This window comes from Strix uralensis, chromosome 3 (genome assembly GCF_047716275.1).
Source record: "Strix uralensis isolate ZFMK-TIS-50842 chromosome 3, bStrUra1, whole genome shotgun sequence".
Taxonomy (NCBI): Eukaryota; Metazoa; Chordata; class Aves; order Strigiformes; family Strigidae; genus Strix; species Strix uralensis.
The window spans coordinates 19,971,395-20,043,483 of record NC_133974.1 but is presented as its reverse complement, the minus strand read 5'-3'; the positions used below and the strand labels follow the sequence as shown (position 1 = coordinate 20,043,483).

The following is a 72,089-nucleotide window of genomic DNA, read 5'->3' as shown; positions in this document are numbered from 1 at the left end:
AGAAGTAGCTGTGCATTTTACTGGATGTTGTACAACAGCTAGAGAGGGATGAAACCTGCATAAGGAACTGCCATGATATGAAGGCCTCAGTAATCCAGCATGTTCTGTGCGTTCAGGGCCTCTCTTTTCAAGTCAGGCAGCCACTGGGAGGGAAAGTATGGGGAATAATTTGAGCAAAGCAACTGCTGCTTCATTAGCTCTCATATTACTAGTGCTGTATAACAGTATGCATGATTATGAATGCAAACCAACCAAACCCGTTGCCAACTGAATTGGAGGCTAGTCAGCATTGTGTAACTTGCCAGTGTGTAATCTGCCTGGGGTTAGGGGCATTGGCCTGACGGCTGCTGAAGGAAGAAAGAAGCTTGTGATGCCTTTCAAATTCTTGCTTAGCTTGCCAGATTCAAGGGACTGCTTACTGCTCACTGCATTTTGCCCAGTTGTGTGTAACAGTTGTGTGTCTGCTACCTCTTGCGTGCAGTACTGCTACTTGAGGCAGTATTGATTTTATGGTCTCTCTCTCATATCATCAAATAACTTAGTGGAAGTAAAAAAGGAAAATGTGCACTTTGAGATAAAGCTTAATAATTTCTTAGTCTGTTTTTAATAGGCCAAATCCTGGGAAATCAGTGGACTGTATTGTGAAAGGGCATTGGCATTTGGGGGTCCCAATGAGAATTGATATTTCATATTAACTGTGATCCTGAAAGGAGCTCACACCATAAATTTTCACTGACATTAATACAAATGTCAATGTGAGTTATGGGGCTCTCTGCAAAACTCAGCCTTTCTCTGCATCAGTCCCAGGAACAGTTTTTCCCAATCAAGTCATGAGCAAAAGCTGAATTACAAAGTCTGAATCAAAAGCTCATGACTATATCTGCTTCCCTTTACTATTGTGATTCAAGCTTAAAGAGTACTCAGTGCTTTCAGGATAGGTCTTACAATGACTAACTCAAGGCAGTCAGTAGTTTCCAGCACAAGTCCCTTTGTGTGCTTTTTTTTTTTTTAATAAAAAAAGTGCAAATGAATACAAAGTACTTAATTTGGTATGATCACCATAATAGTTTGGAATTTTTCTGTAAAACATATCCTTAAGTACTGGAATATCACTTACAGGATCTTGGTATTTCTTAAAAGAGCAAAGTAATAGAAGAGTTAGATTTTATCAAATTATGTGATAGTAATGAGTCCATTTTCTGTTCCTGTCTGCAATGATTTTGGATTTCAGTGCTGTAACACAAGTCTGAGCTAGTATTAAAAGCAAGCTTTAAGCATCAATACTTGTCCATTATTTCAAGTCTGATTGTCAGCATACATTGTTTTCTATTATTCAGTCTGCCAAAACTATTCTTGTCGGAAGATCATTGAAAGAAGACCAGGAAATGTAAATCTGAAAGACTGCCAAGAAAAACAAAACTATCTAGGATAAACTGATTTTTGGCTTTTTTTTTTTTTTTTTTTTTTTTATTACTGATTGATGTGGTATAAGCGCAAGGTGTTGAAGAAATTAATTTCTCAACAGTGTGTGACACTCCTATTTGTTCCTCAGGAAAAAAGAAGCTTCTCTCTTAGAACCAACATGATGTTCCGGATCTGTCTGACCCTTGTTTACTCCAGCACTACTAAATCATTATGTATTAATCAAAAGTGACAAAGGCAGGCCTCAACTTTAAACTCAATAAAATGTGTTTCTATAGAGGAGTCCAAACTCTTGTATCCCAAGTTTTCCTCTTTTAATATATTTTTAGTTTCTGTTTCAGTTGTGTCTTTTTTGTTGAAGCATTGGAGCTGATGCTCTTAGGAATAATGGTGTTCCTCCTTCATGCATCATGATTGTTGATTGGATCAATACGATGAACATCTGAAGCTATAAATATGAGAAACCTAGTGTTTTCATAGCAGATACATAGAGGGCAAGGAGCTAAGGCCAGTTTTGGGCATAAAGCTTAAACCCCACTGCAGTAATATGATGTACTGTCATGGCAGGGTAGAGTATTCTTAAGCGTAGGCAGTTGAATCCAGGACCCGTTCTTCATTACTTTGCCGTTTTGAAGTACAGTCTAAAGAAGTTCTTTATTGAAATGGCTCTACACTATTGGTGAAGGCTGCACACAGAGAAAAGAAAGTTAACAGATAAAACAACTGTCAAAACAGTTCCTTCTCAGGTAGCGTAACAGGCTAGCTGAAGTAACAGCTGAAAAAAGCAGCTCAAAGTCCACCCTGGGCTGCAGCTGTTTATACCAGCTGAGGAGTGGCCTAGCAATGCGGATAGAGGAGTGGGTTAAAGAGAGATTTTCTGTCATAAATGTAGAGAAAGTAAGCTATATCAACATTGTATAGCTTTACTGAAGCTGAATTACTGATGTTTTCTCCTGGAGAAGAAAAGAATAACCTGGACACAGATAAGACCTTTGACTGCAATCACAGTAAGTACTTGTGGTTTCTGCCCCTGGGGCTATAACCAGCTGCATCTGCCATTTGAGGATGACACTGCAAGAGCACTTAGGCAGTTGCCCTCCATGTAATGCTCAATCTTATGACCACTCACATAGGGGAACACTACAAGCTCCCCTATGCCTCTGCATTTAAAAAATGGGCAGGAAACATTAATTTTATGTTTGCTGTTATGTTTAATGATTTGTGAAATCAACAGCCACAAAAATCACCCCCTTTTGCCAGGTATCAAGTTGAGATTATTTCTTTTTATATCCATTGCTTGCCCTTTTATCTGCTCCATTTGAGACTTTTCAGAAATGCACTTGGGTCTAATACCCTAAAACTCTTAAAGAAAATTGCTTTATCCAGTGCTTAAGGCGGAGCTGGAGAGCTGTTTTTGATCTCTACAAATACTATAAAGTGGCTAAATGAAGACTTAGCAGGGCATGGGAGGAAGCTTTACAGAGCTCATGTTGACAGCCATTTAGCTTTAGGTTAATACATATTAAAGGAGGAGCTGTAATCTTATGTTATTGGTCAGCTGAGTCCTGTTTTTAATGTAAATAGGGACCAGCAAAGCTCAGATCTGGTCAAACTGGTCCAAACTCTTTCTCCAGATTTTGGACTATTGAGAGCTGTGGTGTTGATTTATTCTAAAGTAAGCATAATCTTTAGTCACAGAAGCTCATTGCATGAATTTAGATAACAATATCCTGACCTAGACTAAAGTTAACATGTAAAAGGGGTTTTTGTGTTTTGTTTCAGTAATATTTAGGTATTACATATGTTTTTATGCAGTAAGAACTGATATCCCATTTGAACAATGGATCAATGCAGGAAGATTAAATGTTTTGTCCAGGGTTAAACAGTCAGTCAGTGGCAGAACTGAAATAATGTTTAGGTCTCATGATATAGAGCCCTATTCACTCCATAGGAAACTGCCATTCCTACTCTTTATTGGGATATTCAGATTGTCCTGTGGGACACTTTGTGAGCTGTGTTAAGCTATTACTGGCTCAAAGGTGCTATTGTGTCAGTGGAGTTGCTCAGGGAATTTTGTGTGTAAATCTGGAGTCCATTTTGTGTCTGACTAGTCTGGAAAGGCCTAATTAGAATCTGTTTTTACAGTCCCGATGAACCAACACCTCTCCATTGCCTGTATCTCTCCTGAAGCTCCTGGAGAGATATCTTAACACTGCTTTCTATACAAAGTTAACTGAATATAACTGTTAAAATCCCCTTCTTCCTCTAACTTAACTTCCCCACTAAATCACAAGCTAAATAAAATTCTGCCTTCTCAGAAAGCATTACACAGAATTAAAAAACAGCATAAGTGAATGAAGACTCAGCTGATTCCTGAGAGATTCTTAGGAGATTCTTAGTACACATTCTTAGTAAATTTCTTAGTACCAGTTAGTAAAGTTTAAGCTTTCTAGTAAACACCCCCCTCCCCCCATTCTCTCTTTTTCTTTGCTTTTGAGTATTTTTTCATGTCATTACTCTTCAGGATGCTTTGTCCTCATGTCTCTCTAACAAATCAGAAAAGTCTCATGGATTTCAAACCCGATTTGCAATGGATTTCTACAGAAGGGCACTGATTTACTTCTGTTGTCTTATTGCTCTGAAAATAACTCTATGGATAGAGTTAATAAAATGGACCAGGAACAACATTTTGGCCCTGAGGGTAGCTAAGCGGCACAGCTTGTATCCTTAAACTTTCTTCCCACCCAAAGCAGGATGCCCACTGAACCTGTGCCAAAGCCTGTGCCTAGACACTGTCTGAGAGCATGATTGCTGGTATGTGCGTCCTGTAAGTGGGAAGAGCTGCAGTTGAGGCTGTGCTCTGGTCCTATATAGTGAACTGTTAGAGCTATAGCATATGTGGACTTAAACACAATGAATGTTCAGTTCACACTTTTTCAGCCTATCAGAAGATTTGTTGAACTATGTTCAACTGGAAGAGTTTTGAATACCATACTGGTCTTCCTGTTGAAGAGAATTATTATCGCTATAGTAAAGACTTTTTGGAACATCTTGATCTTTCTCTTGTTAATTCAGGGTTGGTTTACAAAATGATGTATTCCATGTTTTGGTCAGTCCGGTTTCAGATGACTCTTGGGACAGAATTTTGCCAATTCCTTCTGTCATCTGGTCAGACTTGATATTTTATATTTAATTTGATTCCTGATACTTTTTTAAAATTTATATAAATTTTATTTTCTCTAACTGTATTCCTTTAGTCCTCATCATATTTCCTTTGTTCTACTGTGGTGGATTGACTGTGGATGGATGCCAGGTGCCCACCAAGGCTGCTCTATCACTCCCTCTCCTCAACTGGACAAGGGAGAGAAAATATAACGAAAGACTCATGGGTCAAGATAAGAACAGGGAGAGATCAATCACCAATTACCATCACGGACAAAACAGACTTGACTCGGGAAAATTAACTTAATTTATTACCCTTCAAATCATAGTAGGGTAATGAGAAATAAAAACTAAATCTTAAAACACCTTCTCCCCATCCCTCCTTTCTTCCTGGGCTTAACTTTACTCCCAGTTTCTCTACTTCCTCCTCCCTCAGCGGTACAGTGGGACAGGGAATGGGGGTTGCAGTCAGTTCATCACCTGTTGTTTCTGCTGCTCCTTCCTCCTCAGGGGGAGGACTCCTTACACTCTTCCCCTGCTCCAGCGTGGAGTCCCTCTCATGGGAGAGAGTCCTCCACAAACTTTCTCCAACACGAGTCCTTCCCAAGGGCTTCATTTCTTCATGAATTGCTCCAGTATGGGTCCCTTCCATGGGGTGCAGTCCTTCAGGAACAGACTGCTCCAGTGTGGGTCCCCCATGGGGTCACAAGTCCTACCAGCAAACCTGCTGCTGTGTGGGCTCCTCTCTCCACAGGGCCACAGGTCCTGCCAGGAGCCTGCTCCAGCTTCCTACAGGGTCACAGCCTCCTTTGGGCATCCACCTGCTCCAGTGTGGGAGTAGGCTGCAGGTGGAGATCTGCTCCACTGTGAACCTCCATGGGTGCAGGGCACAGCTGCCTCACCATGGGCTGCACCACGAGCTGCAGGGGAATCTCTGCTTCAGTGCCTGGAGCACCTCCTTCTGCTCCTTCTTCACCACCTTGGTGTCTACAGAGTTGTTTCTCTCACATATTATCACTCCTCCCTTTGGCTTCAGTTGTGCAGGTCTTTTTCTTCTTCTTAAATATGTTATCCCAGAGATGCTACCACCATTGCTGATGGGCTCAGCCTTGACCAGCAGTGGGTCTGAGCTGGGTGGCGTTGGGTCTATCGGACACGGGGGAAGTTTCTGGCAGCTTCTCACAGAACCCACCCCTGTAGCCCCCCTGCTACCAAAACCTTGCCACACAAACCCAATAAACCTATCTTCGCAAATTTGACTGATTTCTACTGTTTGTCCTTCAAATGCTTGGACACAATTAAATTTAATGTAGAAATTAATCTATTATTTCACTCTGCTATTAACTGGTAAAATAAAAGCTTCATTAAAAATAACTGTCAAAGATTTTGTTTTCTGAAAACATAGTCTAAGATACAGTAGCTACTTTTCTTTATTATTTTGCCTGACCATATGCTTTCCAGTCATTAGTATTACAAATGTAATGTTAGCTATTAACACTACTAAGATCATGTTCGTGCTTTCTACAAAGTTCTTTGCTCATTTGAACACATATATTATTAGTAAGTGACTCTTAAAAGTAGCTCTTAGGTGCAGAACACAGTTCAGGGATATTTATTTCAGAAGGAATACTACAGTCTCTCCTCACAGTATGTAATTTGACCTTGTTCAAACTCATTTGTGAAAGATTTAAAGTAAACAGAGATCTCTTTCAATTTTTTTCCATATTTTTGTGCAAGTCATCTAATTAGTCCATAGAAATGAAAAATGTCTTTCAGATGGCAACAAACTCTTTTTCTGCAGTGATGAATAAGACAAACTCTTTTTTCCACTTTGAAAAAGGAATCTTTCATTTTACAGAAGGGTTACAATCCAGGATTAAAGAAAAATATTAATTGTGTCCAAACTCCTAGCCATTAGCTATAATAGATTTAGGCTGTAATTGGGACAGCTGATGCTTGAGATCTGTCTTTTCAGAAGTTCATAGTCTTTCCTACCATAACTGCAGTAACACGGTGATGGAGATGGTCACTGGTCCTGGAGTGCCAGCTTCAAAAATTCCCCAAAGACAGGCATTTTCTATATTTGGTCTTAATATCCAAAGCTCTAATGTGGTTTCAGCAGAGATTTTACTAGGATGGGCTGTCTAGTTGTCACTTCAATTACATATCTTTTTGATATAATAAATGTTTTTGTATGAAATGCATAAATTCAGGGTAGACTAAGGTAGTGAATTGTTTGGTTAACAAATGTAAAATTCCTGAAAAAAATTTACTGCTTCTTTTTCCAAATAGTGGAAATGGGTAAAATAGTGTTTGGAAATATGGAGCAGAGCACTTCAGCCTGTTAATAGTCCTGTTGACTTCAGTGGGACTGTTGAATGCTACTGAACATTCTTGGAATGGGAAACGTTTAGAAAATATAACAAGCGTTACCGGTAATGAGGCTATTTAGCCATGTAACATTGTTTGCTGGTCACCAGTAGCAGGGTTTGGTAGCTGGGTGCTCTGTATGCGAGGAGGCTATGAACTGCCCTGTGCTGGCCACAGCTGGTTCCAGATGGGTCTGAACCGCCCACCTGAGCCTCAGCCCATCAGAGTAGCACAAGGGCCTCAGCTCAGTGCCCCCAAGGGCCCCGATGCCACTGGGTGAGGGAGAGGCAGCCTGGGGGTCTGGGGGGATGTGTGCGTAAATGGGGACGAGTGAGGGGACCTGTGAGGGGACCCACAGAAGGACACAGAAAAGGGGACACATGAAGAAAAACATAAGTAGACCTACTTGGAGAAAAGGGAGGAGAAGTGTGGGAGCTGTGTGGAAGGGGACATTGCTGGGATCACAGCTGGAGATACACACCCCTGCACTGGGGCAGGGACACCCCTGAAGGGATGGAGGCCCATGGAGGTTCCCACACCAGGGCAGAGGAGTAGTAAGAAGCAAGAGGCAGTAGAAGTAAACCTCTATGCACTGACCCTGACGTCCTGCGCTGCCCAACACCACACTGAAGGGTTTGGCAAAGCAAAGGAAGGTGAGACTAGGAAGGTGGGAAGAGAGATGTTGGACAGAAGTTGAAACTGAAGAAAGGGAGAGGCAAGATGTTTCCCTAAGTGTTTACTGAATTGTTTTGTTTTTCTCAATACCTGAATCAGTAATTAAAACTTTGTTAAAAATTGTCAGTAAATTAAGTGAAATTCCCTGAGGCGAGGCTCTTCTGCCTTCAACACAGTTACATGTGCTATATTAGACTATGTAGTAATTGATTATGCTCTATAATAGGATATATTATATTGAGGAAGCAGAGAGAAATGGGGCAGTTTTATTGTTTGAGAGATAGTGCCATGATATGAATGAGTGCACATTGCCACAACAGATGGAAAAAAATGGGTGGAAGTGGTGGTTCCAAGAGCTGATGGCAATTCTTTAAGCCCAGAGGGCTGGCAGCAGTTGCTGATTGTGTTTCTGTTTGTATTATGTTCAACTTCTAGCCAATATCAGCACTTCTTATTTTATGTCACCTGCTGTTGTATTTTATTCTAGAGCTGTCTCTTGAACATTAGACCACTTGCGTGTGGATGGACCATATTTTTGGGCTGCACCATGGACTACAGTTTCATATGGGAATATCAGCTGCATGTACTGCAGAGGCTGTCAGAAGAGGTTTGTATCTCAGAGGTGATGGCACTCCTGGGCATTACATTGTTCAGCTGAGCTCCTTGTGTTTGGTATCTTGCTTGACGAAATGTTCTTGGCTGCAGAGCAGTGCCACAGTCCTGTTCTTATTGTGCAACCTCCCCCCACCCTGGATATATCTCGTCGTGAGTCACATTGCCCTGCTAAACCCACTGGCCAGGAGGGATGGCTGTGGAGCAGAAAGGAGATTGTTTTCACATTCATATGGGAGACACTGGTGTCACGTGCATATGGAAGGCATCTCCAGCTAAGCTGGATCATAGGAGGGAATGGTTTTTATTACCATGTTCACTGCATGAGACTTGGCAGTATGAATGTCTGACAGACAAATGAGAGAATAAAGTATGTGAGAACTGTGAGTTTACAGGACTGTGACCACACAGGTCTGTCATTTTGGAAGACAGCATTTTTAATGATGAATGTGATAGTACTTGAAAAAAAAAAATCCAGGAAATTGTCAGTAATTTTTCTGTAATTTATTTATTCTCTCTATCCTCTTCTTCCTTTTCCCAATCTTAAGTAAAAGGGAAATGATATGGAAAAGAGAGCAAACTTATTTCATTATATTGTTATATAAGATGGTCTTCATCAAACTCTTTTTGATAGAAATGTTTTTTCTCAGACTTATTATATGTTCACTTACCACAGATGGAATGGTTGGGACTTTATTTATTTGTGTACAGTTACCAAGGTTTCAGAAAATAAGGGAAAATCCCCAAGAAGACTCTAGCTTATCCTGACTTGAGTATTTTTAATTGACTGTGGGGGCAGTTTTGCATGAATGCTGCATCTGTACCATACTCTCAGGATAGGGTTTCCTCAATGAAGGAGGGAGGGGAGCTCTGTATACTGGCAGTTTTCCTGGTTTATTTGCAGAGGTAGTCTGTGAGGGAGAATGGCAATCTGCTCAGCAGGGATGTAGGAGGTGTTTATAATCAAAAGCAATGCTTTCAGATTCTAGTGGCAGGGGAACATATTTAAGGAAGAGAAATTCAGAAGGTAGTGGTTCCAGAGATTGCGAATGCTTCAGTATTGTCACTGTGAAGTGCATGACCAAACGTGTTACTGCCTAGAGAGAATGGGGAAAGAAAGGCCTGTGCAGATAGGTTTGAGTATTAAAACTCTGCAAAGTAGATCCCCTTGTTTGGGTGTCCTACAGATTTAAGATGGGGATGATTCACTGACGACTTTGTTTGCCTAGGTCTTGGAAGACAGGCTTTGAAATCTGCCTGCTACTACTCATCCAGTGACTTCACAAGTCATTTATGCTCAGCCTTCAAAGGAGATAGATGACTACCTAATTCCCCTTTAAATCAGTGGGAAATAGGCACCATTGCCTTTGAGAATCTGTCCATTAACCTCTGGGGACAGACACACTGTCTGTGGGAGCTAAAATCGGACTCCTTTATTTTGCTCAGAGTCTAAGCAGCTGCAGAATGCTTGTGGCTTAATCTGATTATTTGGGAGAGCAACCACAAATCAACTTTTCTATAAGCACTCATGCCCTTTAGACAGGTGGCACCAAGTCCCTTCTAAAACTTATCTGAGGATGACACAGTATTGCTGCTAAGGCAGGTGGAATGCATGACAGTGGCAAGGCCTGGCAGACTGTTTTCAACTGGACCACATTAGAGTGAGACTAGAGACTAGAAAAAAAGGCTTGAGACCTCTACTCAGTGTACACTATAGATGTATTTGGTTTCCCATCTGTACAATGGAGATGGTTGTCCTTCCCTAGGGCAGAGGGAGATGAGGAGAAATGTATTAAATTCAGAGCTGCTCAGATAGAACAGTGTTAGAGCTATAAAAGAAGGAGAAATGGCATTCTGGTACTACACAGTTATTATTGTATTACACTGTTCAGGGCAAGGGTTGTCTCCAAAAAATACCTAGCATATTTTGAGCAGCATAAATAGTAAATAATAAAAATAATTAAAGCTGAATGATATATAAGATGGGGGTGGGGCAGAACAAAGAGGTGGTGGAGAATGAAAGGAGCATGCTTACTGTCAGCTTTGATTTACTGTATTTGAAGTATGGAATATTTCCCTGGGCTTTACTTTAAAATACAGGTTTCTCTCCAACTGCTTTATGCAGAACTGAAATCCACTCAGCAAATGAATACCTCCCCCTACTCTCCCAAGCCAAGAAGAAAAGCTTCTAACATCTGTATGGGTACAAAGAAAAAAGAAATGCTGGTGTTGAACTCACAAGGGTATTATGAAGATAAATTCATTAATTTATTTGAGTGAGAAAGTATCACAGAAAAACATAAGTGCAGCAAGGCTGAGGTTTTCTGTTTGTTACCATTTCTTATACAGTTTGTAAAAAGTAGCATCTCAAACCTTTAAGGACTGTGAACATAAAAATTGAACATCTCTGTGAAAAATTTTCCTAAAGAACATGGGCATACTATATCTGAAGAACAAATTGACATTTACTGTCTTAATCGGGTTAGCACACAAGTGGTAAAGCAAACAGCAGTATAAAATTGTAATACTGATTGTTCAGGTCTCCAGCCTTCTATAAAAGTACAGGAAATAGGCTGCTGTGTTAATGGTTTTGGAGTGCCAGCAGACATCCACAGGGAGACAGAAAGGGAAAACTCTACTGTCAGTTTTATTGCAGGGGAGAAACAATAACTCTATGCAATAAAAAATCAGAATTCAAATCTGTAATTAATGTGTTACAGATACACCAAAAAATTACCTGATTTTAGTAGCCTCAGCAGGATTTGCTTTTTAGTACCCATATTAAATTAAATCCAGCTTGAAAGAAAAATAAAGTGCTCACACAGAAACACTTTTTTTCTATTGTTTTGGCTAGTTATAACTTACGTGTATAATACCTGTGCAACATATACAGAAAGCATATATTTCAGTTTATATACACGTAAATAAAAGTTTTAGCTGTTGTGGCTCAGGGCCAGACAGTGTGGGTTTTAGTGTGCACCTAAAGACTAAGTGCACATGTTGTTAGGTATTCCTGAGACATGCTGAATTGTATCCTCTCCTGTTACAAAGAGCGTAGATCAGGGAGTGCAGTGAAGTACTGAGTTTAAGGCTGTATAGGGAACACTTTGGGCAATAAATAAAAGTACCATCCATTTAATGTGGTAGGCATGTAACTTACAGTGTGTGCTCAGGGTACCTATTTGTTATGACACTGCCTATGAAAAAATTCCTGTTTAATGCAACTGGAAAAATGCTTAGGTCCCAACTGACAAAATGCTGAGTTATATAAACTTATCTTTGATCTAAATGACTAATTTGATTTTTGTCTTTACTGTTTTTATAAAGCAGATGTTTTGAGATGGAAATATCTTGTTATGACACAGATTGAAGTGTGCTCTGAACAGAACATAATTCCAAAACAAATACTCTTCCCTGGGGCTACTTCCTGATCCAATAGCTAAAAAAAGACTTAATAATTTTTATGTTGAACACTTACTTATTGGTAAGATTGGAAGAAAAACATCAGATCATGGAAATGGCAGTATTTTAATGAAAGTTTTTATTCTGAAAGCAGAAGAGTTTGTCATCATTACCATCAATGAAGCAGAAATATTAATGTGCTTTCTTTTGGAAATGAATTTCACATACAGCATTACCATTTAGAATACACACCTTTAGAAAGCACATACTTATCAATTTCTCCAGAAATTTTGCAGCTTTCCAAGAACCATTCTGGGCATTTCAAAGTTCTCTACTGATGCCACGTTATCTTCCATCTGGCTGCTGCGTCTTGTTGCAAAAGCCTTCCTGGTTTTACGTCATTACTTCCTTCTGATGATGGTAGCTTAAGAAATAAGTTGTTATCCAAAGCTGTCATCCTGCTCTGTAACATGCGGGTCTCACTGGTTACTGCTTAAGTGCTAGTCTGATGAGTGCTAATAGACACATTTAGTTGTTTCAGTTGTGAATGCCAGCAAAGGGAGCAGTTGACTGGATCAGACTGGCAGTGGTATGTAGCTATACATCACAGATCTGCCACACCAGTGCCTACAAAGTGTTGTCATTGCCCTTTCATATATTTTAAGAGGTGACCAAGGGGTTAGAACAATAAACTCTTACCACCAGAGACAAGATGAAGTAGTTACTCAAATCACAGGCACAGTCTCTCTCTCCCCCTCCCTCCCATCTCTTCATTCCCTGTGGCCACATCATATTACATACCAGCATAGCAATTAGCAAGATATCTTCAGAGTGAGAAGAAATAACAGAAGTTAGAGGGGAATGGACAGGTGGTGTGTGAAAGCATGTGTGCTCAAGCCATTCATTTTCTTGAATGCAATATTAATTTGTAAATGTTAAATAAAAGTCCAATCCTGCGGTATTTTTACAGACTGCTGGTACTGTCAAATGCTGATCAGCATTTAAAAGAATTCCCTGCCATCAGAGGCTCCAAATGTTGCACATCTTTCTTTAGCCCTTACAGTCTCTTTACCTTACCCTGCTGTCTCACAAACAGCTTAAGATAAAAGCGTTCATCTTGTATTCCCAGCCTCCCTGTGTTGGCTCTACATTCATCTAGCTGAAGGGGATGGAAAGAACTTTCTTTTATTGGGTTACATTTTGACTGGATCAGCTCCTCCAAACAGCTGACTTCTTGATTAACTTTGATGAGATGGAGCATTTCGTAAGGTGCGCCTGCGATCAGTGAGGAAAGCAGTGCTGCAGCATTCTTGATTTAACGTGGTTTAAGCTGGACCGCATCTGTGAATGTACAATCCCAGAGCTGATAGAAGGCACGCTGTTGTGGTTCAACCCCCGATGGCAACTAAACCCCACACAGCTGCTCACTCATGCCCCCCAGGTGGAATGGGGGAAAGAATCAGAAGGGCAAAAGTGAAAAAGCTTGTGGGTCGAGATAAAGACAGTTTAATAGGTAAAGCAAAAGCTGCACACACAAGCAAAGCTAAACAAGCAATTCACCACTTCCAATGTGCAGGCAGGTGTTCAGCCATCTCCAGGAAAGCAGGGCTCCATCACATGTAACGGTGACTTGGGAAGACAAATGCTGTAACTCCAAATGTCCCCCCCTTCCTTCTTCTTCCCCCAGCTTTATATGCAGAGCGTGATGTCATATGGTCTGGGACATCCTTTTGGTCAGTTGGGGTCAGCTGTCCTGGCTGTGTCCCCTCCCAACTCCTTGTGCACCCCCAGCCCACTCGCTGGTGGGGTGGTGTGAGAAGCAGAAGAGACCTCGGTGCTGTGTAAGCACTGCTCAGCAATCATGAAATCATCTCTGTATATGATCAACACTGTTTTCATCATGAATCCAAAACACAGCCCCATACTAGCTACTATGAAGAAAATTAACTCTATCTGAGCCAAAACCAGCACATGTGCAGTCATGGTTCCCTTTATGGCTGTAGCCAGCAGTGGGATCATCTTGTAATGTTAGAGATATACACAGTTTAGAATGTAAAAAAGCAATGTAAAAACTCCACACGAAACAATACTGATATTCAAGAGGCAAATTTTGTTTGTATTTTGTTATAACTCTTTAAAAACAAGCAAGAAAATACATTTTTATCTTTCACCTCGTTTCCTGAACAGTGAGTTCACCTGATGAGCGTTGCAGGTCTTGTTTAAAATCTCAGGTGGGATACTTATGTAGTAACCCCACCTCACCAAGGCAACTCGAAGAACAGATCTTCATCTCTGTTTTCAGATTTGCCTTCAAAGGTGCTCAACAGGAAAGCATGTAGAACAGAATGACCTGCTAGCTTTTGACAGCTGGTTCAGCTCAGGGGTGAAAACCAGGACAGAGCAGCCCCAAGAACTCAGGTTATATGAAGTCCCAGTATAAACATGAGACCAGCTAAACCCTCCAGCATTATCTTATCTTCCTGAGAGCAGTGTGATTGCTTTCCAGGGCACAGTCCATGTGGTCCCAAGCATCTGTGTAATAGCTAATTGGATGAAAGATGTATGTATTCTTTTCCACCACAATATTCAGAGCATGATTGGCTTTGTTGTAAACCAACTACAGGGTAAAATACACAGTGCAGTTAACTCTTACATACCCTGCCACCTTTCATTAACAGTGTTTTACTACTGATATATTTTTAAAAATTCCACAAACCTCATATCAGGTGAAACACTACAAAAGAAAGGTTGTAATGAAGATCTGTGATAGATTTTAGAGGGTTACAGTGCAGGATTTATGAGCAGGTGATTTATATGACTTTATCATATTTGAGGTAGTAATTATGTTTGCCAATAAATTTCTCAGCCAAGAACCATTTTTCACTTTAATTTTCATTTTATAGCAAGTGTTATCATAAATGGCAAAAAAATAAAAAGAGAGAGACTTATCAGGATAATTTAATCTAACATAAAATGCAAACCTCCCCCATGAGAAAATTTCTGATCAGATGACACACAAAGTCACTTTATCATTTGACAAGGTTGACACATATAAAAAGTTAGTCTTTCTTTAATGTCAAGAGCCAAAATGTCTTTGTCATTGCTAGTGTTTCTAGGATTTGCAAGGAAATTATTACCACAAGATAAATATTTCTTCCTTATGCCCTTCTTTTATAAAGATTTGTCTGTCAGGAAATGGAAAAAAATTAAGACAAAATTTGGCAGCCCTACATTTCTTGTCAGGATCCCATTTATATAACTATTCTGCCAGCATAATCTCAATCATGAAAACTGTTTAGATCTACGTTTAAGGAGTTGGGCGTGGATTACATTTATTTGTGTCTGATACTGAGATGTGCAGCCGTACACAAAATGGAGAAACAGCATCAGACAAGTCACACTTGAACTAGTAGCACAAGACAGAGTATCTTTTAAACCTGAGGTACACACTTATAGAACTATCTTTGGATTTCAGACAGGCCTTCAGGTGTGACATTGGAGAGTTGTTGGAGCTGAATTATTCAGAAAGAAAGAAGAACATTTCGGGGAGCCTAAGTATAGTGTGCTATTATCTGAGAACTCTATAATAAGGGAAAATGATGTTACTTTATAACTTGCTTTGAAATAGAATTACCTTTTTAAAGAAAGGCACATTGTGGAAGATTTATAAAAGCTGTATCTGAAGTTGTTTCCCTCAGAATAAAATTTCAAAGCCTACAAATCTTAAGCTTCAAGGCATATGGTCAGATGGGAATTCACTTCCATGTAGGTGCTGCATATATTGGTATGTCACAGGAATCTTTGTTGCCTCAGGAACACCCACAACTGACAGATGATCTGAGGTCCAAATTACCAACCTAATTACCTGTGCACCGTCTCCTCCACAGGGATCACCCAGCCGGGAGGGACTGAAATGCACGTCTGTACTCTGGCAGCTCTGCTCCCAGTTTGGTACAAATTCCCCATGTCTTGGGGCTGGAGGTCTAGAGCTTAAGACTGCAAGCATCCCCCAGCCATCTACTTGCATTGATCCTTTTATGCCTTCCTGCATACCCACTTAAAGCTGCTTGGGATTCTTTGTATTCCTTATAGAGAAATAATTTTTAACTTTCTATCACTTCACATCCTCTTCAGATACTATACTTCAGATATTGATGGTAGAAAATGACATACAGCTTTTAGATGGTTTTAACATCAGTATTGGCCATGAAAACTTTACCAAACTTTTATTTATGCTGTTCTTCCTTCTTCTAGTGAAATTAATGAGTAATGGGAAGATACTTGAAAATAAAACTTCCCAGAATAGAAAAGTAAAATATTTCAGTACAATGAAATATTACAATGAAAAACTTTTTAAATAAACATGAAGTATCATATTGAACCAGCAGGTGAAAATAATTTTTCGTTTTTGAATTTTCAGAGTGGAAACATTGCTAAAATAAGTGTTCGGGAAATTCAAATTTAGCTAGTCAAAATCTTCTGTCAACATCTTTTTTTCTGAAGAAAATAAAAATTATAATCACTATTGCTAATTTTACTTGTAAATTTATTGCTGTTCTACTTGCCAGCTATGTAAGGAGCGCAAAGTCAGCCCGTATGCTTGTGTGCTACCAACAGCAATGAAGTTGCCACAACTACAATGGAATCCATCTCACCCTTCTGTATCTCTGTGGCTTTTAAATGTATACAGGAATTAAATCTAATTTTAATTAGTAAACAGCCTTTAAGTGAGACAGGCCTGTCTGCGATATGCCATTGCGAATGCAGTGGAATGTCTTCCTGGGGATCTGTGGGAGCTCTTGGGGAGGGGGGGCAGTGGGGAGCTCCCAAACCTTGGGCAGATCAAACAGATATTTTAGGAAGTTCCTGATGGCATGATACTTTTCTGTTTATGTATTTTTGAAAGGGGTTGATACCAGGTTTCAGAACAAAGCTGGAATTAGCTATTTCATTTATTAATTTAGTAGTTCCTTGGCTCCATGTTGTACAATCATACTAAACCCTAAAGTTGTGTTATTTGATATATGGTCTTAAATATGTTTGTATGCATCAGTTAAAGTTGCAGTTTTGCTCCAGATTACAAAGAAGACACATGGAAGTTGGAGCCTCATGTTCTAAAATAGCAGAATAAAAATAACCTCGGTTATCTCAGTATATATATTTTTTCCTACAGTTTTCTACCCTTTTTGATTGTATTAAACCAATTTTCCCTGCTATAAATGGGCAGTGCTTCACTATGAGGAGTTAACAATGAGAAGAAAATTCCTCAGCTTTGAGGAATGATTTCATAATTTGGTGTCCTTTTTTAAAACTGAAACAGAACCTAAAAAAAATCTCCTATTTCAACAGTATATTTTTTCCCATAACATTTTAGGATATTTACACTTAATGTCATTACACATTGTAATTATGTAATTGCATATCTTAATTACACATTCTCATTATTTCATCATGCATGCTACAACAATTAAGTAATTAGATCTAATTCTATAAATTAGATCTAATTGTATAAATACATGACAATGGCATAAAAATGGCCTGAAAGAATGGGGAAGACTTTAATTAAAATGCAAGGAATGCTTTATACCACAAACCTGTGCAATCAGAGGAACATGCAGCACTGGGATGATCCTGTGCAGTGATTATTAGGACTGTTTGAGGACTCCTACGTTTCTTAAACTGAGAGTGCTGAGTGCTCACAGATTTCTTGGTAATCATCTTCAGACATCGGATTGTGAGTTTGTTTGCAACATTGGGTCCGATATTGAAATTCCACAGTGATTAAATTTTGGTGCACTGGCACATTTGTATTAAGTATGTATGTCATTGTTTACTGTCTTGGTCTTCTACATTATGTAGTCCTAGAAGATATAGGCGTTTATTTAATCTGTGTCTCACTTCCCTCAGACTTCAGTTTCCTGTTGGTGACAGGAATTATAGGCTATAGCTACCTCAGCAGTACATGGTCTTGAGCCCTGTTGTGACTGTTCAGAGTGCAGAACTAGTAGCTAGCCTGCTCCCTGGCAGAGTTTTGACTTGTACTAAATACCATATTCCCAGGTAATGTTTGGGTACACATCAGAGGACAGTGCAGGTCAGGGGCTAGTTCGAAAGACAGTATGAATGAAGCTACCCTGTTCTGAGTGCATGAACAGAAGATTTTGTCATATGAACACAAACTGTTCAGTCCCACTCACCAGAGATAACCAGGAATGGATCCAACTTGCCCTGCTTAGTTTTTTAGTATAGCTATAGCCACAGCGTTCATCTCATGAGCTAGTCCCAGTCTTCTAGCTAAGAACATGCTTTAAGATCCAGTACTTTTGAGTTGGGTCCCATTTTGTGATGGAGACTGTTCATGGCCATCACATTATACTTCCACAAATGCAGCTTGTTAGTGAGGCCTCAATACTCTGGCCAGACTGTTGTTTTTTTGCCACACAGAGCCTGGTAAATGGGAATATAATCTGAAATTTACAACCTGTTGGACGTTTTCTTTGTTTTATTGATCATTCTTGACAAAGAGTAAAGGCTTCTCTGCTACAACTACATGTCTGAGCTCTTGACAGAGAATGTCCTGCCTCACAGAAGTCTCTGGTTGTCCTATGTAGCAGTGGCTGTACCCTGGCTGTGGGCTTGGTCAAGAGAGGGAGGTGCATATGAGCAAGCAACAGATGTGCAAGCCACAAGATGACAGTAAGACTGAGCCATTTCAATTTTTTGGCCAATCTCCTCTTGTTTTCAGAAGACTCCTTCACTGAGTGAAACTGATTTTTCTCACAAAATAGGAAGCAATTTTTGCACAAAAAATTATCTGGTTGAAAACCTCACACAGTTTGTCCAGAAAATATTTGTCCTGCTCTAATTAAATAACTTTATTTCCTAAAGTTAAATGATTTTTTTAAAATACTAATTGATGTATTATGACCGTACCGAGAATTCCCTTGTAAAGGCTTCTCAACCTTCAAGGATTTCTTTCAGAAGCCAGCCAACTAAAGGAGATGTAGCAATGGCTTTAGAAAAAAAAACCCCAAAATGTTACCTAATTTTAATTGCATTTTTCATTGGAGAGTCACCAAAACAATCTGTTTAACGTCTCAAAGGAATATATACCTGCCCTTTGTAGCACAATGGAGAACATATCCTATCTGATAGAGTTTAAATTTATTTTGCTTCCTGTGTTTGCTACAGAATTTTTGAACTGTCTAAGAAATTAAGCGATCAGTTTTTTTCCCCATACTAAATGCTTTCATTTTTCCTTATAGGTGTTCTCTAGGAAATCTGCAAATAAACTAGTCTTTCACTTTTTTACCTAACCATGTATCTCATATTGTTTAAAAAAACAAACGGAGATAAAATGCATTTATTTTTACTCTGTTGTAATCATACCTATTATAACATTTGCTACCAATTTTCCTTTTGTGCACTTGAAAGAAAATGATCAGTTCTTATTTTGCTCCCTACTCTTCTGTCTGGAATGAAAACTATGCCAAATATATCTCTGCTGTAAGTCCATCAGAGATAATGGAGTTGCAAAGGTTTTGAATGTTTCTCATTGTATGTAACCTGTAACCTCATTTTCAGCAGGATAGGAGTAGAGGTTCTCTGTGCCTTTATTTAGAGCTGCAGCTTTCATTAAATTTAATTACTTCTCCCTGTGGCTGTAAATAGAAGGTGTCTCTTATTAAATTTAATTCCTTTTTCTGGCAGCTTGCGTGATAAAGGTGTGGCTACTAAATGAGGGTGTCTTCTAATGGAAGGAGATTGAATCAAGGATATATAGGAGACTTCAATTTTATGCTGAAACAGATAAACCTTATTGAAATTAAAATTGCAGCTGTTATAAAATACACTAAAATTCCTTGATTAAAAGGAAGTTATATTCTAGATCTAAGGTGCAAAAGCAGGAAAGCCAAGTATAGGAAAATAAATTAGAAGTGCACCATGAGTGAAGTTGATTATTGTGATTAAGAATGTTAAATTAGGCCTGGTTTGGATGTCTGGTTTTCTGATAGGTACAAAGGTAAGGAAAAGATTAAAAAAAGGGTACATTTTTTCTCCTATAAACTTTCTTGATTAAATAACTTGAGGATAAATCTGTAAGTGCCTGTGGGCTTGTTCTCTTGAGCTGTTGCCATTGCATCATGCGTTACAAAGAATGGAGTGAGTTTTCTATATTGACAGTGACCTTTTTTGTTTTTTGTTATCCTTCTTTTTGTCTTTCTTCTGCTATTGTCATCTGTCCTGTGTTTGAAATTGGCCCCTTCCCTAGCTGACGTAACTCTTACTTAAGATGGTATGAAGGTTTCAGTAAAGTTTTCATTAGTCTCTTGGGGGGAAAAAAAAAAGTAATACCCTTAGAGCTGTGCTGTACTCACCTTTGTCACTCATAATCCTGTTCATCCACTGCACACTTTTATAATTTTATTTTCTGCACGGCTACAAAAATACATATTTATGAAGTGCTCATCACCATGGTATCCAAGTGCACTTCAGTTTATTAAAAGGATTATATGACGTGAATGCTTGTAATAGCAGGGGATTGGACATGATGACGCAGGTTCCTTCTAGTCTCCTGTTTCTATAAATTAAACTAATACCATAAAACATTTCCCTAAAAATAGTACCATTTGGAAGGTTACTATATAACATTTAAAACAGCACTAGTTCTGTTGCAGAGTACATCGTGGCATGTTCAAGGACTCTGCCTTCCAGCTTCCAGGTGGGCTCTCCTTAACTGCAGTCAGGAGAGCTCAATCTAAAGCAGCAAAGCAAATGAAAGAAAGGCTGACCTTTATCCTCTGCAGACCCGCTTGACACTCGGAATCCCAGCTATCTTGTCCTGGCTCAGGTAGCTCCAGAGTGGGGGAAAATGAAGTCCTAAAGTATTTTTTCTGGACTATTTTGCCCATCATGGTGGGAGTCTAAAGCCTAGGCCTCTCCAAGGAGCCCCTGTGGGCAGTCCTTGTGCCTGGAAGCATGCATGCAGAGGCAGAGTCTTGTAAAAGAAGGGTGATGACTAGTGAAATTCATTTTAGGGATGAGTTTTTATTCAAAATAACTTGGACTACTTCTAAAGGGCACTGACAGAAAGAAGGGAGAGGACAATCAGGAGCTATGGGAAAGAGCCAGTGGGCATGGTTATCTGGGCAGGAGAGTTGAATTTCATGGTCTGAGCTGGTCAGGAGGGGTCTGTCCCAGTTCCTGTTGGTTATTAGTCACATTAATGCAGCCTTATATCAGGGCTTTCTGGGTCCTGCTGGGACATTTATTAGCTGTGTGCCATGCTAATGTGGTTTGTATGGACACATCTGCCCAGCTCAGTGCACTGGCAGAAGAGTCTGTGTGTGAACCTGTCCCTGTAGGCAGGCTCCTGCAGAGGACAGGGTTGGTGTTGGTAGCCAAGAATAGATGTCCCAAATGAAGACAGTAGAAATTAGTATAACATTCCATTTTAACATATACAAATACAAGCAACTAATCAGTTGCTTTTCTCGGAGTGGAACACTGTATGTTTATATGCTAAAATAAAAAATGACTATGACTAGCTTTGTGTGTGGTATGCACTGTTCCACACGTGGCTTTGTTGAATGCCTCTGAAATGACTCTCACAAGGAAGGTTGATAGGCTATAGATATCTACAAATTAATCTTTCTGATTTTTTTTGCATTTTCCAGTGTTTGAGATGAAAAATGTTCATGTGTTTTCAAAGGTCAAAGGTTATGTTGTTAGCAAGTCATTCTGGATTAGTATTGTAAAATTAACTTTTCTGTTTTCCAGTGCGTTCATTCATATTCATGGGGCAGGCACATAAGAGGTTTTAATTTGTAAGGGGTTTTGTTTACCAAGTAGCCAGTGACAGCAGAATTGTAGTTCTGTTGATCCAAATGGACTGTTATTACATCAAACTTAAGATAGTAAATGTTTATAACCATTCTAAGATGAAGACTCTCTGTGTGTTGGATACAAGGCTTATGCTATTATATTCTTCACACGCTTTTAAAAAACACTGATAAATGGAGAGTCAAACAAAAATATATCAAGTAATGTAATTTTAATAATTATTGTTTTCACGGTTAGTGAAAAGTTGCTGCCTCATTTCCAGCCTTGTGAAATTTAGGTTCATAACATGAAGCAGTAGGAACAGATTCTTGTTGTGACATTTTCGCCAAACAGCTCTACACGTGTCACTTGTATCTCCTTGTATGGTACATCAGTGCAGGGAGTGTGCTGCATAGAGTATAGCAAATGCAAACACCTCTTTTTCTGAGACTTCAGCTTTGTTCATTTTCAAACAAAGCTCTGGTGGAACCAGCAGGAGATGCTAAAACCAAAGAAAATGTAAGTAGACCCAGTCTCTGGCCGTATTTCTTTAATGGTGTAAAAATTTTTAAAACAACGTAAAAAATAAAGCCTTGAAGGGCTTGTGTATATTAGGAACATGATTTCAGCTTAGCTACTATGCCCAAGTTAGCGTTAGATATAGCTGGCTTAGATATGGCATGTAATGAAGCTGCCTTGGCATGTGTTTGCTAAGCACACAATCTTCAATCTGCTGAAATTGATAGTGCAGCTATTTCATTCGTGATCCAACCAGTTAGTCAAGAACACCATTTCTAGCCAAGTATGCTTTTATGGAAGACTGTTACCTCCACAGGCTCATGCATTGACTTTTAAATACTGCGATCAGGATTCAGACCAAGATTCTCCTACCAAGGCAAAAGAATTGGCTTGCTGTATTCCCACTAGAACCTGTGAGGAGAGGAGTTTTGTCTATCAGAACATTTTTCAGTTATGTATTTGTTGTGGTTTAACCCCAGCTGGCAACTAAGCCTCACCCAGCTGCTTGCTTACTTCCCCCGGAAGTTTAATAGGTAAAGCAAAAGCCACACACACAAGCAAAGCAAAACAAGGAATTCATTCACTGCTTTCCATAGTAAGACAGGTGTTCGGCCATCTCCAGGAAAGCAGGGCTCCATCACGTGTAACGGTGACTTGGGAAGACAAACATCATCACTCTGAATGTCCCCCCCTTCCTCCTTCTTCCCCCAGCTTTATATGCAGAGCATGATGTCATATGGTCTGGGACATCCTTTTGGTCAGTTGGGGTCAGCTGTCCTGGCTGTGTCCCCTCCCAACTCCTTGTGCACCCCCAGCCCACTCGCTGGTGGGGTGGTGAGAAGCAGAAAAGGCCTCAGTGCTGTGTAAGCACTGATCAGCAGTCGTGAAAACATCTCTGTATGTTATCAACACTGTTTCCAGCACAAATCTAAAACATAGCCCCATAACATGGAAAAAATTAACTCTATCCCAGCCAAAACCAGCACAGTATTTCTGTAAGACATTGGAAGTTTAAAGACATTTTTAAATGGGCAAAGTTACATGTAACCATTAATCACTTAAAGTGGTCTTGCTGTAAACAAAAACACAGCCCTAAATATTTATTGAGCCGTTGGTGTGGGCAGTAATTTTTTTGCCTGTTAGTTTGTTAGACCATTGTGGATATGGTATGATCACTAGTTTACTAACAGATGGACATCCTTTTAAAGCCAAGCTGTTACATATTTTTACCATTTTAGTTTGGATGGAAACCAGCTTTTTTACCTTATGTTGTGCTTTTTATTTCTTATGTCAGAGAACGAAATCATTTCCAAAATGTGCCTCTAAAAATAAAGAACTTTTCTGTAATCCATGTGCACTTCTTCACCAGAACAATACTTGCCCTGGATATTCCCCTGCTAGAAGAGTATCTGTGTCTGACCTCAGGGCCTCACTTCTTGCCCCATCTCTACCTAAATCAGTGGAATGCTGTTCAGTTGATGGAAATCCAGGTACAACAGACTTAGGAGATGTCATGGCAGATGCCAGGCCTAGGGATATTTTGTCAATCTATTGTCTTTGTTCAAGTATTCCCCCATTTGTTGGGGGGAATTTGTTTTGCCATCTGTCACGCTTTGCCTGGTAACTCCCTTTGTTCTTGTTGACTATGTGGTGGGCCCTGCTGCTTATATTTGAATCATAGCTCCTGGACCAAAATCTGAGCTGTCCTGGTTTTGGCCAGGATAGAGTTAACTTTCCTTGGGCTGAGAGGGAGCACAGCGAGAGAGCCGCTGGGCCAGATGAGCCACTGGAGTATTCCATATCACATGACGTCATGCTCAGTATATAAAGGAGCCCGTGTTTCTCTGTGTTGCCCAAATATATACTGAGCATGACATCACGTGATATGGAATACTCCAGTGACCAATCCGGCCTGGCCCTTTAGCTGTCCTCCCTCTCAGCCCAAGGAAAGTTACTCTATCCTGGCCAAAACCAGGACATGAGCCAACATCCAACACCACTGTTATTCACTCCTGTAAATGTAAATTTAAAATTTCTGTAACATAGCATGTACTCTAGACATAGATGACAGTACATATATTGATGGATGTTTTCACTAGTTTCTTAGTCAAAGAACTGCACCTCTAAGTATGATAGAATACACTACCGAGCATATTTTAAAATGAAGAACATTGTGGATTTATATGCAACTTCTTTATTGATTCAAAGGGCTGATGCCAAAGACCCCTTATTGCATAACCTTTCTCTGAAAATTTTGAACAGAAGAATATCAGCAGAGGCATAGGTAACTGATAAAGAATGGATTTAGACCTTCTTTTCATTTTGTTAGTCCAAAAAGCAAAATCTACAGTTTTTACTCAAAAGGAAGATTGGAAAGGAAAGTAGTGTGGTTAAAGAAACTTAAAATAATTTTAATTTTGTGATCCTTATGAAGGGGAAAAAACCCATGAAAACAAAAACCAGTATGATATAATTAAATTGAGAGAATTAGGTGAGATCTTGGAGGCAAACCTTATATAAAAATGTCAGAAAAAGCTTTTAACTTCTCAGAAGTATGGTACTAGTTGCAGAAGAGGAAGTAAGAAGAGTGGAAAGAGACTGACTTGGCAAAATCATGAACTTGTTACTGACATCAGAAGATAAAAGTATGTGAAAAGTATAAACTAAATCAAATTATTAAGGATGTGTATAAGGAAATTATAAAAGAATATAAAAAAATGTATGGGAGAACTAGCAGGAGACATCAAGAGTAAAGGAAATAGTTATGTAACTATATTATCAGCAAAATGAATTTTGAGGAAAATCTGTTCCTTTTCACTGCTGATCGATGGTGTTGAGAAATAGCAGTGTTTAATGGTTGCTTTTTTAATCGGTGCTCACAAAAAGAAATGAAAAGATTGGTTATGAGAAGCTGCTTAGTACAATTATAACCACGAAGAGTTGAAAGAACTCAGCCAAGAACACAGTACAGGGTGGATAGATGAAGTAGATATTTTCTTGTCAACTCCTTGACAAGCTTTGTCATAAGTTAGTTACAAAAAGAATAATGGTTCTTACTGGTTATTTGGTGAAGTATACCTGCCAGAAAACTGAAGAGTTCCACCATGTTATCTTTTGAAAAGGAGAGTCAAGGAACCATAGATCAGCCAACAAAACTTCAGTTTCTAGAAAAAAACTTTGGAACAAATAACCAAGCAAGCTTTTGTAAGCACTAGGGAGAAATGAAAATGAATAACAATCTACCCTTTGAATTGAACCAACCTAGTTTAGTTTCCTTTTGTAGCAGAATAACAGACCTTGTGGACTGTTACTCCTAAAATTGTCACCTGGCATTGAATAGGGATTTTGTGCAACAAGACAAGTTGAAAAGTTAAGCTAATAACACTAGTCATGACTGTAAACCTGCCCCCATTCCCAACCGTTGAAAATGTCTGTCTTCATTACAGCGTCACTTTTCATGGTGTCTCATTGGTGTGAGTTCTCTTCCAAGGTTACAGAAAATGGAGTTTTAAAACCAAATTTGTGTTTTAGTAGACATTCTAGCCAACCACCAGGTGAGGGCTGTAAATTAAAGAACTTTTCAAAAACATTTAACAAAAATTGCAAGAGAATATAAAATAATTTTAAATCCTTTCCTCCTGCAAAGCACAATGCAGACATTCTGAGAGATCTTTAAAATTCTTGCTTGAAACTTAAATGTGGAATAATGTAAACAAAGAGACTTAAATTATTTATGTTTTCTCCACTTGAGCAGTTTAATTGAGTAACTGAATGGGAGCAGCAAAGAACAGCTGCCCCCAAGGAATGGGGCGCAGGAACCGATTACGGGGATAACTCAGCCAACCAGGACCCAGACCCACGCAAGCAAGGCCAGCAGAGCAGACCCAGCGACCATGGCCACATTCGACCAAGAGCCCAGATCAGCAGACAGGTTCATAGTGATGAGGCAGGTCAAATTGGGGGATCAGACTACAGGCCTGGATCAGGCCTGGTGAGGATTACTAGGGTCAGATGCCGCCCCCTGATCACTAAGGCCATTAAGGATTATTAGTGCCCTCAGGGCACTTCAGCCAAACCTTCCTGTTCCTGGATCATGCGCGGGCTTTAGGTAAGGAAAGGTGTGCAAATGCCACTGACAGAAATGTCTTTTGTCTATGTGTACTTATATATAAAACTTCAAGCCATTTTCTAACCAGGTTTAAGATTTCTTTTTCTTTCTCACCTTATCTGTCATGCTATTATAATTTTTTTCTGCTGTGATTAGATTTATAGACAACAGTGACTGGTGAAACTGAAAATACTCAAGAATTCAGACTTAATTTTCATAATTTTCCAAGGCTCAGCAGTTTGTCTGAAGCTGTTATGGATGGTTTACTACTACTTTCCATCTACCGTAGTTGGCTCATCTGTATTTGGTATCCTTTAAATTGACTTTGCACTGGCATAAGCCAGAAGTGTTTACAGCTTCAGTGCTGATGGAGCAGGAAGGATTAAGCTCCTCTACTAAATATATGACTACTGTAACCATGCAACTGACATTTGGGATAACAGAAAGCAATATCTTTTGAGCCTGCAAATCTTATCAAACAGCTGGGACACCTGCTCCCAGGCACAAAGATTCTCTTTATTTAGCACTTCCAGTTTTCCTCTGCACAAAAATTCTCTCAAAAGGTATGTACACAGAGTGTCAAAACAATACAAACCATAGCAAGGTCTTACTGGATTAAAAGTGAAAAATCCAGGCCAAAGTTTCTGATCTAATTTTTCAAATGGAGAGTAATACATATTGGCAAATGAGAAAGTTCAATTCACGTTAGAACATGTGAGTTGTTTTTGTAAATGAATTCATCCTTCCTTAGGGCTACTAAAGGGGGCAAAGAACTTTAAAATGGAGGGAATAAACTAATTACTTAAAGAAGTCTTTCTTATACTAAGCTGTATATGTTTTGTCATTTGAAACAGGTGCTTCCATTTCTGTGGGAATCTCCACTGCTGGATGATGTTAGGAAAGTACCCTCAAGGCATCTTGCTGGTCAGCAAAACTAATGGTGAGTTTTGCCTATACATCCTGAAAACTTTTCCCTCATTGCCAACTAATTGTTCTTCCACACAGAAGTCCTTTCATAACCTCTACATAGAATTTAGCCCTTGGAAGTCCTGTTGCAGGCAAATAGAGTTAAACAGATCAGTTTGCAAGTCACTAATTTTCTAGGCTAATGGTTGCAGTCTCCCAGGGAAAAAACATACGATTTAGAAACATTTTGAGAAACTGTTCCTTTTTTTTCCTTTTCAATCAGAAAAAATGTGCCACAAGTCAGCCTTACAAGCATCTGTGTTTCACACTTTTAATACCAGTTCTGTCTTACATCAGTATTTAGTGGCTAAACTAATAGATTTATCAAGTTTCACGGCTAAAAAGACTTAAAAGCCTTCACTGACCATCACAGGCAGTGTAGCCTCTTAAGCAGATTGAGTTCTACTCAGTATCGCAGTATCCTGGAAAATGCATTATTTATAATTATTGCTTTGAGTTCTAGTTTACTACAGTATTCTGCATACACTTGTTTGGTTTCTGACTCCTTAAAAGTACAAAAATATATTTTATGGGAGATATATATATACAATAAATAGTCTGCAGGACTTTACACATGCATACTGACGAATTTGTTAGAAACTTTTCAATGAAACATTTTTTCAGCAATTTGCAGTCTAAAATTGATATTCAGAATTACCTTGACTTAGATGAACTATATGTATTTGAGGAAAAATGCTGCTTAATCAGAACAAGTGCCAAGTACTATTTATAGGAAAGGTTTATCAGATGGACAAATACAGGCTAGGAAAAGTGGTAAGGATTCTAGAGAAGGTTAGGGATTCACAAGATTGAACTCAAGTCAATTGCTGTTGCAAACAGCCCCCCGCCCCATACTACTAGGTATAAAGAGAAGCATAGTTGAACACCCCTTCCAAGTGAAATTCAATGTGCTTGTAATGTTGTCCTTAGTGTCTGACCTTACAATTGAGAAGATACCTTAAGCACCTTTTTTTCACAGTCTCTAGAGGTATTTGAATCTCTTTGTGGTGTTTCATAAATGTATTTTTGAGGTTAGGATATGAAGAAACACATGAGGAACAGAACAGGGGTTTCAGTAGTTTTTGATCACATTTTTACTTTCTTGAAGAAAACATACAGGTGTTGATATTGCTTTAGAAAAAAAGCAATGAACTTCCTTGTTCTAGTTCATCCTTTCACTGGAAGTTGTGGGAAGTGTATTTGTTAGAATATCAGTGTTTCCTCCACTTCACCGGGTTCTTACTGCAGACAGCTTGCTCACCTATGGTTTTAGTGACTGAAAACAAGTGAAGAACAACAGCAGACTCTGCCCTTGTGTTACTCTCCAAACTCTTTATCAGGTATTACTTTGATCAGTTTCCCTAAGGCGACAACAAACATAGCCAGGTAACATGGTTGTGTGTGTGACCACATCCTTCAGAGATGTTTTTGGTGGTTATGCTAAATATTTTTCAGTGGTAGAGTGCTTAAGTAAACCATCCTCTTCTGTTAGTTCTTATCTTCTACTCTTGAATAGTGTGCAACATGGAAAAAAAATTATACAGGCAAAGGCAAGTCATTGAATAAAACTACATTTTGACATAAGCATATTCAGAGATCATAATCTTACCGAGAATTCATGAATTGTACAGACAGGTTCTCTAAATAATCAGTTATCTGTTAATTAGGAAGAATTAGAGTCTTTGAACTGTGGACAGATGCATGCAATTAGAAACAAGACCACATTATTTTCAATAAAGGAATGCAAATCAAGAGCAAAGGAACAGGTGCATAAATGTCACGGACCATTAAAACTTATCACAGGTGCATTATGAAACATGTGGAGAAGCAGGTCAAGTTCATTCACCAAAGACTGCAATCAGTTTGTTATATAGTATGGAATATGGCCATGCTTTTGAAAAATAGCATTGTCTCAAGTAATACTTTTACTGCTGGATGTGCATGAATTTTTCTCCTTAATAACACTAATATTTCAATTTGTTGAGCATTTTTTACTCAGACTGTATTCTAGATTAACATGTACTATCTATGTAGCTTGAGACCATGAGATATCTAACCAACAGGTCTTACTTATCTTTAGAGATTTATCTCTGAACCTAGTCATAGCTTCCTATGTGGTAACTGACTTTTAGACATAATTTTTCCAGCTATTTTGGGTGTTAGTGGATGGTTTCCCAGCAGCTCAGTTTGGTTCACAGGGTAGGATGGGAAATTTCAGCCCCTTGTTTGGCAGTGACTGAGAAGAAAGAGCAAAAGATGCACATCTCCTCTATGGCCTGTTAAATGAGAGCCAGCAGATACAGCAGAAGTTTTATTAGTTGTAGTAACAAACACATGTTCTTGCTGCTCTTTGAGTATCCATATAGAAATAAGGTGTTACAGTAGAAGCACTTGGTAAAATGCAATTTATAGTTTTACTTAAATGTGACTCTAGGAATCCTAGCCATTAGTATTTTGAGTGCTTTTTCTGCAAAATAGCTTGGCCTGATTCCTTCTTGCTCCATATTGGCATAATTCCACAGGCAACAAAGAGCTGGTTTAACATTAGCAGCAATGAAGATCAGCTGCAGACTTGCAGCAGTACAACACAAGTCTGGAGAGGAAATACCCAGTGTAAATATCCTTAATATAATTAGACATGCTGCATTTTTTTTAAACTATTGCTGGCTCACTAAAAGTTTATTTGTGTATTCACAATTATTTCATAGTGACTATCATTACTGTATTTTTTGACATAAAGGATATACTGATGATTGATATAAGCAGCCAGTGAGTATGAACATGCTCTGGAATACCTGCATCTCCTCTAGATGCCTATTTTTTTAAATATACACTTGCAGAAAGAGGAAAGAGTTGCTTTCAAGAAAAAAAGAACAAATGATCAAGAAAATCAAGCTGAAGAATAACAAATTTTGTGGGTTTCTAAACCTGCAATTTTGAAATGCAATCTTGCTTGAGGAGCAATACAGTAAGTGTGGTGGAAGTTCTTTCTGTATTAATTGCCACATGATGTTAACAGTATCTTAGTTTGTTTTTTTACATGCTGTCTAGCCATAGTGATTTTGTAGCCCTAAAGTTAAGGAGCGAACATGTAAATATATTCTGTTCCACTCAAAAGAAAATTATTTTTATTTTCACTACTTGGCTCTTGGCCCAAGTTCCTTCCGTGAGATCGTCGGCACCATGGCTATGGTGGTTCATTCCTGAGATCTCTTGGTCTAAATCAACCAAGTTTTCTCAGAGAAACTCAAGTGTGCTTCTGGGAATTGTCCATTTCAGGGACCACTTCCACTAGGCAGCATGGAAAAGCCTGAACTGGGCTTGGGTCCCTACACAGCCCCATGGCCCTATCTTCGTGAACTTTGTGCTCCGAAACACACCCCCCCCCCCTTTATTGCCAGCCTTAGGTTAGGCAGCTTGTGCCTTCAGCATGGCATTACAAAAACCTTTCCCTGGTACGTGTTGGCACTGACTTAGGTAGGAATTTCAGACCATTGAGAAAGTACCTGAGAGGTGGTGAAACAAGAGCTGTTGTGAAGCATCGCAGTCAGACAGTTGGAAATTATTGCACCCTGGTTGAAACTTACTTGATTTTTTGGCTGTTATTTTAAAATACACACTGAGGTTTTTTTGATGGAAGCAGATAATTTTCATGACATTTTGTAGAAAAAAAAATTTTAACCTGGTTTGTGGCTGTAGGTGTTTAATTGATAATGCAGGAAAATGACATTTTCTGGGTAAGTTTTTATGTTAATGATGATTATAGCTCCATGAACACGTTCCATATTCTTGAACTTCTTTTTTTTTCTGACACATTTGAATTGACTGTTCCGTTGTTCCAATTAAATTTAACTGTCAGAGGTCATGATCATTGGGTGTGGTCACCATTAATCGCATTGACGTAGCATTCCAGACCACTCAAGATCAAAGTCATACTGATGGTTTTAGAGAATGTTGCAAACACCAAATCTCTGATTCTAGCCCCTATAAAACATGAGCAGAATAGAGGCCAACAGTGCAATGATGCACTGCTGTTGCTTCTGTTGAGCAGATGGACTGCTGTTCTGAACTGCTGGTGACATTTTATTTTATATATATGTGTATATATATATAAATTATTTATTTGAAGGGAAGTAGCTTCATACTTTAAATGTTGAGAGTTGTAGATCTAAAGCCCTGATCATAAGCATATGCAGCATGTCAGTGGTATATATTTCCAAAAAAAGGGAATAGTAAATGTTTCTTTTCATGATCATGACTAACCAGCTATTCAGAAACCTGGGGCTGTGAGATGTGGACAAAAAGGCTGCAGTCTGTCTTAATGATTGGAGAATGGACACTCTCGCTATAGTAGTGTGAAATTCCTTGAAGTGCTGCTCTCTCCTCAGCAGCATCACTTCAGACTTCGCAAGAGAAGTCTGCCTCAGCCAGCTACTCCTCATCCATATTCAGGCACTGAGAGCACTGTATTGTCCTGTGCTGAAAAATCAATACTGTGAATACTGTGTGTGCTCAGCCTATTTGATCTCTATGGTTGTCATGGCTACACTTCAAGGTATTGATTCATCCACAGGGATCTCAGGGTTCGATGGTCCCTGTATTGAGGCAGCAATCTTTTGTCCTGTGAAATCTAAGCACATTCTACAATGCACCCAGTTTCACATATACTTAGACCACCAAAGTGTTGGGTTTTTTTTAATCTTCTGGGGGTGAGGGTGGAAGGAGCAATTTCTAAAATACCTCCTGCAAATTCCAGCAGATTCTATTACCAAAGATATTGCAGACATGATAAAATATATAGTGAAAATTATATGGATGAAATGAAAGACTCAAAATACTGCTGGTTTGCTTCAGTGAACACAGTGAATCATGCAGACTGGGTGTATCCTCAGTAGCTGTTCCTTGGATCCTTTTGTTCATGTTTTGGATCTATTATGGTCAACTTAACAAAGGAAATAATTTCAAAAGATTGTGATTGGAAAGGACTGTAATTTGCATTAGAGCTGTGTATTAGAAACTGCTGTTTCATACTGTTTATTCATACAGTTTACTTTTTTGTAGATGCATATATATATACACAAAATGTATTTATAAAACAACAGGTCCCAAATTACCTATGCTATATATACACCCTAATTTTACCCAGTAGTTATGTCTCTCTGTTTAGATACCTTTTTTTCCTGTATTCACCAAAGTAACTGGTCCATATGATTGTTACTGGCTTTGATCCCCTGGAACATGTGTAAAAATTTAGGTAGCAATGTCTTGGACGATTTTACTGATAGGGAACTGGTTAAAGTAATGATATGGTAACACAATAAGAGTTTATGAGTCTTTGGGCTCTATCCAGTAAACTAATCCCCATTACATTAACATTTCCAAAAGCAAATTATTGTTGGAAAAAGGTGAACCTTTAGTGGAAATTACTGAAAATGTGGAAGGAAGAGCGTTGACTGCATCTTATATTTATAATCCCGTGTTGGATTTAAACAATACACAGTGTTGCTTTGTGTGACAGTGTAGATCTCCCTGTAAAAAGACAGGGAGATGCATAATGGGAAACAATGCTGAACAGCTTATAAATAGAAGAGGTGTGTTCTCAGTCCATCATGTGTTCAGAACACCGGACTTCTCTCTCCCAGCATCAATGCAGATACACATTTTGAAAGTGTTGGCTTGGGTTTGGGTGAAAGGGTGTTCAGTGAAAGGGTATGCATGTCTATGGAGACATGCTGTTTGAATTCACACCATAAAGTTTATGAAATGTAAAGCCCATGTCTTGTGCAGAAATAGCTTTCTCAGTTGAATCTGTCTATTTATTCTGCCCACTGACTGGGTAGAAGTCAATGAAAAATCCTGAGAAATAGAGAGATAGGAAGGCTAACAGTTGCCTCAGCCTGCTGCTGCCTCTCTGATCCCAGGTGAGCTTCTCTGAGGGATTGTTGCTGTCTGGATTGTTGCTGTCTTACTATGCCCTCCACCCTCTCAAAGGTGTGTCTTCCCTCACTAAGGCTTGTGCTGCTGAAATTTACAGAATTTTTTGTCTTCAGAGTGAGGTACTGAGGCCCCATTGTAATTTCTGTCTATAGGGATTTCTGGTGTTAATAGCAATAAATTTACCCAGTTGGTGTTTTCTCTGCCGAGAAGCAAGAAAAATGACTTCATAGGAAACTACTAGGTTTCCTAAACTTTATGCAGTTCCAAAGAACTTTGGATTGCATTTATATGAGCCTATATTCCCTCCTGTTCCCTGTTACATATGCTAGTTTTCCATCTGTGTTTTTGTTCTTTGAAAACATTGGTGGTGTATACATGTTAGAGATGATTCTATATGTGGAGGAAGCACTCTATAAGATCTCTTTTTCTTTGCTTATCCTCTACGGATATACATGTAGGGATAATGAGTGCTGAGCTTAATTTCTTTGTTGGATTTTAAGAAGATGTTTCTGGAGAGAAAACTTCTGCAAACTGCCTTTGTGTTTCTACATTCCAGGTGTCAGTACAGTCAATAGATGGTCATATTTAGGTCTTGACCTCTGAGTATTATTTTGGTGTCTGTAACAAAAAATGTAATTCTAGCTGGCCTAACTGAATGCTAGCCACATATTCCTGTTCAGCCACAGCCCAAGCCTGAGAACTCATGTTAGAAGTGAACCGGAGATATTTTTGTAGATTCAATGTGTGTTACAGTGTTCTGTTTCTGCTATCAAGAGCAAGTTAACCTCTCTTTCTATATACAATTGACTTCCTCCTTCCCTCCCTGGAATTTTCCGTGCTTTTCAGTATTATTTACTAATAGAATGGATTCTATTTAATGTCTTCAGTCTTGAGCTCCCTTCTTATCTGGAATTTTCAGATTTCAGTCATTATGCCATTTGAGGCATATACAGTGAGAAGATGAAAACCCGGTGCTTGTTATTGCCAGAACTTTGTTCCTGATAGAAGACAGAAAACTTCCTGCAATTAATCTTACTCTGATTGTGCTGTACTCTAAAACTGCATGTTAAGATCTTAGTCAATTCGTATGACAGGTACAATGGGCATTTTAAACTGAGGTTCAGAGCACAGAGTCATACCAATTATACTGTTCCACTCTGGCAAAATATGATATTTATGTGTTCCTGAATATCACCTTTTAAAGAAACTGTTGTGGAATCAGAATCTGGAGAGATGCAGGGCCCTGAAGTTACTAATGCCATGTCTCTGGTCTTTTGCGGGCGTCTTGCCCACCCTATGACCAGAGCCAGCCAGAAGCATCTTATGATTCTGTATAAGCTGATATACTATGTTTCTTAGTGCGTGCATTAGCTTGGATTCAGTGCTGTGCCAATGTGACGGCAGACCTGGCTTGTATTGAACAATCTAGAAAATAGAATGAGCTTCAACATACTTCTGACCCATGACCTTAAATATACTCACACGAGGTAACTGTGAAATCTGACTCCTAGATGTTGACTGATGTCTGTGGAGTCAAGAATTCATCCTAGTTGCATAAAGAAAGAATCATAAGATCATAGAATGGTTTGAGCTGGAAGGCACCTTGAAGATCATCTAGTTCCAACCCCCTGCCATGGGCAGGGACACCTTCCACTAGATCAGGTGCTCAAAGCCCCGTCCAACCTGGCCTTGAGCACTGCCAGGGAGGGGCAGCCACAGCTTCTCTGGGCAACCTGTTCCAGTGTCTCACCACCCTCACAGTAAAGAATTTCTTCCTAATATCTAATCTAAATCTACCCTCTTTCAGTTTAAAACCATTACCCCTTGTCCTATCACTGCACTAATAAAGAGTCCCTCCCCATCTTTCCTGTAGGGGAGGGAAGGCCCGTATAATGCATCCCCAGAGCCTTCTCTTCTCCAGGCTGAACAACGCCAACTGTCCAAGCCTGTCCTTATAACGGAGGTGCTCCAGCCCCCTGATCATCTCCGTGTCCTCCTCTGGACCTGCTCAAGCAGGTCCATGTCCTTCTTATATTGGGGGCCCCAGAGATGGATGCAGTACTCCAAGTGGGGTCTCAAGAGAGTGGAGGGGGAGAATCTCCTTCCTCGACTTGCTAGTCGTGCTTCTCTTGATACAGCCCAGGATACGGCTGGTTTTCTGGGCTGTGAGCACACATTGCTGGCTCATAGTCAGTTTTCCATCCACCAATATCCCCAGATCCTTCTCCACAGGGCTGCTCTCAATCCACTCATTGCCCAGCCTGTATTTGTGCTTGGGATTGTCCTGACCCATGTGCAGGACCTTGCACTTGGTCTTGTTGAAGTTCATGAGGTTTGCATGGGCCCACCTCTCAAGCCTGTCAAGGTCCCTCTGGATGGATCAGGATCAAGTAATAAAGTATTGTTTTGGGAACAATCTTTTACTATTATAAACACTGTCCTTTAGCTATGGGCACATATTTTCATCCATTGTTTTAAGGAATGTAGAAATAAAATAAACAAACAAACTTTTTGAAAAATAATAGTAGATTTGACTGGTACTTTCCTGCAATAAGGTCCAGTAAATAGCCTTAAAATATTGTTTCTTCCTCTTTTATAAAAAGAAGTGGAGAATACCGCCAGAAAATGGTTTTAAACTAGTGAAAATACAAAAAATACATAATATGCAGATTGGATGGCTTCAGTCTGATTACCTGTAATCAGTTTAAGAGAAAAAGGCAGGTTTTCCACTTTAGTGTATCTGATGTTATGGAATTTTGTCAGTAAAGATATTATATGTGATCAAAAAAACCTATGGAAAAACAAACCTGAAGACAAACATGCAGAAAATAAACTCCAGCTATTAGCTTCACTCTGCTTTATTTCATTTGATTTTGTTGTCTGGGAGAGAGGAACTCGGTCATGACTTACCATCTTGCAGCACTGACTGACTTAAATAATTTTTTGACTGATGTGAGGTTAAAAGTTTTATCAATTCTCTTAAATTAAAAACATAAATTGTTAGGCTTTGTATTGATGCCCTTGGAGTCAGTCCTAAGATTTTTTTTTTTTTTTTTCCAAAACATGTAGGTGGAATGGGGTGTCATGATGGTGATAAACTTTGAGGATAGGGCACAGATGATGTCAGATGACAAAAGTCTAAGGGCAGATGAGGTGGCACGGCTAGCTGTGCCTCTGTTGGTAACTTCACCCCAAACTCTGTATCTCTGTTTCTCTATTTGCAAAGTGGAACAGTGATAGTTAAGATCTACTTAAAATCATGGAGGAGTTACAGTGTCTGCTCTTCAAGAACAACCTTTGAGAAGAAAAACCCATTCCATCATTTTATTGTTTGTTGTTTTTTTTTTTTTTTTTTTTTTTTTTTAAATTTGAAAAATGTACTATCAGGAGAAAGGAAAAATAGTTATACTTCAGAGACTCATAATGCTCCATCTCTGGTTACTGCAGATAGTCTTCTAGAAAGCTTGCTAGGAGTTTAGAAAAAGCTGTAGTTCATCTCTTTCTAGGAGCCTGGGATTAATCATTCATTTACGAACTATTCAAGGTCAGACTTTCAGCAGTAATCTGTTTACTAGATTTTTCGGTAGCTGATGCATTTTTAAACCCTGTGAAAAGAAGCTATTGCACCCAGCTAGTGGTCATTTCTACACAACTGTTATAGACTGCAGTCTATCTGGAGAATAACTGTATGTTCTTTCTTGATTTATATTTTTTTGCTGAGGGATTAGTACCTCTAAACACATGTGTATGTGCACGTATGCACACCCCTCACAATTCACGGTGGTTTTTAAAGTCATAGGAGAGATTTACCATAGATGTGAGGTAATGCAGTCTTTGTGAGGTTAGAAGAATAATCAGCTCCACTGAGAGGAAATATAGCCTAAATCCTGTTACTGAAGGATTAGATATTTTTTTTTAGCCTTTTATTTCTCAAGGATAATTCATGATACCCTGAAAACTCACAGGGCCTGTGACTGTTTAGGGGGAGTCAAACCAAATGTACACTGAATGTCATTGGCCAATGTCATACCTAAGTGTACAGACTGTAACGAGCAAAGACTTCCCATCACCTCTTAGCTATGATATAAAAGGTGTCATTATTTATTTAACCCCTCTGTACTATATTAAAAAGTGGATTCTAAAGCAGTTATATTTGAACGAATTTAAGCCAGACCAATATAATTTGGCCTGATATATGATGACAAAATGCACTCTGTCTCCTCATGAGACGCACCAAAACTTTTATTTTATGATAATCTACAGTTAAAATTCTTGCTTACAGCAACAGGCTCTGAGGAACAGAGAAATGTCTGTGAGGAGTCACTGCAGCATAGTTCTTCAGTTTTCTTAACTGTAAAGAGAGTTCTCAGAGTGCAGTTCAAATAATTTACTACTCAAATATTTCTTTTTCAATAAACATCTGATTATGGGTAACTAAGAGAGCATCTGTTAAATTGTTTTAAATAACCATATCGCTTAATCAAAATAGGTTCTCAAGTCAAGTTGTTAAAGTTTCATTTTGGAGGGTTTCAGCATTTGCATCTCCTGAATGATATATTTCCCTGACATTAGCTGAATATTATGGAGAAAAACACAGTTCGACCTCAGGCGGGCTGGCATGAGACGTGAGACTGTTCCAGGTTGAATTTTCCTTTTTAAATTTTTCATGAAATTCTCTCAGCAGGGCCACTGTTCATCTCTGAAAAGATTTTGAACCTAATAACTGTAACTGCTTCAGTCCAACCATCAGGAAAAAAAAACACAGGGAAGAAAACCCATCCACTGAAAAACATGCATTTCATCAAAGCTCTCTTCCTGCTTTTACTGCACCGTAATAACACTGAATAGGTTTAGGGGCCATCAATTGTAAAATTATCATTTTTCACCAAAGCAACATTATATTAAATGCTTAATTATTCATTACTAATGCTTGTCATGGTGAAAGATTGGTCCCAGCAATTTTTAAAGCAGTAGTCCTGGCTTTTCTTCCTTGAAGGTTAATGGCTGAGCCCTCGGTTTCATTAGCTTCCCTAAACGTAGCACACCTCATATGTCACAAAAAGCTTAGCTCTTTGCTTGCTCTCCTGTCTCTCCCTTAGTGACTAAATAGTCATAATGCTAAATATTTGGTAGAGTCTGTTGCCTGGCTTTGTTTTGGTGTTTGCATTGGGATAAATGGTTCGCCCTGGCGGTGAAGATGGGTGGCAGCAAGAGTGAGGTTGGGGGCTTTGTAAGATACATTCATTCTTGGCTAGACTGAATCGTTCCTGCTGGGGCATTTTTAAAATGGTGGCACTTAGCTTTAAATGGAACAAGACGCACTGAGATTATGAGCAAATTATGCAACTTGCAGAAAGCTATTTACTCATTTGAAATTACGTGCATGAAATATTGATGGTGCATTAGTTACATGATGGCAGTAAAAGTGGGCTGCATTCAGTCTTGCTAGGTACAAGGCCACAGGATTACAGCCTTAAGCTTTTTCTCTGTAAACCTCTGAATGTTTAAGGTTTGTATTTCACAGGCCAATTTCAATATAACCTGCAAATATAGGGTGAATGTTGTTTGGAGTTTTTCAGAACCTTAATGACATCAAAAATCCCATGTAACAGAGAGGTCATTCATTTCACTGACATGGAAAGGGGCTATATTTTTGCTATGGCTAGAAGAAATTTCTCCACATGTTGTTTTCATACTGCTGTCCTTATGTACCCTTAGAAGTAAGGAGTTTTGAATGCGGGATTGGGCCCACTGTATTTTATGGACTTTCTTTTTGAGCTCTTCTCCAGCTCTTTTAAAAGAACAAGGTAAGCCTGAGTAACTACACTGAGTAGAACATTTAAAGACTAAAGAACTAAAACAGTCACTAAAAATCCAGGAATGACAAAGCAGACCTAATGGTATTATTTCCGTCAACTTTGCCGTCACTGCTAGAGACATTTCCCTGCTAACCAGTAGGCTAGAGAATATTTTGATTGATTGCTGAATCTACTAGAGCTTTCTGTTTAGCATTTTTTTCCACCCTGTGCCCACTCCACTGAAGCTGAATGGGTGGCGTCTTGCACATGATGATAATTACTGAACTTGATTCCTATAAAAAGCCAGCACTGTATAAATAATGAATTTTGAACCTATCTATACATGTTAGTGTTCTATAAATATAAACGTGGTAATTTTCAGCAAAGCTATTCAGTGCACTTTAAAGGGGATAAATAATTAATATGAATTCCATTTAGTTATTAAAGAGGCACTGTCAAGATAAAAATCATTGGAGTTTTTAACAAAATTCCCAGATAATCAAATTGATAAATGAAAACAGAATTATTTGAAATATCTAGACCTTGTCTTTGCTATCTCTTTTAATACCTACCCTTTATAGGCAATGATGGAAAAAGAATTTCTGGCCAGAGAGCAGAGGGAGGCCCAGAACTGCCATTTTTTTGCTGTCCGTGTGCTTTTCACTCAACCTGGAAAGGAAAGTAACTGTTTGTTTTCCTGGTTTCTAAGTTTCATTTGTGGTTAGGGTGCAGGATTATATTTCCCTTGCTTCCCCCATCCTCTTATCCTAAAAAATGTGCTAAAAGTTTAAAGTACCTTAGAGGAATGAAATTACACTTTTAATTAAGGACATAAATATGTTACAGCTATGAGATTAAGGACCAGAATACTGTGGCATCCCCATTTCAGGAATGTTTTTTTTCTGTAGCATACGAAAACTGGTGAACAGTCCAGTAGTTCTCACATTTTGTAGCTAATATGCAGTTTCATGGAGCTACAGAGGAAGCGTATGTAGAAATGCAGCTTTTTTCAATGAGTGACACTTGGAGCAGAGAAGCCATACAAAAAGTCTTCACAGATTTTCCACTGAGTATTAAGCTCCAGTGCTGAAATCAAGCTTCTGGTGTCTTTCAGGCAGGAGTATGAAGATTACAGTGATACAGTAGACTAATCAGGAAGAGTCATCTTCACCAGGACAGTGCAGCTTCTGGAGCTGGGAGATTTAGATTAGGGGTTCAGTGAGAGTTCTTAACTCTGTGCTAGGACATTGTTTGCTCAGGAAAAGGTCCAACCCTAATATCTCCTTCATAATTATGTGCAATAACACTGGTTCAGATTCTATGGACCTGGACATTCCTGGCCCAAAGTCTTGCTGCCTCTTAGAAAAAGGTGGAAGACCAAATGGAAGATGCCTGTTGGAGGCTGCCCACTGGACCCTGCTGCTTTATGGCATCTAACATGATACCAGTGTTGGGCTTCTCTTTCATCAAGCCACTTCTCCCTTCACTCTTTGGCAAAAGCTTTTATCTGGGTTTTATATGAAGATGACTAGGTAATGTCTGGACTTGTAACATCATTGCTTAATTGGGACACATTTTAGGTTTGTTACTGTATTTTTTAAAAATGCCCTATCTTCTTACTAGTATTTGGTTCTACATTAGCAAAGCATTGACATATATGATATAATGAAGGCCTTTTCCAGTAGTAACATTTAGGATTATAAAGCGTAATTATTTTTATTGTATTTCATTTTTAACTAACTCCAAGATATCTCTTTGTTTCAGCTAGACTCGGAAAGCAAAAGGGTAGAAAACGTTCTTGTGAGAAATTTACAGAAGAAAACAGAAACCATATTTAAGAAGACACCTGCTAAGTCATGGAATCATAGAATCATAGAATCATTCAGGATAGAAAAGACCCTTGGGATCATCGAGTCCAACCATCAGCCCTACTCTACAAAGTTCTCCCCTACACCATATCCCCCAACATCTCATCCAAACGACCCTTAAACACATCCGGCGATGGTGACTCCACCACCTCCCTGGGCAGCCTATTACACTGTCTGACCACTCTTTCTGTGAAAATTTTTTTCCTAATGTCCAGTCTAAACCTCCCCTGTTGCAGTTTAAAGCCATTCCCCCTTGTTCTGTCACTAATCACCTGTGAGAAGAGACCAGCACCAACCTCTTTACGATGTCCTTTCAGGTAGCTGTAGAGAGTGATGAGGTCTCCCCTCAGCCTTCTCTTCCTCAAAGTGGACAGTCCCAGCTCCTTCAATCGCTCCTCATATGATTTGTTCTCCAGGCCCTTCACCAGCTTCGTTGCCCTCCTCTGCACTCGCTCCAGCACCTCGGTATCTCTCTCGTAGAGGTGCCCAAAACTGGACACAATACTCAAGGTGTGGCCTCACCAGTGCAGAGTACAGGGGGACTATCACCTCCCTAATTCTGCTGGTAGTCAACAGTTCATAGAAGTATTTGGAAGAAAAATTAAGAAAAAGAGAGGGGAGAAAATAATTATTACTGCATATCACAGAGGATGCTATTTATTTAACCACTATAAATGATAAGAATAATTTACCATTCTGATCTTAATTCCTTTGCTGTTTATTCTACAAAGAAATGGTAGAAGGGGCAGAGGACAACAAATGATGATTAACAGCATTCTTCTGCTGCAGCAGAATTCAGAGCGTATTGTTGGCCCAGCCCTTGTTTTCTGCTGTACGTTACCTACAACTGTTTCCTTTTGCTTATCCTACTTTGGGAACACTTATATATTTGTTACTCACATTGTGACAGTTAGGCAGAATTGAAATGCAGAGGAAGCCTTAGTCTCTTGTACATGTGCAGGCCAAAACCCCAAACTTCATTCCCCATGGTATACAAGCCTATTTTCTTCTAAGCACTTGGAAAGAAGGAATTTGTACAAAATGCTTAGGCTATTTTTCTGAGCTTTTAAGTTAAGCATAAATTATGAAACTATGTCCTTTCAGTGTGGCATGTTTTCTCTGTGAAGGTTAGGTCACATTACATAGGAGTCAATAATCTTACAGCAGCACTGCTCAGTGGCTTTGTTAGTTGTTTAGCTCAAACATACACGAAGTACCAGGGGATCCCAAGGTTAGCCTGCACCTCTGAGAGCCCTGTGAAGGGTTTAGGAGCTATCTAAGAAAAACTTCAGGATTGTAGTAACTAGAAGGTAGGAACTACATACTAGGACAAATATTCAGTATACATTCAGAAATGCTTCTGATGCTACTAACAATAGATGTTAGCTGCTGTACAGGCTGCTGGATTGTTTCAGCTGTACTCTCTGGGGAAATTTGAGTGCAGGCTGAAAAAGCAGGTTCCAGTCCCAGAAGAGTTTTGATGTCTTAGCAGAGCTGCTCAGCTCAGCTGGAGTAATGTCATGGTGCAACTACACTGCTCCTGGTATGCACTGCAACTGGTTGGCATATCTCCGTGCTGCACTACATTATGTAGTGTAAGTGTGCCCTAAAGGAGATAAGGGAGGATCTTTTCCCTCTGGCATAATTTCACTGCATTCGTGAGAGGTCAGCTAGAGTCAAATAGTATATTATGGCTGTGAAGATTAGGAACTCAGAATAATAAGTGAATATTCATCTGATAAATTATCGTCCATGCTTGATAAATATCTGGTAGTATACATGAGGAAATACAAGTGTGAGTACGATGAATCTCTGGAGCTATTCCAGATATTATATTTTTACTCACAAATTTCTTCCCCAGCAGCTTTTTATCTCATGGGTGATCTACATTTTTCTTTTTTCCTTTCCTGAATTGGCCTAATCTGTTCTTTTAGATAAAATTGGATATCATATTTAATACTAATATCCAGTCTTGTTAAATATCATGTTCTGAATGTTTAATTATTTTGCATGTAGAACATAATTAGCCATTTGTTTCCTAAACAGTTTTCATTAGAGGTTCCAAATGAATAAGTAAATGGCATTTACATTATCCTGACACAATTATTCTCTCATAGGAACATTGTATCATGTAAACTAGTTTCACATTGGCACTGTGAAAACAAACTCATTCTATTGTGCTGAATTCATATTCCTTTTTAAGGGTATATCTGCAGAGAGTCAGCACACTGCATTGAGTGCTCTGGAGAGTAAGGGAGTTGCATGGATTCTTTTCCTAATGAATACATCCAGCTCCATCTGTCTGTGTGCTTTCATCTTGCCTGAATGCGTAGGCCAAGATTACAAGAAGAATTGGAGCAATGAAAATAATTTGGTGTTTTCATAGAGTATTAGAAGTTTGCTTGCAAGCATGATGGGGAAATTAGTAAGTGGGAAGTGTCCCTCAGTCTTGTGCCTTTGTTGTCAACAAAGACCATCCTTTCCAGTGCAATCCTCTTCTTGAAACCCTGCATTAAGACCTCAGAAATGGTCAGTTACCTTCAAAGAAGGAAGTCATAGGGGAAATTCAGCAAGTTGTTGACAAACTTTTGGAGGAATTTTTGAGAGCTTGTTTCTTCACTGGAAAATTCCAACTTGTCAAAACTGAATTTTTTTTCAGAGAGGTCCTACATTTGAGAACATTATTTGAAAAATGAGTTTGAAATAATGTTTGCAATTTCACATCAGAGCAAAATAGATCAAATCCATTTGATAACCAAATTGTGAAGATAACGTACCTGAAAGGAACAGCTACATATGGGATACTGATTGTGCATGATCTTTCAGCTTCTGAGAAGGGAAGCCCATACAAATACTTGTTCTAGAAATACCCACACATATCATTCCAGTGACATTTGGAAAGAGGAGAAGATAATATCCAAATGTTCAGGAAATAAATATAAATCCTGGATAAAGTTCTGCTTCTTTTATGCCCTCTGAGAGAGAAATGAAAGCTGAGCAAAGCAAAACTTCTACTTGTGAGATTCTGTTGAGTCTGGGAATAATGCAGAAGAGTCAAAAGAGTCTGTAAGTGAAAGTGGCGTTTCCTGTATTTTTAATTTTCCGTGGATGTGCAGTATAAATTGAAGCAATTCAGAATATTTAAAGCAGGCTAAATCTCCACATTGTGTAAGGTGCCATATCAGCCGATGTAAATCAGTTTAACTTTGTGGCATCTATTTCCCTCAGGACTTAAACCAGTATGTATGAAAAATTAGGATACATAAGATGTGCGTTTATGTGAAAGCTGTGTTGTTATCCAAAAAAACAAAGAGCTTTGATCTATATTTTGTACAAAAAATAAGGGACAAAAGCCAACCCACTAAGAGATGTAAATCATATTTGAGAGAATCCTGCATAAATTTTTAAAATTAAAATGAAATGTTTCCTTAGAATTATTTTCCAAATCACAAAGAATTAATAATTCTTAAGGTTTTATTCCTTTTGAAACTAACAAATTTTAATGCCAAATGAAGCAAATAATATATTTATGATGCATATGATAATATAAAAATGTTTGTATAATATAAATTTATAACATGTAAATAACCTGCTACAAAGAAGCATTTTCACATTTGTGGTGCCTGTATTAAGCACTGAGAGTTTAAAATGCCCTTTTGTTCTTAGGCTACTTGTGCTGAGCACTATTGCTGTTCAAGGAATTCTCTTTAACTCAGGTGGGAGAGACGTTGACATGCAGCCATGTGCTCTGTGAGTTTGAATACCAGAACAAGACACTTTCCCATCTTCTAACAAAGTCTAAAACAGCTGTGTCTGCAGTTGTGCTGAACCTTGTCCTGTTCAGCAGTTCTGGAAACTTGCTGATGAGATTTGTGCTCTGGGCAGGAGATTTGGCTGGAGGCCTGGTTCATGCATTATTTCTTCTTTCCTTTTGAAGCACCCCAGACAGCTATTTTTAGTACTCCTGGTGCAAACCCCAGGTACTCCCTGTGCTTCAGGGTATCCTCTTATCTGCCATAGGCATTTTTCAGCAATCCCAGAAGCCTCCATTTATCCCATTTGTCCCTACAGTATGATCACAGACATGGTCAGGAACTTAGGAGGGTTTTTCTGCTAACCACAAAAGTCAGGATTTGTAGTGATTCTGGACTCAGGAAAGGTATAGATTGCCTGCAAGGGAAAAGTGGTCATGAGGCACTTGAGTCTTCATGTCACTCATGGGACCTCATTCCCAGGTGCACAGTAGAATTAGCCTTCAGTTCAAGCATGGGAAAAATTCAAAGGCGGCAATCATACCGAAGGAAGTAGTTGTGCAAGTCATCTATTTCTTGTCTATGTTCAGACAATGCTGATCTTTTGTTGCAGCTATGAGAGAATAGCAGAAACGTTATTTCCTTTCTGTTCAGATGATTCACAATTAAGAACTAAGTTGGAGATATTTATGTCAAGATTAACTGCTGGTTGTCATAGAAAAAGAGCCCATATGACAGCTTTGAATCACTTAAATCATGCAGGCTTGTGTAATAAAGAAGTGGCAGAGAGGTCCTAGCCTGAGGTCCCACAAATTTCAATGAATAAGGACAGGCATGGTTTGAAAGAACATGTTTTTTGTTAATTTTTAGAATTTCAATCACAAATCTGGCAAATTTTAATGTTTGTATTAGGAGCTCAGTTATTGTATAACGAATGCCAGAGATCCTAATTTTTTGTAACAGTGAGTTTACTTCCTTCTCTCGGTTTTAGATAAAAGCTCAAAAAATCAAGAATGTGCAATCAGATATCCAAAAATATAGATATATAGTGTTTTTTATTGCTGTTAAATGTCAGAACATTTCTATATTGCCTTTCAGGTCCATGTCATTGTCTTCTTGGATTCACAATCTGTGAAAGTTCAGAAACTGCAATTCTGGGCTCATCAGGCAGTGATTGTGTGATCAAGCTGCTCTCTCGAGTTCTGGCTGGATACCACCAGCCCTAAGCTTCCTGGTTGATGGTTTTGGCTTTTCATGCCCCACCATACTCCTCACACACTGATGACCTCATGTCAATCATGAATGATCTCCTGTTGTTTTCCTTGTCCTGTATTCATTAGTCCCTCACCTCTGTTTCCTTTCCCTTCTTTCCTGTTTACCCTCTACTTAGCAAACACATATCCAATAATGTTTTAAAAAGGCCAAGTCCCTCTGGTAACCCCTTTTACTGCAAAGATAAAAATCTCAGGATGTATTGCAAGATACTGATGCAAGCCATGTTTTTGTTCATCCTATTGAAACACTTTATTCTTTATCTTGTCTATTTAAACTCTAAGGCTTGAATTCATCTCACCAAATGCAGATGTCTCCAGTGTAAATATTCATCTCTGAGCTAGTCATCTCAGTTTCCCTTTATAGAGAATGCAGAAATAGGCACTTGTAGACTGTGATTCAGATCATTCTAAAATAGACACCTAAAATAGGCTAGATAAATTATACTTACAGGTGCCTATTACTTTCAAATGACCATAAAGGGAGACAAGGATGTTGCTTGTCTCCACGTGAGCCTCGGGAATTTGGTAGAAGTAGCCCACCTTTATTGGGCACTCTGCTGGGTACCCAACAGCATGCCAGGAGGAATGAGGCTCTCCACACCATCCCGGGTATTTTTGTTTATGTGATAATAATCACATGAGTGCTACGTGCATCATTACTCCTATTTGCTGCATCGATGCTTTGGCCAGACTATTCACTCTTTCCAGGTTTGTCTATATCCAGTTGTTACCACAATCCTTATCCTGAAATTAGTTTCTCTCCTTCCCTGTGTGGCTCCAGCTTTTCTGAATGCTTGTCTTGCCTTACAGCCTTGATGCTTCTGCTGTCTTGTTCTGTGGTCTGAAATTGCTCATCATGAAGTTATAAACTCAAATTTACTTGGAGTTGAAAAGGTTTTAAGAAGTGAAGTTGTGATATCTTAAGCCTTCCCTGTACCCCTCTGTACAAGTAATCATCTCAGAGTAGTTGTACTGTCTACGTTGGAGGTAGTGCTGTGTCTCTGGGAGGAACTCTCACTTGCCTACATACTTAATGACAGGATAATTTTTAGGGGATCTCAAGGAGCAGAGCAGAGGGTTTAGCTGAGGAGAAGTTACTGAAGGTAGGGATAGGACATATGGGGATTGGGGCAGGCAACTCCAAGCCCATCCATCTCCTGTGAGTCACCTTTTATTTCTTCCTAGATATATTCTGTATGGTGCATCTATTAGTATAATCTACAGAAGGATCACATATCATCTACCTGACATATCTATTCTATATGAAGTCAATGCAGCCTTCCTATGGGTGAATACAGCTCTGAGAGCCATGCATGTCTTAGCAGAATTTGGGCCTGTACTTTCAACATTCCAACATGTAGTTGAAAAAGGGTAATCTAGTACCTGACTGGATTGAAAAAATATGTTTCAATACATACAGCTAATGATTATGAAAGATAAGAGGCTTAGCATGTTAGAGAACTGCTCTGGATGGGAATATGTAAACAAACCTTAATGCTAAAAGACTTTAGCTCCTAGTTTTACAGCTTTTAAAACCTTATTCTCCCCAAAAATCACAATTGTTTGTAATTGTGTTTTGTATGTGTTATTTATTTGACTTTTCTACCAACGTATTTTGCCTTGGGATAGCCTTGGAAATGAACTGAGTCATCTTGGTGAGTTTCTCCTGGTGAAGTATTTTAGAATAAATAATCTCTCTAACAGTTTTATGGCTTGCCATCTGTACTAAATACATCTCTATGAAAAAACGCCTAAGGCCAAATGTAAAGTAGGCTTGGGAGGTAGAATACTTAGCAGTGTAATGCCTGAGAGTTGGGTGGAATTCATGGTGCTGTTAGGCATATAAATTCCTTGTGCTGTGAGTGGGGAGGAGTCACAGCTTCCAACTCCCTGGGCAGGAGGATGCTTCAGGCAGCTGGGAAAGAATGCAGGATAGAGGGATCTGTTTTAAACTGAAGTTACGGTTCAGGGCTGCTGAGTATCTCTGCCAAATGGGATTCAGAGTCTGTAAATCAGTCACTGAAGTCATGCATTTAGGTGTATAAAGACAGTTCAGCTTTTATTTAAAAATAGGACAAATTGTGGAAGCTAGACATACTTGAAATGGGGACTATCTTTTTTCTAGGTGTCACTCAGACCAAGGTGTTTGTGGACCTCTTATGTGCCAGGTGACATGTTTGTTTATAACAACTAATAATACAGAAAACTAATATTATGACAAAATCAAATGTATAAGGTTATACATTCACAAATCAGGAAATGCAAAGTTCATGTTAGAAGATAGAATTGATTTCAGGGTATGATAAAAATGTAGTGTGGTAAAGAAACTGATTATTAAACCAGAAAGGAGAATGGCTGAAAGCTTTAACAGTGGAGGAGATTCTCCATGGCAGGAGATTTTAAAATTAATATTGTCAGTTTCTCTATGAGATACGATCTTTCAACCCTGACTACTGCATCCGTAGCATCTGAACACAAAACATTGTGCATTAGAGAGGTGATGGTGCCTGGACAGTTGTAGAGGAGAAGAAGATAAGACATTCTGAGAGACCTAGGAAAGAGAAAATAGGATGAAGGCTGAGAATAAAAAAGAAAGTAAGAAGAATTGGAAAAGGGACATCTGTGTGTAGTAATAAAAGGAAAGGGAAGTGTGAACATGGAAGACAGAACAAAAGCAGCACAGGAATATTCCAGCACAGGAATGAGCATGGTGAGAGTAAATGTCACTGCCTACTAATGAGGTGGGGTATAAGGGGTTTCCTGTCTGGTTTGTTTTCTGAAGGGGGCTCTAGGACTCAGTGCCTGCAATGGGAGGACAGTGGCCCCCATGCCCCAGGAAGGATTGTCTATTTTGAGTTTCTATGCTGTTTAAAGAAAAGGTAGAACATAGCTATATACTTGATGAATAAATTACTATTTCTTACCAGAAGAGAGAATAAATGAACATAAATTACATAATAGCACCTAGAGGCTCTGAACATGATAGAGGCTACACTGTGCCTGATATTGCACAGACGATGAGAAGTAGCCCTTGCCCAAAGGACAATACTGTCCTGTATGCACACTCGGTGTGAATTCATTAGGGGCCACGAATTATGCTGATGCATAGAGGTGATGATATCTGCAAAGCCCAATGATGTGATTCCCATTAGAGTGATTGTCTGAGTTGTGTGTGCAGTATTGACACTCAGGCCTACAAATGCAAAATTTTAAATCAAACTTCCATCTTCACAGATTGCAGGATAAATAAAGTGAAATGGTAAAGCAATAAAACCACAAAAGATTAAACTCTATATCTTGCAAGCTGATTTATATACAATGTGTTAAATAACTGACATAAGAACAAAACGACTAGCGTGCATTTTTCACGCGCTAAAGCTATCTGCTTAATGGCCTTTCAGAATATCCAGGACTTCTAGCCAAACAGAAATGAAATGCTTTATTCATTTGGTTATTGATACTTGGGAGAGGAGTGAGGAATTTTAAACAATTTCCTGAATATTTTTCTTACTGATGTCTGGGAAACTGCTTCTATCTGAGGCATTGAGTTTCATTATGTCTGTCGGGGTCACTTCTGTTTGAGTTGGCTTTCCCAGTCCCTCTGTTTATTGAACATTAACTTAAGAACTCTAAAGAAAAATGGAGACTCTATAAGTTTTTTGAAATAAAATTTCTGATAATTTTGGATGGTAAGAGAACTTTGACTATCTGCTTTTTTTTAGGCCAATAGACTGTGACCTGAATGCTTTTAGAGACTGTTGACTATCCTGTTTGTCTGAGGGTTTGTTGCTGGCGCACTATTAATCAGTATAAGAATTTATAAAAATGACGGAGAAGGAAGTTACAACTGTCTCATATGTTTCAGATTGCTTTCTGTTTCTTGTAACCATCATAAAGCTTCATAAATCTTTCTTAGAACAGTTTTTGGAGGAAGAATCATAAACTCCTCTGCATATTAGAACTTTCAGAAATAGCTGGTCCCCTGCTGTCTGATTTCAGCTTCTCCACTTGCCCATAAGACCCGGCAGCCTGTCTAATAAATATTTGTTTCTAGCCTCAGTTAAGATGTCTTTGCTGGGGGTACTTCACCATCACATGTCAGAAATACCACAACATAAATGGTAGATGTGAATTTATGTAGGCTTTGATACTTGCAAGTCTAAGGAATTTAGATTCTTCTGAGAAGCTTCTAAAGAAGCCTCAGTGATCGAGTACTGATAAGATACTGTCAGAAGCAGAAAGTGCCTGATGACCAACTGTTTCATAGTTTGTAATTCAAGGAAGATATTGTGCTGTTTACTCTAGTTTACTTTTAGTCTAGCATTTTCCCAAGCCTACCTTTGTTTTTGTCTCTTCCATAACTGTTAGAAAGAAATTGAGTAAGTTGTACACTTTCAGATCACTGGGCCTAAAGGATTTCTTCCTAGGGCATTCAAGACTGACTGAGGAGGTCTCATAAAAATCAGAAGTTATGTTGGATTTGTATGAGACAGTTAATGTACTTGAAAACTAGGAAATGGCAAATGTGACCTCTGTCATCAAAAAGGAAAGAAGGAATGGAGGAGTGGGGAAATCAATAGCTCAGCTACTTTAACTTCAACTGTCGTACGTAATTAAAGTTTCTGTAAGCACCTAAAATGAAATGGAGAGAATTAGGAGCAGCAAGAATTTGTGTAAGGCCAATTAAGCCTTAATTTGTGAATTAAGCCTTAATTTGTGAATTAAACCAATAACTTTTCCTTTCACAGTAGCATAATACTCATTACACTCAAAGAACAAGGAGCAGATTTCATGAGTCAACTTCTGTAAGGCTTCTCATACTGACATGGCTGCTACATGAATTTTAGGAACCAAATCATCTAATTAAAATATTTTTACATATATTCCTAGTTTTGGTTAACCTCAATTCATTTATACTTATTTTGCTCTTTTTCACATCATTGGGATAAACATGAGTATGTAGATACCTGCTCAAGATTCTTCATGGCAGAAGAGAATAAACTTACAAAATTCCTACTGTGAAAGACATATTCCACTCCCTAAACACACATTCAACAAATTTGCATACCACAAGACTGTTTTATCTTTAACAGAATTGACAGAACAAAGGTTGCCTTCTGTCTCAGAGATGAACCATTCCCGCCTCCAGTTCCTGTAATTGGTCTGGTTCTAAACCAACATCTCCTGGGCCCAGTTTTCTCTTACCTGTGTCACCAGCATTGTCAGTCAAGAGCTGTCCAGCGGTTAAACAGAGGTGGAGAAGATGAGGAGTAGAGGGCTTAAGATGAAGCAAGGAAGATTTAGATTAGATATCAGGAATAATCTTTTAACAGCAGAATTAGGTAAGTAAATGCTGCAATACATTGCTTGGAAGAAACCATGAAGTCTTCACCGCTGGAGGTCTTTAAGAAAAGGCTATGCAAAGGTCTTCCAGGTATGAGACAGATTTGGCCTTGGGACAGGTCATTAAATGACCTGTTAAGGTCTTTTTTAGATGTAATTCTGATGTTTTAATTTCTGAATGTTTTGCTTTTTTTTTTTTCTGCCTGTGGTTCCTGGTTACAGTATTCATATGCAACCAAACATATGTTGCATTATCAGTCAGAGTTGACTGTAACAGCCTCTAAATATATTATATAAACTGGAATCTGTAATTGCAGAAACACTTCCTGTAATCACCATGCCAGTGTAGCTGTCTGCCTAAATTAGCAAAATTCTGCCATTTATTACAGCTGTGCAACTCCATCTAAAGGCAGTAGGGGTACGTGGCCATAACTGATGACTGAGATTTGCTCTATTTGTCTTTGAAATCTAGTTTCTATTGGTGGATGGCACAGAGGGAAAAAATTTAGTACTAGTATAATGCCATATACCATATGACAAAGCTGATTTATTGAAAACTAAATGCTCTACATCATGTGCTTCTGAAAACACATTGTTTTCATGTGCTGAGTTTTAGACCTTTGAAACTGGAATATATTGTTCCAAAGAGTCAGGTAAATTGAAAGCTATTTATGTCAACATTTCAGAGAAACAAATTGTGTGTATTTGCAGCCTGGATAGAATGCTCTCAACTTTGCACAGAAAAATACTGTTTTCAGCATCAATCTATGGAACTGGGGTTCTTAAGCCTTTCCCAGACAAATTTGTAACATAATTGTTTCTTTTGCCATATGTTCACATATTTTGATTAGCATCCCCCCCAAAGAAACATTTAGGACCTGGGAAATAGTGGTGAATTTGCCTAATGCCAATTTCTAAGTTTAGACAGAGTTACTTCAGAATCCGGAGCAAGCATGGGAAAGATGAAAGCCATTGGTGAAAGTGTAATGTGGCTGTAAAAGGTCAAATTAAAATGCATATCCAAATCCACAATCTTGTAACAGTCAGCAGAGTAAAGTAGCTTAGGACATTGCTATCTAAAGTCACTTTGAATTTCTCACAGGCATTGATCATATATTTGATACCATTGGCATGAAAGCTGCTGCTGCTGTCAATTTATAACCCAGGATTTTAAAAAAGAAAAAGAGTCTATGTGTGCTGATGAATTTGTTTAGCCATATATGAAAATATTAATCTCTAATAAACTGAAAGTTCAGATAGCATACAATCTACTTTATATAATGCTGATTATATAGATATTTGTAATAGCTATACAATATTGAAATGCTGGCATAAATAGCTTTCAATTTACCTGACTCCCCTTGTCAGCCTGTGAAGGTGAATGCTCTTTTACCCAAACTAGTTCTGATCAAAACCAGACTGAGGTCAACCGTGGGACAGAAGATTGAATGGGTTATCACTATTTTGATTGAGAGATTTGGTTCAGCTGCTGCTGCATTTCAAAGGAGCAGTTGGTGATTCTGCAACATCAAAGAGAAGAAAGTAGTTTAAATGAAGCTTTGATAATATGAACATACTCCATGTTTTATAAACAAAAGTTGTGTATGTTGAAACATCATATATTAGTGATATTTTTCTTAAATGTTCCTTTTAGTATGACATGGCTTGATGTCACTAGTGTTTGCCCAAGGAACCGTTGTATATCAACAAAGATATTAATATTTGACCTCTGATACTGCTAGTGACATGATTGTTATTTAAATAACGCATCATGTAGAAACCCATAGTTACCATTTCACTGTGCAATAAGTGGATCAGTCATGCATTCTAAAGTGATGACTTTTCCATATAGTGTATAGAAATAAGATACTGAAGTTTGTAGTTAGGCATAGGGACCATATACTAAAAGTACTGAGTTTAGTATACCATGAAATACTGAGAAATATGTTATTTTCACTTTAACTTCTTATCTCACTGTATAGATATAGTAGTCAGTGATATATAGGCTTGAAATATCTGTATTCAGAAGAAGTTCTAGCATGCTCTATTTTATAATGCAGAAAAGAATATGTTGGAAAAAAAGTTATCTGGAAATGAACATGACTCCCAATAAAACTGTGAGAGAAAACATGGTTTATTATTGATATTAATGACATTTTAATTGGTCAGAATAGAATTTTCAAGTACCTATACAAAAAAGTTGACTCTAGTGACAGGAGTTTCAGTTATGATGCACATATTTTTCATTTTGCTTTACCTTCTTTTTCACAAATATTATGTTGAAGACAAGATACAGACAGGCTTTTATTAATAAACACTCTGTGCCTTTGAACATATGGGCATTGCTTTTGATCTCAAAGTTTTACTTCTGTTTTTCCTCCCAATCACCAGCCATTCTACTACTACAAGTTAATGCTGTGCTTTGTATTAATATCTGAAATATATTAGGGTTAAAGTATGATTTATACTTAGTTGTCTCATTTGTCAAAACACGAGTCATCAGAATCATCAGTCTTTGCTGCATCACATGCAAAAAGCTATGTTTAGGTTGTAGTCCTCTCCTTTTGTTTTGATGATAGCATTTTTCATCCTTCCTTCTACTGCTTCTCTGAACACAGTCTTCCTGAAACTGACTGTGTCCTCTAAATCAACTAAATCTCATTTCACCTAGTTAAGCTTTTCCTCATCTAAGCCAAGCTGTAATGACTGGCTTAACTCTCCAAACGAAGCACATGGAAGTAAAAGTAACTATGATCCAAATAAATACCCGTTTCTCAATTCCCCTGATATGGCTTCTTATTCTTTAAGCTATTTCTTAAGATTTTCTCTCTCCATAACAGTTCTTATATTAAATCACCTTATTTAGGTTCTTATGTTGTCTCTATGTCTTTTAAAAACAAGGGAATTGGGTTCCTTTTCAATCTCTCTTGAAGCTACTGAACTTGGATAAATATAATTTAAAGGTTCACCAGTTTCCTAGAAAACGTCTAGAAACTGTTGCTGTTTGAAAACTGGATGAGATTTTTTCATTATGGAAGTTGATTGAAGAAAGAAAAAACAGACAAAAATATTTGTTTTTGTCATGAACATATTAATTCAGTTTGAAAGATACTGAGGTTAGGTATCAGAGACAGACAATGGTCCTTCATTGATCAGTGACTCCTGCAAGCTATGCTAACATATTGGGGTGATGTATTGCTACTAGACAGTACATTTCCACTGAGAGATTTATTTTTTCCCCCCCTGCTTCTGCTTCAGTTACAAGGAGAATATAGATTTTAGTTTTCTGGTATTAGCTGGGTCATCTCTGCTCATTTCTTTAATTTAACAGTATGGTGATCTGTTCCACCTCTTTCATTTAACTGTTTGACTATGAATCAAAGAAGTTCCGTGGGCTACAGCAGCAAGACTCTTAAATAAGTGTTCAGGGTCTGCCCTGCTGCTTTTGTCTATGAGACAAACTTTGGAGATTTCAACGTTATTTGAATTAAATGTTATAAATGTCTCAAAATAATTGTTCAGTCTTATTCTACTTGCTGTATGAATTTAAGGGGCTAACTTTGTTCCAGAGATGTTTCCTGAAAGTGTGGGGTCGAGATAAGTATGTATGAGTGCATACTGATGAAATCCCCAGGGCAGTAACAATAGTTAATTATTAAATCCAGAAGATCCTATTGAGATGGAAACCTCTTGGCATGTTAAAGCCTAGGGAAACAAGTTCTCTCCAACTTTTGTGTTTGTGTTGGAATCTAGAGAAGCAAACTTCTAGAGACAGCACAAACAAACCCAAGTGTTTTTATTGTTCTTTGAAAATGTAAGGGGAAAGAAACAGGAAGAATTCTCAGATACCTGGGACTTAAGCCAGAGGGAAGGACATCCTTTCATATCAGGAAGGATAGATATTTCAGAAGTTAAGGAATTGTAATCCTGGCTATTGAGAAGAGAAAGAGAAATGCAAAGGTTCAGAGCAGAAACTATGCTGCATTTTATTCAGAGAATTCTGAACCTTGGTTTATAGTGTGCTTACAAGAGAGAGGAAGTCGGGACAAGGAAATGCATATGGAGCTTTTAATTTTTGTTTTAATTTAAATAAAATTAAATGATAAATAATTGAGGTTTTGCTGAGGCAATTGTGCTTGAATGTAGCAACACATATGAAGATATCACATGTTGTTGAAGTGTGCAGCTCCTGTACAAGCTGGAATATTCTGGGATAATGCTCTTGAGCTATTAATGACTTTGGGTGAGTATACAGAGATTGATCAGACCTAAGGCAGCTGCACTGTTTCCAGAAGCTATGACTTAGAAATCTTCCAACAAGGCTAAAGAAAAAGTGTATTTAAATCTATGCAGGTATCTGCATTTTAAGAGCACAGTGGCCTATACTGTTGGTACAGTAGTGACAATTAACAAAAAACTGAAAAACTGAAAAGTGTTCTTTAAAATGTCCAGAGAACTGAACTCATTACTGAGAGGCTGTTCTAACAATGTATTTTTCTGTCAAATTCATACACCTTAGAGCATGGAAATGAACAATTACACTTCTGTTGCTAGATAAACACAGACATTAGTTTGTTTTAAAATTAAATTTTCATACCAGTGAAGAATAAATTTTGTCTGCTCAGAAGTCAGTAGGGGCACCAATGTTATCTATTTTCCTCAGTATGAGTCTTCAGAAATCATAAACGAGCTGATAAAGTATGTTGTCACTTAGCAACCTTAATTTTTTAAAACTGGGTTCTAAGTCCTGTATATTCATATCCACGCATCATGGGAGAGACACTAAACTATTCAGCCTTAACTGCCAGTGAATTATTTCTTAAGGCAGTTCAGTTTATGCTAACAGATATGATGAATATTGCCTTCCGTTGTCTGCTTATAGTCCCACTTTCTTTTTGTTTCATAGGGTGATATAATGCTACTTTGCAGTATGCTGCTTCTCCACTCTGGTATCTTAAGACGTTCTCCGTTATATACTAGGGTTTTTGAAAAGTAAGCCTTCCTGATCACTTTCCCTGCTAAGTTTCATAGTACTCTTGATATTAAATTGTATTTATTTCTCCTTGGTTTGAAACAGTCTTTTACATTGTAAGTGTTTTCTTAATTGGAACTTTAAGTTGATAGGCTTTGTAAGTTGAATGACCTCTTGCTTCTCATTCAGCAATGTCAAGAGTCAGACGTTGCTACTGTCTAGGAGCCAAGAACTTAAACCTATAGTTAATTTTTCGCAAAGGCAGTTTGTGCACAGGGAAGCTGTGGATAAAACTCCTCCTAATGACCATTCTGACTGCATTCTTCTGAAAAATGTCATGTTCATGCCTCTGATTCTGTAACTCACCTTGGCCGCAGCAACAACAATAAAATCTGCTGCAATTAGATAAGACAAATACTAAAGCAACCTGGAAGTAAAAACTGTTAAAATACTCTCTTCAAATCAGAGGATAGCACTGAGACTTGCATAAAGATCAGTCTAGTTGCACAATACAAATACAAATAGAAATAGGAAAAGCTCTGCACCTTGATGTGTGCAAGCTAAAGTAACATTTAATTCAAACTACTGGACTCAGGAAAAAGTCATATTGAAATGCCTGTGTATTTTAATCTACTTTCTTATTCATGACATAATGTTATCCTCTTTCACAGTCACAACAAAATGAGCATGATTGTGAAAAGTATATGCAATGTGTCTGCTGTAACTCACACATCTGTGGATGTTTTTGCTTTTGAGTTGGTGACAGGGCCCACGGAGAGGCAAACTAAAGTCCTCCAAATCAACATGAAGGCTTTTAGTGATTAATTAATTTACTGGTAAATTACTGATTACAATGTTTGAATGGCTAGTATGTTTGAGTAAAATATCTTGTGTTAGTGTAAAATTCTCATGATTTTGTTCTTTTAAAAATAAAGTCTTCAGTGTTCAGTTGATTGCTGTATCAGTGCGAACTTGTTAAGATGCTTCTGGGGAAAAATGGGTTTGACAGACTGTTGCTTCTGTGAGGCTACAGGTTAAATGTTGGAAAAGGTTTTAACTCTATTGTTATGGTAAGTCATCATGTATCACATTTCAAAATGTTTAATTGATGGTCACTCTAACAACATATTAAAACTAACAAATAACTATTCATTTTAGAGGTTTATTGCATGTAAGTTGGAGAAGAGAATGGTCCATGATAACAGGGGGCCTGCCGTGTGCCCCCCTGCCCCAGGACAGCCCTTTCATACCCCCCTGCAACTTCTGAGAAGGTTGTACTATGGCTTTCATTTACAGTGTAACACAAAACAGGGCATGTTCTTCATATCTGCGGCATACTGCATTTGATTTCCTTATGAAAGGGTCAAATTTATATGTGGTTCTATCTGTAAAAGTCCTGAGTAATCATCTAAAAGATTTTGACTGTGATTATAAGGGGCAATTAAGAAACTGCCCCTTTTTATTAAACTGTTTATTTTAGATTACAGCCCTTCCAGCTTCCTGTAACATATATAGGGAGCTTGTTCATCCTATACATTCTTTGCTCTCAATTTTTAGAAAGCTAAAAAGTTAAGCATCAAGGAAGCTCATTGTTTATACAATAGTTATAGCAAATATTCCCTAAGGAAAGTAATTTAAACTGGCATTTTAAGTTAGGGATACTCTTGCATTTGGTCATGATTCAACTTTTAGAAAAAATGTGATTTATGTAAGGTTACTAATGCTGCAAAACCACTGATGAGATGATGAAGAACACTACAAGAAAATTTGGAAAACCATAATATTTAGAGAGAAAATCGTATGTCATCCATAAAGGTCACTTCTGGTTCCTGGGTGAGTCATTAATGGAGAAAGTGCCAAATCCAACCAGTAAATTATTTGCAATAAATAGGTTCATTAGCTCTAATGACAATTTACATAGCCTACTGAAAAGGTAGTACTTAAGCAGGGACATCTGGTAAAATGTAATCTGTATGTGCTGCAAATGGCCCAATTCAATCTGAGAAGTAAGTGTGGAGAATGGGGAAGCTTGTAAGAAAAGGACAGATTTCTGCAGTTTATCAGTTATCTTACCAATTTGTTAATGCTTTCACAGGACTTGTTTTTCATTTATTTCAGCATGAAGACAGCAGAATGGAGTTAGTGATATACAGGGTTGAAAACAACCTGTGTTAACTCCAGTGTGATAGAGGTGAAGCTCTTGATTAGAAGGCTGCACAGGAGTACAAGATTATCCCAAGAGATTCATTGTACAGAATTGTTGATATCATCTATGTCTTTAATATAATAAATCAATAAGTGTGGTTTATGTGGATGTACATTGGTGAATAAACTATACCGTAGAGTGGAACTTGTGACATGCTACAGACACACGCATATCCATTTTTGTATGCAAGACCCTAAAGAGCAATGAAAAAAGAAGAAAGGTGTATGTGATACAAATCAATAAAGTAGTCTCAAATTCCACTTAATATGTTTCTTTTCACTTGTCACTATGATTTTCCTTTCATTTTTTGTTTAAGGAGATTGCAGATAGAAGTACATAAAATTCTTTGCAGTTTTTCCTTCATGCAAGTTGTTATTAAGGAAACATTTTTTCTTCTTCAGATATTTGTCAAGATAATACTGCTGTAGAAAAACAGACTGCATGTTTTTACATTTGCTTTATTTTGTGGTGTGAGTTTATTTTTAAAAAAATGACTACTACATCTCTAGGTCTCTTGTGATGGTTGGATTGTTAATGTAATCAACCTCATCTGAAATGAATGGTAGACTAATGACTAGAGATGTGTTCATGACCCACGAATAATTCCTGTACCCACTAATTACTTAAAAAGAAGAGGGCAGCTTTCTCTATGGGTGACCCAGCAGTAATTAAAAGAGCACAAATTCATGTAAATAACAATGCAAAAGTTAATACTGTCCTTGAACAGATTGAAACTTAGTACTAGGCTTTTTGAAAACAGGGAATATGCTTTTATTCCAGTGCCCTGGTCATTTGTACATAAAGCAAGGAAAATGGCTGGGAAATAGTCTATTTGGGACATGGAGTGGATTCTTTCACTGCTGGTTGAAAATTATTACACACTGTTAAACAGCTAGTTTGAATGTTAGGTAGATTGCAGACAGGTGTGCCAAACTGCCCCAGGTTGTCAGGATGCAAGGCAGCAAGGCAGTGGTAACATGGAAGTGATATGACTGGGGAAGCACAATGTTGAGCTCTGCTGAGGCACAGGATGTGCTGGAGAGGGCTCAGTGCTATGGGAAAGTAACTGTCCGGCCTTTGAATTCCACCTGGATTGTCTTCCACTGGCTCAGAGGGCAGGCCAGCTGCTAATACTTGGCTGCCCTGTGTAGTCTTCCCTAGTCTCTGCAGAGAATAGGAGTCCCTGCAGAGAAGAGGGGTCATGGGGGTCTTTTGGCTCCTCGTTATTTATTAACACATGGTAGTGCTTTACCAGCCAGCCTAAAATCTCCCTAAGCCTATATATTTAGACTACCATCCATATTCAGATGAGTCCTGGGCAGGGGAGTGAGGCACCCCTCTCTAGAGCAAGACACCTCTTTGCCCAAGTGTCCCCAGGAGTTTGATCCAGTAACTGTTAGCTGAGCTTGTCTAACAAGTGCTGACAGATCTGAATTAATTCAGAAAGGCAGCCAGAGGAACTTGTGGTGCCCACCATTTACATAATTGTTGAGTAATCACAACATTTACCCTGGAAAAGGGAAACTGTTTCTAAGCAGTTTCTAACCTCAGTCTGAAGAGATTTGAACCCTGTCATCCTGTTTCCTGTTAGAAAGCTGTAATGACCACTTCTGGGAAGAATGGTCCAGTTCTCCTACTGGGTAACAGCAGCGAGAGCTAGGCTTGGCTCCTGGCTAGCTGGAGTATTAGAGTGCTTCTGAAATTAAGGGCCAGAACTCAGGTTTCCTCTCCATCACGCTATACAGATATCACCTACTTGTGTCTTCTCTCTGTCTGACAATTCTTGTATTCCTGGCTGCGTATTGACCTCTTTTCAATATGGGAAATGAAGAGCATTCTTATCAAGGATAACTTAGAGCCTGGAGTTCAAGGGAGCTTTCCTTGAGTGTGCAATTATCGGAGTGGGAGGATGAGCTCTAAAACATCTAAAGCTGAGGAAGACTATAGTTGTCACCTTAGGGAAGTGCTTTTACCATTAAGCTCTCCAATAGTGAGCACATGTAACTTTTCATCTCCATAAAGAAGTGTGACCATGGCTTAGTGAAGTGCTGATCCTCAGAAAATGCCAGGTTTCACATCATGGGGCTAGGAGAGCTCCAGAGACTAACAGGTGCTTCAAAATACCACTAAGGCTATGCATTCTTATGGCAATTGTCAGTATCTCTCATCTTAGAATGGAAGGACTTTTTTTGGCATGGAGGCCAAGGGTGCTAGTTTAGATTGTTTGGATCTCTGTATTGCAAAATATCCAGTAAGTCTGTAGAAACAGGTAGAGTGTTTGGTCCTCCCCGTGCTGTGGTTTTAGAATTATTTCTGATGAAAAGTTCACAGTGTGTTTTGGCAGCTACTTTGTTTTGTATCAGGTGCTAAGAACTGTCCAGGCTTCTGCCAGGGGTTCTAAATTCACCCGTCTTATCTGAATGTGCAGGGACTATCTTGGGGTCTGCCTAGAGCAGCATTTCTATGGCAGAAAGCAGGAACGAGATAGCACTGGTGAGTAAACTGTAGCTGGAGGACTGGGATGATTTGTACCTGGGTGAGAGAACAAGCAGGAGCAGCAGCATGGTGGGAGAGGAAAAGGAGGCATGAATTTGTGACTTGCTTCCCAACTAGTTTAAGCTTAACATGCTGATAGGATGTGCCAGATGGCATGGCAATCCTGACATCCTGAAGGAGATTTAGAGTTTGGGGAATTTAAAGATCCTGTTTGGTGCTAGAAATAATAAAACTTTGCTCAGTGGAGCTTATCAGAGAAAGATTATTGTTAGTAGTCAGAAAGGAGAAGTACCAGGATGGGATTGGTCTGCACATAAGACTAAAATGAATGGTGCCCTGTCCTGGGCTCATTAAACAGCCATTCACACAATATTTGTTCATTTTCTATGTTAATCTAATTTTCTGATGAAAGGAGAATTGCTTAAATGGGTTGGCTTAGTCTCCTCACAAATCCTTGTCAGAAACTTGTCTCCTGGACCCAAGTTCATGTGTCAGCAGACTAGTTGTACCTGACCAGTCCACTGAGGTGCTCCACAAAGCACAGCAGGAAGCAACTCACAGCTGGTTTTAATTTCATCACTTAAATGGCGGTATAGAGGCAGTTGGGCAGGTCTTAAACTTCATCTCATTCAACTTTGCAGAGTGGTGGCAAGATGTATCAGTGTCATCACACTGAAAGTGCCAATACTCAGCTGCAGGGACAGGGTGACTGTCCCACAAGGGCAATGTTTTTGCTGGTCATATACAGCACAGGTTTCCTTTTTGTATCTTAACTGTGTCGGCATTTTCTGCCAATTTGAATATGTCTGCATGGGAAATTAAAATCATCTAACACCAGACAGCATTAGTTCTGACCATCAGCATTTTAGCTGTTAAATTCAACAGAAAAAAATCTTTTTTTTTTTTTTTAAATCATAAATTTAGTAAAAAGCTACATGCTGAATTAAATTTACATCGTGTGCACATCTGTCAGTACTTATCGTGTACCTAATGGTAGCAGATCCTTTTGTGCTCTTATGTATTTCTTGTGTTGGCTGGTGGCCAGCTCCACACTGGTGGGAGTGTGTGTGTGTGAGAAGTCAAGGTAAACATGCAACCAGTGTGACTATAGAAGAAACAGCATCTCAGCTGTAACTATGCAGATTTTTTTTAGACTTTAACTCATTTTGAATGACCTTTACTGGTCATTTATTCTGATGTTTCACTCTGATGCTCAAGAGATAGTAAAATCAGACACTAAACTACAGAAATAAATATTGTTGCCCTAATCAGCCCAGCTGGTCAGGACCTGGCATTTCTTTTTGGAGAGAAATTCTGACATTCTAAAAATTAATTGCATTATGAATCAAAAGGAAGCAGGAATTTCCACTCCCTTCTCAACTTGGTGATCTCACAGCATGTTCTTTGACTGTGTTACCTTTTAAATTAAAGCAGTTAAAAGATGTTTCAAATGTATAATTTTGATTCTTTTTGACTTTTACAGTAATGATTATACAGGATATATAAGGTTAATATAAAGATTGAAATGAACCACTTAGACTCAAAAAGGAATGACAGCCATATTTTGTTTCAAAGCTTTTCTTTGAAAATTTTGTCAAGTCAGTGTGTTCTTTAAAAAAATAAAATGCAATTAAAATTTTATGAACTGATGTTTTTGTAGGAACTAATACTGCTGAGGGGTTTTCAGTCAGCAACAATTATCTGTCTCAATACCCCTTGTTTGTTTAGCCTCTGTTTTTTTAAGAAAAAATATAAAAAATAATGCAAGCTATTTAAAAAAATGGTATGCAAAGTATATAAAGAATGAAGACAATCTCCTCTAACAAGGAAAAATCCACAATTAGAACACAAGTTATTATTAAGCACGCTGTTTGTACTGGGGGACTGAAAGGGACTGAAATTTGCTGTGAATTGCTTGGAGCTTATGCTTTACACCCTTGCAGAGAAACAAATATCCTCTATCTTCTGTAGGTCACCCAGAAGCAAATATGAATTACAGGCCTACTTCCTCTGCGCTCCAGATTGCAGTGATTAACAGCAAGGACAGGGGCTAGGAAGAAGCAGGTGAACCCTCTCTCAACATTGTGTTGGTCAGCAAAGTGAATTGGTAAAAATAGTTTAGAGATTTGGTTCTGCTGAATTGTTATTGCCACGCATAGTAGTCTTCATTGCCACATGCAGAATAGTTGGGAAGGAAAAGTAAATGTTGTACAGAAACATGCCTCAAACACAACTCCCTCTTAAGGCAACATCATGTCACACTTATTTTGGGGCAGTGTACTGCTGGTTAGAGGAATGAGGAGAAATTGCTCTTAGAAGGTTCAGACTGGACATTAGAAAAAAAAATTTCACCAGTAAGGAAATGCATAACTATCTCAGAGAACTCAGCCAAAGCTGTAGTTGACCTGATCTAGAATTGGCATTAGTCCCATCTCAGGCAAAAGTTTGGGCTACATGACCTCTGTGGTGGTTTGACCTTGGCTAAATGCCAGGTACCCACCAAGTCGCTCTATCACTTCCCCCCCCTTCCCCTTTTTTCTCAACAGGGCAAAGAGGAGAAAGAAAATAAGATAGGAAAAAAAACCAACCCTTGTGGGTAAAACAACAGCAGTTTTAATATAAGCAAAGCGAAGCAAAGGTCCGTGCGCGGAAGCAAAAAAAAGAGAAAACAGATTTATTCTCTACTTCCCATTAACAGGCGATGTCGGGCCTTCTCAGGAAGCAGGGCTCCAATACGCGTAGTGGTTGCCTCGGAGGACCAAGGGTGACCCCACCCCCTTCCTCCTTTCTCCCAGCTTTATACTGAGCAGACGTCATATGGTATGGAATATCCCTTTGGTCAGTTCGGGTCAGCTGTCCTGGTTGTGTCCCCTCCCAAGATCTTGCCCACCCCGTCCCACTGTGGGGGGGAAATGTCAGAAAGAGCCTTGGTGCTGTGTAAGCACTACTCAGCAGTAGCCACAACACCAGTGTGCTATCAACACCCTGCCAGCTCCCAGCATAAAACACAGCACCATGAGGGCTGCTACAGGGGAAAACCAATTCTGGCTCAGCCAGACCCGGTACAACCTCCAACCATCATTTCTGCAATTCTGAAATTTCCTTGTGGTAGATGTGGTATTATGAATGCATGAAAAGTCATAAATCTGCCATCCACCTGCCTTAGCCTTCCTCCAGTTCAGGTATTATTTTAGCGCCATTTCAATGCCCAGTGAAATCACAGGAAATCCCTAAGTATCTGATCAGGCCTTAAAATGTCAGTGATTCTTATTCGTTAATGAAAAAAACTAGTTCCTGCTTCTGAGTACCTTAAGCTATGAACCTTATGAATGATAAGAATTTCTTAGGGGCCTAGCTTAAGCAAGTGGGAAAAGAGAAGAAAGAAGAATCTTGCCAAGCCTGTCCCAGGTGATGTATTTTTCTAGATTCTTCTTTCTGGGAGGATAAAGGACAGAAAGTAGGTCTTCTCTGACTAGTCAAAACTGCATCTAGGAACCAGTTGTAGTTTTAATAGCTAGGTCTATGGAGACATTTCAAACTGCCTCAAGCAAGGTCCTGGTTCTGCACAGCCTGTACTGAAACAGTAGCCATGTACATTCCTCCAGTGCTTTTACTCTATGCTAACCATTGTTAAATAGTTGTTTTATAATTGTGGAGGGAACCTGACAGTACTTGATCCAAAGCACACTGAGATCATTGTGAGTCTTTCCTCTGACTTCTAATAGGTCTTGGATTTGGTGCATCATGTGTGTAGAGAGCCACTTGATTTCTCACTGAGTGAAGCATATTTTTACTCTGCAGTTGTGGACCTCTTTTTTTCAGTATCTATTAATAAAATGTAGACTCAATCAGCCTCTTGATTTCTCCAGTCTGTTTTTGTAATAGTTTGGGCTCAAATTCTCATCTGAGTTTGAAGATTTCCCTGGTCATTTTGAAATACTGATGTGAAATCAGGCAACCTATATTACTGCTTTTTCTTGCTGATTATTGGAGTTTAGACAAATTAGGATTTTAGTTTACGACTGAATTACGTGACTTAAATAGCTCATGTTTTAATCAGTATCACTGTACATATTCTCTAGGTTATTATCAGAAAAATGTGATGCATTTTCTTGTCCAACTGCGATTTTTGCTTTTCTTCAGAGCAGGCTACATTTATTTAGTTCAACATTGTTTGCTTTTCTTTATATCCTATTCCAGATACAATTAGAATTTTGCATTAGCTTCATTATTACTGCTATCTACTAGACAGAGTAATGGACTATAAATTTGATGTATGAGTATGTTTCTGTTAAGAAGAAACACACACACAAAGTATTTCTCCGTTAATTTGCATTTAGTGGTATCTTAAATACTTTATATCTTCATTTACAATATTTGAAAAATATATTGAACACCCCCATAATAAAAGTTTACCTTTTGCAGGATTGATTTTTAAATCCGTTTTGTAATTAAGTTAATCCTGTGTGGCATCTGAATGCTAAATCTAATCACATAATTAGACATCTGCATTATTAACTGATCTGTGGTGACATAACAAACGCATCCGTTGAATTCCGTTGCCTTTGTACATTTGATCTACAAGTTATTTGGTGTACAGTTTATATAAGATCATACTTTTCAACAGCTTTATTATGCCAACTTTACCAAGTTGAGATAGAAATGATTTGACATATAGTTAACTAAGCAGCTAGAAGTTAGCTACAGATGATTTGTAGCATATTTCTGTATGAAAATTTTATTTCTTAAATATCACTGAAATGCAATAAATTGCATTTTGCATGGAAGTATTACATGTGAAAATGTCTTCCAAAATTAAATTATTATAGACTGAAAAAAACATGATACTGATGGGGAAGCTGAAAAATACATGGGAAGCTGAAAATGCATTTAATTGACATTTAAGAATCAGTAAAGAGTTGATGAAATGAAAAGAGATACTAGTCAGCTATTTCTTAGATCAAAGCAGCAGTGATAGTGCATGGAGATAGAGAAAGAAGATGCTATGAGAAGAGTGGAGTCAATGTGGAGAGGAGTGAAGAGTAATTAGATCCATGAGGTGAATTATAGTGGTTTTAGTAGTTTCATAATACTTTATAAAATTGGTGGTCTGTGAGTTGTGAGCAAAAATTGTCACCCCTTAATTTTTTTTTGACAAATGTCCTGCAATACTGATTAATTTGAAACAAAAATCAGAGATGAAGTTTGGTTTCTAGGCCCACATAAATTTCATCAGCTTCAGTATCTAGAGCACGAATAAGGAATGCATTTTTCTTTATGCAATGAGGTATTTTTCTTTGTTCATAAATTAGTGCTTAAAAGCTATGAAGACATATGATGCAGGACCTTCAGAAATTAGGGCACTATGTAACTATGTTGACTTTGTCTACCTGGAAGGAGACGATATGTTGATGCACAAAGTGAAGACAAGAGTTTCTGTTCCATGTTGGGATCCTTTTTTCAATAGTAAGGCTGTTCTGCCTAAAGGAACAATTGAACTGTCAAGTTTCTCCCATGTGGAGAGTGGTATTGGGACACCAAGATCCCTTATGTAGGATTTGTGGGGATTCTGTGACACACAGATTTCTATTCCAAGTCTTTGTTTACAGCTGAATTTAACATACTTTGCAATATTTCTGTACCTCCTGTTATCTCCCTTGGTTACATAGATTCATTTAATATCACAATATCCCTGTAAGTGAAACAGGGGGTTTTATTAGTGGATAAGACACAGGCACCCAACTGGCCTTTAGGTAATCAATCTGGATTCAGTTCCTAGGTTTTCATGTTACCTTGGCCAAATTACATAATTTCCTGCACTCTGGGAAATGTATCAGTTAATATTACGATTGATTTAGAACAGAGATTGTCTGTTTCTGCATCTCTGTCCTTTACCTGGCAGAATCTTATCTGAACCCCCAGGCACTAAAAATGAAATTAAAATTGCATCCATTTTACAGAAGTATAAGGAGAGCACAGAAAGACTATTTATATAGGCTTCGTTTCTGAGAAATTTGTGGCAGTAACAGAACAGAAATGGAGCTTTTCTAGTTCTTTTGCACATCTTTGTAACAGTTGTGCTACATGTCCTCTGAGGAAAAGTTGACCCTACAGCGGCTGTGTGCTGAGGATGCTGGCTAAGGTCTTGTCATTGCAAATGTGTCAGAAAATTAAATGAAAGAGAACAAAATGAGAGTATTTCTGAGAGAGAAATAATTTCATCTCCTGAAATTCTTCATGTTTGACATATCCAAGTTCAATGAATGTCAAACAGTAAAGCCATTTTGCATGTTTATTTTTACCTTCACTAACTTGGATATCCTTCCTCTAAATTCCATCTTGTTCCAGACAGTTTCTGTTTCTGCTTTTCAGAAAAGCATGATGTTGAAAGAATTTTGAGGCAGCAACTAAAATAGTAGCCATTTCATGCATTACACTCCTTTCCGTTCAGTCAGAGCAGATGTGTCATTGCATACCAACTGCATGCTGGAAATCTGGCAAAACTACAGCGTAGATCTTGTCAGCCTACATACACAGAGACAAAAATCTTTCCCTATGCCTGTGAATACTTTGGGTCTTTTGCTTCTTGGGACCAATGGTGGCTTCTGAATGCAGCTCAGCTGTGCAAAAAGCTTCAAGCTACAAAATAAGCCTCAAAGTTGGCTTACCTCCAATACCATCTGTGCTTTTAGATCTTAAACATGTATCTATTCAGATGCGTTAACATGTGCAAATCCATTGTTTTATTTAAAACAGCAAAAGACAATGAAAAATAAAAGGAGAGAAAACCCACCTGCAGCGTGGAATCCCCTAATGTTGTTTTTCACTGAAGAGGTTACCACTTCTACTGTTGGCTCCAAGTGTTGTATTTCCTAGGTGAATGATGTGAAGACTATTACTCTGTGATGTATAGTAACTCAAAGTGGAGTTTTGCATGTGAAGGTTGTTATTCTGAAGTCATAAAATAGTTACTGGCCATAAAGAAAGGCAGTTGATTTTAGGCCAAGTGCCTGCAATTTATCTAGTCATCATTACAGAAAATTAATTTTTATGCTCCTTGTCTTGGTAGATTCTGAGGTCTCTCTTCACAGAAGGAATTCTAGCTGGTACAGAGTAGTCCTACTACAGGAGTAGTACTTAAGTTATTTTTTCATGAAAATAGTTAATCTATAAGAGAATATGGATATAAGATCCATGCCTATCTGCAACATTGTGTATATATAATAGATAAAAATCCCTCTGGAATGCAAGAAAAGTGTCCCATTCCCTTCAGGGAGTTTCAGATCAGTCCCTACATTTGATGTAGAGACTCAGTGACATGTACTTTGAACACTCGAACGGTGTACCTTTTTTCATTACTTTTATAATATGCATTAGAATCACATGTAAGAAGTCAGGAGCTGAACTACCCATGTTTTGTGGAAGTCTTGGCACTGTGGCTACTATAGGCTGTGGTAGTGATTGTATCTTGACTTCCTGTTCATCTTATTGCATGTTGTTTTCCAAACACCTACAGCATGTCAAGTGAAGTGTGAAATAAGATATAATAGTTACATATGTTTTAATTCTACAGGTTGTCATTATGTGGGATGCTATAACTTGTGTCATGCGGGCAAGCAGAGAAGATGATTGGAACAGCCTGTTTAGGCCTTAGAGTCTCCGAGTCTAGGACCTGTAAGTATTGTCCATTTTGGAAGCTGCCAACACTGATGACCTTGCTTCAGATTCCATTCTCTACACTGCTCGGAAAAGGTTACTGGACACAGTTTTTCCATACTGGAGCCTTCCCAGTTTTTTATGTAGCACCCTGCAATTAATCCTCCCTTGATGCTTATTATACTACTCTGCCACAATTATTCCAGAGACATTCATGCCAGTCACTTGTCAATCCCATGTCCATTTCTCTGAGAGTAACAGATTGCTGAACTGTACATATGCCACTGTCAGAAAAGTTGCCAGTGACTTCTCTCTCATGATTTTCAGTTGCTGTTCCCCACTCGAGCACTCTACAAGGAGGAAAATACAAATACTTCTCAATATTTCCCCACTTTACCCATAATTTTTTATTTCTTTTTGGTGATGTGATGACTACTTCCACTCCTCCGAGCTGTTGGATTGGTGTGCATTATGCATGCCACTGTTCCATTGGCAAACACCAAATCCTAGATGCTGCTGAACTCTTCCTATGTAGGATAGAGACAACAGAGATGATAGTTTTAAATCAGCAGCTTCTTAGTCTGGCAGTGCGAGTAATCTGAGATCATATAAATGCCAGCAGCATTTACATGCTGCTCCCCTGATGGGACTGTCTGCTTTCTTGGCTCTCCGAAACAAATCTTTTCTTTTGGCTGTCCAAATTTTGCCTGGAATGACATCAAGTTAAATGGCTTTTATCAGGTTGAGAACTGTTTCTTCCCCTGCCTCACAACTGTTCCCTGGGCATCTGCAAAGCAATGAGATGTTTTGCCATGTTGAGGTGGAAGCTGGAGTTAAAAGGTTTCTTAGAGTGTACATGTGTGTCGGAGGAAGTCTTTAGCAGCATCATTATGTAGGTTGCCATCATTAACCTACCAGTTTTTAGAGACCAGATGTGTAATTAGTGACAGATAATTATCACAAGTTCTTTTCCATCCACTTTACATTCCTTTTCTTTCTATTTGCCAAAGCTTTTTTTTGAGAGAACAAGCAATTAGTAGTATTTTGGCTTCATGAATTCTACTTAACCTGGGAAGTAAAATATTTATTTGCTTTTTATTGACAGCTGATGTGCCTGAAATAGTAAACTTTGATGGTGATTTAATAAGTCAGGCCTTAACCTAGAAGCATTGCACTGTGACCGCAAAAAGCTTTCCATATTTTAACATTTAGATCTATGATTGCTGCCTACATGTTCTATTTATTTATGAAAAAGATTAATTTATTCATTTGTACTTAGTACATTAGGTAGGGATGATATCTTTCAAACAGTGATGAATTGTCAACTAAGTAGGCCAAAGACTTTTCCTGAACAAGAAGTCTATTTTAGCAAATAGCATAGCCCACAAAGGAAGCCGATAACGTCTGGAAGGTTGGCAATGTTTAAATGCCTTGTGTTTATGATATATGTGTACTACATGGCTCAGATGGAAAAAGACAAAAAAATCTGAAGTCTGCATTTCTGCACAATGCATTTAGGGTCTTCTATATTTCTGTACTTGGTTATTCCCAAATAGGATGCATTGGATGCATTACTAAGTAACTCTAGAATTTCACGGAAACAATATAGTTTCTGGAGAAACAAATTTCTGGAGAAACAATAAAGTACTGGAGCTATCTTTCCCAATATTTGGTGTTATAATTTTATAACTTTTGCTTTATTTTAGCTAAATGTACATTTAGTGTTTGGGGTCCTCAGCTACTGAGGTGCCTAGTTCCCACTGATCGAGTTAGTTACATTGGGACTCACAATACCTTGAGGAAACTTTTGTGCCATAGCATAGGATTCATGTCCTGATATCAGTCACCAAGAGCTGTGCACCTACCCTGGGGTAGTTGTTTCCTGTAGGCAGTGGACCCAGATCCTGTCTGGCTAAGGCAATTAGACAGATGGGTTGAATCAGGCTGTGGATGTTCTTGTCTCTCCCTCTTGACTATGGCAGAATGTAGAAAACCAGAACAGAATAATTTCTTAGTAGGTGTTCTACTTCTAGGTGAGACGAATCCCACTCCTTGTGTGTAAGCCCTTTTTAGGCTTCTAAAAACTTTTAGCTTAACTTACTAATTAGTATCTATGAACATCGTGAATGTGAAGAATCTGAGAGTCTTCCAGGTACTAAGAGCAGCATATGTGAAGCTCTATGATTACTTTAGGCCAACAAACATAGGGCTGTTTTGGGCCTACCTTTGCTACTTTATGTTTGCCCAACATCTTTTGCTATCCTGATTCCTCCACAGGGACTTCCCAACCTGCACTTCTATGGTCTCTTTCTGAACTGTCTCATCAGAGAGACTTTTTCTGGGCCTCAACTGATGTTTTCTCCAGATTCCTCTGATGCCAAACCAGTGACAGCAAGCGTGGACCAGAAGCCATGTTGTTTAAGTAACCTCTACAACATTAAGAACCTGCCTACCATTATTTACTAGTTTACACTTCTTACCGCTAAGGCTGCCACTATTTCATTAGGGGAACTGGCAAATGAATTTAATATACAAAAAGGCTACAGAGTACTGTAGGGAGATAAGTTGCTGTTTAACACGATTTGCAAACTGCACGTTTATCTGCTGATAAGCAGAGTGTTGGCCAACAGTGCATCCTGAAAAAACAGATTTTGCATAGTTGGTGGGGTAGACTAGAGGAAATGTGTTGTTGAGACTTAATGAGATGTGTGAGGACCTAGTAAATAATAAAGAGAAATGTGGGGCAGTCATTGTGCTGGGTAGCTTTGTATAGGTGTTGCAGTGGGTGATGGTGGGACAATGTTGGGGATGTGTGGTATTTGTAGGTTGCAGAATACATCTGTGAGATGAGGATGAAGGAGTGGAACTGTAGGAGTGGAGACATTGGCAGTTGTATTCCTGATCACTGGCTCATTGTCATACATGTGTTATGGATTTGAATAAACAATTTTTGCTCATAACAATGCCTTTATGTTTTTAACGTATAGGCCCAAAATAGAAAAATGGTACAGTTGTGTGGGTAGGGATGCATGTCACTTAACCGATAGTCTGGACTACTGGCATTTTGAAAAGGAAGAATGTCATATATTCTAATATCTTTGTTATTGAATTGTATGCTAGTTCTCCTGGTATCCTCTCCAGCTTGTTAGAAATCAGTCTGGCTCCAGAGATACTAGAACAGGGAAGTGCTCTCAATTTTAAAAATTGAGGTTGATGGAGGTATGTTAAACTGAGGAGGTCTGCACCTGAGTTAGACTCTAATATATTAAGTTCCTTTCTCTCTCTCACCTTTTTTTTTTTTTTTTTTTTTTTTTTCTGTACCACATCATGGTCCTAAAATAATTTATCCATTAATGAATAAGGTTTGAATTTTCAAGGTGATACCTACTTAGATCCTGATTTGCAGAACAGCCATGACTGGGAAATGGTATTGCATCCCTAATAGCTGCTTATATGTACTAATACATATTATTTCTATAACATTTTGTATCAGACGGGAAACTATGTGCTATACAGGTGCATGTAAAAAGCACAGAAATCACAGGCTATGAAGTGACTTTCTATTTACTTACAGGTACAAAAATTCACATGTAAGCATGGGAGGAAAATGTTGTAAATTAATCTCTTTATATCCATCACTTCAAAACTGTACATTTAGAGCATTAAAAACATAACATTTAAAATATATATTAGCTTGAGATTTTTCAAATTTGTTTTGACCTTCTAGTT

At 38.5% G+C, this 72,089-nt stretch overlaps 1 long non-coding RNA gene across 1 annotated transcript; it reads left to right on the top strand.

Moving 5' to 3' along the window:
- Positions 1 to 26,974: 26,974 nt before the first annotated feature.
- On the top strand, positions 26,975 to 58,303 carry LOC141941729 (uncharacterized). The gene is made up of 2 exons (XR_012628399.1): positions 26,975 to 27,032; positions 58,121 to 58,303. It is a non-coding gene; the product is annotated as an uncharacterized LOC141941729 (long non-coding RNA).
- The last annotated feature ends 13,786 nt before the right edge of the window (positions 58,304 to 72,089 follow it).